The 60,948-nt window shown below is 49.6% G+C and overlaps 4 protein-coding genes and 1 long non-coding RNA gene across 9 annotated transcripts; 1 reads left to right on the top strand and 4 right to left on the bottom strand.

Moving 5' to 3' along the window:
* Positions 1-444: 444 nt before the first annotated feature.
* Positions 445-3,644, bottom strand: LOC308572778. Its single transcript, XR_014001866.1, has 2 exons — positions 2,999-3,644; positions 445-2,594 (listed from the first exon to the last, which is right to left on the bottom strand). It is a non-coding gene; the product is annotated as an uncharacterized lncRNA (long non-coding RNA).
* Positions 3,645-4,051: 407 nt separating this feature from the next.
* On the bottom strand, positions 4,052-22,540 carry WDR31 (WD repeat domain 31). Of its 4 annotated transcripts, none has more exons than XM_081171279.1 (10): positions 20,175-22,540; positions 16,063-16,145; positions 13,610-13,739; positions 11,796-11,870; positions 10,726-10,870; positions 10,539-10,639; positions 8,085-8,152; positions 6,708-6,849; positions 5,333-5,495; positions 4,052-4,556 (listed from the first exon to the last, which is right to left on the bottom strand). In XM_081171279.1, the coding sequence occupies exons 2-10, from the start codon at positions 16,107-16,109 to the stop codon at positions 4,396-4,398; spliced, it is 1,032 nt and encodes a 343-aa protein (XP_081027405.1). In that variant the 5' UTR covers positions 16,110-16,145; positions 20,175-22,540; the 3' UTR covers positions 4,052-4,395. The 4 variants fall into 4 exon arrangements, with proteins under 4 accessions (XP_081027405.1, XP_081027407.1, XP_081027404.1 ...); XM_081171281.1 differs by lacking the exon at positions 20,175-22,540 and adding an exon at positions 18,467-18,689; XM_081171278.1 differs by lacking the exon at positions 20,175-22,540 and adding an exon at positions 18,467-18,688 and having other exon boundaries at positions 16,063-16,962.
* Positions 18,786-27,833, top strand: BSPRY (B-box and SPRY domain containing). 2 transcript variants are annotated; one of them, XM_081171243.1, is made up of 6 exons: positions 18,786-19,041; positions 19,495-19,593; positions 22,548-22,778; positions 24,672-24,694; positions 26,157-26,281; positions 26,433-27,833. In XM_081171243.1, exons 1-6 carry the CDS (start codon positions 18,820-18,822, stop codon positions 26,951-26,953), a joined length of 1,221 nt encoding a protein of 406 aa, XP_081027369.1. In that variant the 5' UTR covers positions 18,786-18,819; the 3' UTR covers positions 26,954-27,833. The 2 variants fall into 2 exon arrangements, with proteins under 2 accessions (XP_081027369.1, XP_081027368.1); XM_081171242.1 differs by having other exon boundaries at positions 18,787-19,041; positions 24,669-24,694.
* A 176-nt stretch (positions 27,834-28,009) lies between these two features.
* On the bottom strand, positions 28,010-30,846 carry HDHD3 (haloacid dehalogenase like hydrolase domain containing 3). Its single transcript, XM_081171324.1, has one exon. The coding sequence runs from the start codon at positions 29,175-29,177 to the stop codon at positions 28,455-28,457; it is 723 nt and encodes a 240-aa protein (XP_081027450.1). The 5' UTR covers positions 29,178-30,846; the 3' UTR covers positions 28,010-28,454.
* Positions 30,847-32,669: 1,823 nt separating this feature from the next.
* On the bottom strand, positions 32,670-46,905 carry ALAD (aminolevulinate dehydratase). Its single transcript, XM_081171287.1, has 12 exons — positions 46,814-46,905; positions 44,085-44,239; positions 43,221-43,271; positions 41,608-41,704; positions 41,300-41,435; positions 40,772-40,855; positions 39,685-39,773; positions 39,326-39,381; positions 38,431-38,518; positions 36,498-36,584; positions 36,237-36,366; positions 32,670-34,686 (listed from the first exon to the last, which is right to left on the bottom strand). Exons 2-12 carry the CDS (start codon positions 44,195-44,197, stop codon positions 34,619-34,621), a joined length of 999 nt encoding a protein of 332 aa, XP_081027413.1. The 5' UTR covers positions 44,198-44,239; positions 46,814-46,905; the 3' UTR covers positions 32,670-34,618.
* Positions 46,906-60,948: the final 14,043 nt, after the last annotated feature.

The raw sequence follows: 60,948 nt of genomic DNA, 5'->3' as shown, positions 1-60,948 counted from the left end.
GACTAGATGATCCTCATGAGATAATCCAGGAAAAGCACACACCAATATATATATTTTAGAAAGGGGCAGCTTCTCCTCCTTGCCTGCTCTCCAGCAGCCACTACGAGTTGCCTAAGGAGGAGGCCAGCAGCAGCAACCATGGAGAGGTCATGGGATGCTCCCTCGCTGCTGCATGTTAGGTTTTCTTAATATTGAGGTGGTCAGTGGTGCTACTCAGAGGTGTGTGTTTGTAATTATAACCTGCATGGCAGCACACCTGAGGTATCTTAATTTAACTAATTAGAGGAAGTTTACCTACTGCACCGAATGCAGCAATGTGATAGGGTAATCGATTATTTTGAAAACTGTATTCAAGTTGACCAAATGCTTTGTATGGTAGTGGCTGGTGTAGAGCGGTGAGTTGCAGCTGTTCGGTTATTATTTAAAAATAAAGTAAGCAAAAAATATTGCAGGGAAGTTTTTATTCCATCACCCCAGTCACTGCGCAAACTCGGTTGGCGAAGAAAGTCCAACACTGCAACCACCATCCCTTGGGACAAGCACCAGCTCCTCCTCCTGGATTTTGCCAGTGGCAGTGTTGGCAGGGAAAATAGGGGCATTCTGGGATCAAATAAGAAGCTGGGGTGGCTTTCATAATTCCGGAACTGTCCCTGGAAAACCGGGACACTTGCAGGGCATGCAGTCACTTCCTGGACAAAGGTGTTATGTCCTGAAGTTCTCACCCTGGGCCAGCAGAGGGATACTGTAGATAGTTTTCACTCAGGTCCACATATGCAAATAAGGAATTGAAAGTGACATTCAGTGACTGGATAGTTACATAAAGTTGTTACTGTTGCTTTTGTAGTGGAGCTCTATATAAGCAGGTTGGCGGAACCCTCCAGCCCAGTTCTGTTCTGGCCTGTGAATAAACAAGAGCTGTTTGAAGAATCACTGTGTCGTCTGATACACCCACAACTTAACAAAAGCTTTTGTTTGCAGATTAAACATAACTCAAGGAGCTGTGTAGCTAAGAACAGGTTGGGCAGCAGAGGTGGAATGGCTGGGAGGGACACACAAATGCAGGGAGCGTCAGCCTTTAAAGGGATACTCCCCCCCCCCCATTGCTGTTGCTCTGCCAGACCAGGCTGGCCAGCCCTGCCCAGCCCCAGTTGCTAAGCAAGCAGAAGGACTCGCTGCCCACACAGGAGGGAGGGAAGGTGTCAAACACAAGGCTGGTTGCCCAGTCTCACTGGCTAGATGCACAGGAGCCCATCTTGGGAGGAGGGCTGAGAGCTCCCTCCCAGAGGTGGCCTCTGAGTCTGGAGTGGCCGCAGGATTTCAAGCAGCCTGGAGGACTCTTGTGGCCAGGGTCCCACCAGCATGAGAAACTCCAGAGGCTCCGGTTCTCATCTGAGCCCATCATCAAACTAGGGTTGGTGAGGCCACCCTCAGCAAGGAAGCCAGGAATCACGGACCTGTGAGGTGGGGAAGTCTATCCCTATGGAGGTTTTGAATTCTGTGGAAAGTGGCTCCCGGTCTGGCCAGGGGCAGGCGGAAGCGACGGACCCTTCTCCTACCGCTGCAAGCCGAACAGTGGAAGAAGGGGCATCTGCAGCGGAGTGCCCCATTTGCTACCTCTCCTTCGACAATGTCTTCAGGGCCCCTCGCCTCCTGCCTTGCTCCCACACCTTCTGCTTGGAGTGCCTAGCCAGGCTGTGCGTCTTCCTCAAGTCAAGCCAGAGCTTCCAGTGCCCGCTCTGCAGGGGGAGCGTCCCCTTACCCTGCGGAGGAGTCCCCAGGCTTCCAGTCAACATGGACATCGTCCAGCAGTTCCCCCCGTGGATGAGGGAGGTGCATGAGGTCTGGCTGGACGGCTTCCGTCTGTGCTGGCGCAGGAAGCTGCCAGGGAATGCCAAAGAAGAAGAGGCCTTTGCGGTGCTTGTGACCCTGGAATTGCTAAAGGCTGCCGCGCCCCGAGGGTCTGACCCCAGGGAGCTCGTTGTCGCCCACCCCGTATCCAGATGCTGGGAAACGTGCTGCCTCTTGTGGGACCACTATCCTGGACTATTCTGTGCCACTGCCCTGATGGTCTTGGGGCTCTTGCTGTCCACAGCCCTAATGTTCGGATTGCAGCGCTGATGCTGGAGGTTGCAGTGCTGAGCTGGGCTTGGTTGGCTGCCTTCTATCAGCTACAGTGCAAGGCTGATCACTTGCTTTGGGTAAGGTGGCTATTTGCATATGCAAATAAGCACATCTCTCTCTCTCTCTCTCTCTCATTATAAGTGAGCGGTGAAGTTTAAGATTAAGCAGGTTAAGTGAACACTTTGCCCTACAGAGGCAAGTGGACCAGAGGAACAAAAAGAGGCACATTTTAAAATCTACCAAAAAACACTGGATTCTGCAGTCTGTGGAAACAGGCAGATTGTGTGTTTTTCTGTGATTCTGTGGTGGCGTCAAAACTGCAGGACCCTCCAGCCTGGGCCCCTTACCTCAGGCTGCTGGAAGTTAAGCTCAAGCCACCCCCTCCAGTCTTTCCACCTCCTTCCCACTTGTTTTAAGCCTTTTCCACCATGAGGGCTAGAAACAGGCCTGTCAGCAGCTGCCAGCCCAAAGGACTCCTCCCTGCCTTGAGTTACTGTGTCCCAGGGACGCGGACTTATAAAAAATATTGGGGGGGCCCGGGAAAGCTCATGAATAATAAATAAGCTCATGAATATGCAAATAAAGTGGCGCCGCCTCCTCGTGAGCGAATAGGGGAGAGCGTGCTGCGCCTATTAATCAGCTCCGAAGGAAATTGGGTGGAGCTTTTGCTCGGGAGGGAGGGCAGGAGGCATGCAGCCCGACCCTGTGCATTTTGGGCTGGGGGAGGGGCGGCGATGGCGCTCTGCTGGAGGGGCGCCGGAGATTATTGGGGGGGCGGAGCCCCCCAAACGAATTTTTGAGGGGGCTCGGGCCCCCTCAAGCCCCATGGAGTCGTCGCCTATGCTGTGTCCTGTCCCTCCATGTGTGGGCCACTTGCCTAGGAGTGGCGTGCAGACACCCATGGGTGCCAAATGCATCTCCCATCTCAGGTGGCCACCTCCCTGCAGCTCCAGGCTCTGAGGAAAGACCAAGCTATGGCTGGGGGTCCTGAGCCACAGAAGTTTGCAGGTCAATGTTTACAAGAGCTTTCCTGCGGCTGCAACAGCAAACTGCGGCAGCGACCTCGCACAGAAAGACCTTGGAAGAAAGCATTTCCTCACCTCCACACACATGCCTCGTTCCTTTCACAGAGTCCAGGCAAGGCTGCAGAGAGGTGGAGGCAGGCAGGGGCCATGTGGCCACCACAGATGGGTGCCAACTTGCATGGTCTGTAGGAGGGAAGAGGAGGGAGCAATTTGCGGCTCTGTCTCCTGCCCTTGAGCTTTCCCTACGCTCGCGGGGTTATTAGAAGAACTTGCCATTAAGAACTTGAACTTGCTTCTTTCCTCCTCCCTCCCAAATCTGTTTTCCTTTTATTCCATGCCTTTAAGAACTGTAACCCTGAGGGGCAGTGACTGTTTTGTTTGTTGTGATCCATAAGCTGTTCTGGGAAATTTTGGGGTCTGAAGAGTGAGATTTTTCAAAAATAAAATAAAATTGGGGTATGTGTGTGTGAATAAACACTTATGTGCATGCCCTGAGAACTACTGGAATTTTATATATATATATATATATTAATAATAATAATTTATTATTTATACCCCGCCCATCTGGCTGGGCCTCCCCAGCCACTCTGGGCGGCTTCCATAGAAAAAAAAATACAATAAAATATCACACGTTAAAAACTTCCCTGAACAGGGCTGCCTTAAGATGTCTTCTGAATTTCAGGTAGTTGTTTATCGCTTTGACATCTGCTGGAAGGGCATTCCACAGGGCGGGCGCCACTACCGAGAAGGCCCTCTGCCTGGTTCCCTGTAGCTTTGCTTCTCGCAATGAGGGAACCGCCAGAAGGCCCTCGGCGCTGGACCTCAACGTCCGGGCAGAATGATGGGGGTGGAGACGCTCCTTCAGGTATACTGGACCGAGGCCGTTTATATTTAAAAAACTGGCTCAGATACAGGACATGACAAATGCACAAACACGAAGCGCTTCTACAAAATCTGGTCCATCTTCCCCACACAATAGTGAGCGAAGGGCACTTTAGGAGCTCCACTGTCCATTCCTTTCTCATTTATACACCTGGGTGTGGCGAAACCCGTTAAGCAGAGCTACAATTTTGCTAGCAGGGCTCAGATCCCGTGTCCTTTTGCTGCAGCTCCTGTGAAGTCTTCCGGTTGGGCACTCCCATCTATGTGCCACTTCCTTCTTCCCTGACACAGCAGCATGGAAGGCTTTCAGCCAAATAGCCCCATGAAGGCTGCTCCCCAACGCCACATGGAAGCTGGTTTCTGGGGTTCAGAACTTGGCCACTTCTTGGAGGTCAGTTCCTTTTGCAGAGCTAAACTTCAGCAAGTGAATCCCTGAGTTGGAGCTGGCACAAAGGAGTGAGCCGCTCTCGAAGGCGGCCAGCGAAGGCAGAGCCCCAGCTCCTTCAAGGCAGGCAGTAGCCACACAGGCTAGGAGAAGAAAGAAAGAGGCAGTCAGTTGGTGTTCGGGGAGAGAATATCTGCCTTTGTCCTCTCTCGGTAGAGGGTCAGGCCAGCTTTGCTTCACATGCCCAACAAAATGTTTGGGTGGGCTGTGCAAACAGCCACCCCAAAAGTGGAAATTCAAACAGGTGAAGTTTGTCACAGCATGGAGATGAGATGGGGTGCTGGAAGACTGGCCAGTCAGGGAACACCCCCCCCCAAAAAAAAAAAATCACACTAGGAATACTGTGTCCAGTTCTAGTCACCTCACCTGACCTTACAAAGGATATTGTAGAACTGGGGGAGGCACAGAAAAGTGTACCCAAAAAGACCAAGGGGGGGGGGGAGAGACTCCCCTGTGAGGAAAGCTTGCAGCGTTTGGGACTTTTTCATTTCAAGAAAAGGCAAGTAAGGGGAGGGCATTATAGAAGTGTGTAACATTGTGCATGGTAAAATTATGCAGGGTTCAGTTATACCCTCCTCTATACCTCATGCAAATCCTCAAGTTCCTTGTTTGGACCCCCCCCCCCCCCGGTCTGCACATTAGGGGTTTTTTTTGTTGGTTCCTTTTTATCAATTTCATTAAGAGTTTTCAACATACTATACAACATACTATACAGCACCCTTACATTACTACAGGCCTTCACTTCTTTAAGTGAAGTGTCTGTGAGAGAACATGTGTTTGCTTCCTTCAAGTTTTACTGATCTAGCAAGGCGGCCCTTGCAGCCAATTCTCCCCCAGCAAGAGGATCTGAGCGCTCTACCTCCAGAGTCCTGGCTCCACACTCTCACTGTGCAGTCATGCGACGAAGTGGCAATGGCCGGGGAGGCCCCGAGGCCCCCAGGGAGGAAGATGCAGGATGCTGTGGTCTGGGAGTGGCCCCAAAACTCTCGCACTCGGCACTTCACCTGCCGCAGGTCCCAGAGCTGGAAGGAAGAGCAAGTGGTGAAGCCATAGCCCTCCCAAATCTCATTCCTGTCTCCGCCACTGAGCTTTCCCTTGTTGCCAAGCTGGAGTGAAAACACACTTCGGTCTCCAACGTCAATCAGAGCGGCAATATTTACCTTTAAAAATTAGATGTTTAAGGTGCCCTTTAGGGACATTCCCCTGCGAGGCAGCTTTTAATGAGTAAAACACAATAAAGTGGTACCTCGGGTTACATACGCTTCAGGTTACAGACTCCGCTAACCCAGAAATAGTGCTTCAGGTTAAGAACTTTGCTTCAGGATGAGAACAGAAATTGTGCTCCGGCGGCGCGGCAGTAGCAGGAGGCCCCATTAGCTAAAGTGGTGCTTCAGGTTAAGAACAGTTTAAGGCTAAGAACGGCCCTCCGGAACGAATTAAGTACTTAACCCGAAGTACCACTGTATATACCTTTGCCTTCTTGTTGTTATTTAAATGAAACGCTTTTTGTGTTGCAAACCATCTTATCAATCAGCAAAAAGCAAGTATTAAGAGAGAGAGGGACAGAATATAAACATTTTCAAAAATTTCTGGGAGCATAAACAGTCATCCATTTAGTAATCCAAATTCATCAGTTTCAGGTTAAGAACAGACCTCCAGAACGAATTAAGTACTTAACCCGAGGTACCACTGTACAACAAAAGGAAAAAGGCACCAGCGCATTGCAAAGTATCACCAATTCAGCAGCAGCAACTCCCTTCCTCAGAGGAAACTCAGCCTTGCCACCCACTTTGGCCTGGCATTGCCAAGCCGTTTTCCCACTGACGGCGTCCACCCTGTCTTTTTAGGTTTGGAAGCCTAAGGGAGGGGACTCTCTCCCTCTCTTTTCACTGATGAGGGCAAGTGTTAAAACAAACAATGACCAGGCCATTGGAAGCTACGCAACAAATTTATACTCTTTGTGCGTCTGGCTCCAACCCTGACACCGGAATCCTCGCCAATGAGCAGGATACTTTTGAGGAAGCAAAGGTGGCTACATTGCGGGTTGTTTTGGAAGTTTGCCGTATCGAGAGACCCTTTACGGAGCCAGAGAGGGAGGCTCGGTGGGGGACTGGGCTAGGAAGATGACCCTTTGGGTCCTGTCTCCCCCTCTCCAGTTCTACGGTTCAAGCTCCCCACCACCACCACCACTGCTCAGAGCTCCCACCTCAGCCCACAGCTGGTGGTGACCTCACCGTGGCCTCACAGCCTTCACCGCCAGAGCCAGTGCTGCCGCTGACACAGTACCGCCCGTCTGAACTGACATCGCAGGACGTCTGGATATGCTGCTTGGCAGGGAAGGCGTGGGCCACACGCAGCTCCCGGCTGTCCCAGATCCTGCCACAAACAAAAGGGGCAGCAATGGGCGCGTGAAAGGGCTGAAGGTGGCCGGCTGGCCCAAAGACATTTTGTCCCACCAAAGCGGCCCAAGAGGTCTGGCTAGAGGCCGCCCACTGCCCTTCAGTCCTGAGCAGCACCAAAACAGATTAAAATGACTGGGATGCAATTTTATTCTCATTTTAAATTTATCTTTCTTCCCCAGTATAACCTCTGGCAATAAATGAAAAAAAAAAGACTTTTGTACAAGCCAGTGAAAGGTTTGGGGCATGTAACAACAACAACCACCACCACCCTTGCAGCCTATGGAGCAGCTCAGTTTGACTTAGTCAGAATAGATGAGCTTTGTTATTGATACCCCAAAAGTGTTTACAGTAGTTCCCTAGTGGGATTTGCCAGTTGGATGCTTGGGGATTTGGATCACACACACAAATATGGAAGATTTTGTTAATTACAAACATAAACTATGGCATTAAAAAAATCAAAACAGATTTTAACCTATGGCTACAGGTAAAAAAAGGGACGCGGGTGGCGCTGTGGGTTAAACCACAGAGCCTAGGACTTGCCGATCAGAAGGTTGGCGGTTCGAATCCCCGCGACGGAGTGAGCTCCCGTTGCTCGGTCCCTGCTCCTGCCAACCTAGCAGTTCAAAAGCACGTCAAAGTGCAAGTAGATAAATAGGTACTGCTCCGGCGGGAAGGTAAACGGCGTTTCCATGCGCTGCTCTGGTTCGCCAGAAGCGGCTTAGTCATGCTGGCAACATGACCCGGAAGCTGTACGCCGGCTCCCTTAGCCAATAAAGCGAGATGAGTGCCACAACCCCAGAGTCGGTCATGACTGGACCTAATGGTCAGGGGTCCCTTTACCTTACAGATAAAAAAAGCTTTTGGATGGGGAGAAGTTCAGCTATAAAGATGTTTTTTATTTGTCTGTATTCCACTGCAGCAAATAAACTGTTTCTATCACTACATCTTGTGGTAGTCCTGGGGCTCAGCTCTGCTACAGAGGAAAGCTTAGCCCCACCAGGTGTACACAGGGAAAGCCCTCCCCCCCCCCGCCAGCACGAGTTTTGGCAAGAACTGGAACGTCTGCTACACCCACCAGCTCCAAGGGCTCCTGTGCCGATGAACCCCGCAGCTCAAATTTCAAAAGCAAAATTTTCAGAAAGTTGGGTTCAGAGCCAGAAATGCTGGATTTGTGCACAATTTGGTCTCCACTCCCATGCGCTCACATACCTAATTGTTTTATCCTCTGATGCTTGGACTATATATGGCTCTCCGGGAACCCAGCACAGATGAGTTACCTGTGGGAGAGAACAATTAATGGGCAGCTCATCTAGCCATATCAGAAAGCGGTCCCCCTGTGTGAGAGGCAGGGAAGGGAAAATCTCCCAGGATGGAAGAAGAAAGGGAAGTTCCCAGGTGAGAGCTGGGAGGAATCACCTTTCTCTGTGTGGGACAAGTTAAGATTTACATGTGAAAGAGGACTTTGTTTTCTTTCTTTCTTTCTTTCTTTCTTTCTTTCTTTCTTTCTTTCTTTCATCTCGCCCTCCCTCCCTCTCTCCCCCTCTCTCTCCCTCCTTTGTTTCTGTTTAGATTGGTTTGTTTTTCTTTATTATAATACATTATGAAAATCGTATTAAAAAATAATAACAAAATAAAGAATCAAACAGAGAGGTACAGCTTCTTGAACCCAAAACAAAATAATCTCCCCTGGGGGAAAAAGGCAGTCTCATATCAGCGTGTGGAGTGAAGAGTGATAACCAAGTTCTAAAGCCTACTCCTTCAAGGTTAAATTACAGAAAGCAGAGGATTTTACGAGCATCTATTGTTTTTAAAACAACCTAGTTTGCGGTCTCAGCAATATCAGCACAGCTCAGAATGCCCTTAGAATTTCAGAGAAGCCCACATGAAATGGGACCAAGCTTTCATCCAGACCACTTTCTGACAAAAGCCAGTCAGACGTATGTAAGAAAGCCCAAAACAGGGAATAAACATCATAACCTCCAACATCTCTCTGATGAAAATAGGGACACCCTATTCTACATCAGGAAGCTTCTCCGGCGTTTGATCTCGCCGCACACATAGATGTTATATACACATCTACATCGGTCACCTTGAGCCAATTACAACCTTTCCGCCAAACCTATCTCACAGGACTGTTGTATAGAAATAATGTGTGAGGGAAGGGATTGTGTACACCTTCCACAGAGAAATAGAATGAAATTATTTTTTAACTGTAAGCTGCCTTGAGTCCCTGTCAGGGGAAAAGGCGGGAAATAATAAAATAATAATAATAATAATAATAATAATAATAATAATAATAATAATAATAAAAAATAAATAAAGAAGAAGAAGAAGAAGAAGAAGAAGAAGAAGAAGAAGAAGAAGAAGAAGAAAAAGAAACTGTGAGAATGATCAGGAACATACCAAGGAGTAAATCCTATTGAACTCAGTGGGACTGAGCTCTGAGCAAAAATGATTTGGATTGCAGTATAAGGCTGCCTAGTTTTTACCCAGTTACCTGAGAGTAAGCTCCGTTGCATTCAGTGGGCAGACAGTGCAAGGCTCTATTTACAATAAAGGAATAAGCACTCCACACCTTTCCTTTCAAAAATTGGTGGCTGCTGAAACATTGCAATTAAATAATTTAAAGTGGATTGGTTACATTTCCTTCAAAATTATAGGAAGGGCTTCATATACCAACTTCACTGTTTCCTTCATTTGGTGCAGGTATTTTATTTTCAGTATAAACTATGGTTACCAGATGTCCCCATTTCCTAGGGAAAGTCCCTGGATTTACATATCTGTCCCCAGACAAAATTTGTCCCCAGAATGTCCTTGGATTTCATTTAATGACCCTGGATTTATATTTTAAGTGTTGTAGATTTATTAGTAGGGAATGAATGTTGCGTGATTGGTTCAACGGAACAAGACACATCATATGGGGACTTCCGGCAAGGCAAAATGGCGGGTGCCATGGCAGTGAGCAGCTCCTGAAGCCAGCCAGAGCCAACTGCGCTACCAGGCTGGCTCCGGGCTGCTGAGACTGCCACTGCCACTGCCAAGGGGGAACCGGGGATGCCCGATGCATCAACTGGGGGAACAACTGACACACACACACACGTGACCCAAATCGAGCCGGGAACGAGAGCACCCAGCCAACTGCCCCGTGGCACTCTGGGGCCAGGAAAACCCCGGAGCCGACGCAGGGAGAAGGAGGAGAAGAGAAGGAAGAGGGAGAGAGAGGAAGGAGAAAAAAGAGGGGAGCCCTGACCTTGCCACGCCGCTGCCACTCAGGAGGAGAGGTAGGAGAGCACTGGGAGGGCTAGCACTCCAAGAGAGCAGGCCAGGGCCCAGAGGAAGGCCGTGCGACAGAGGAGACCACAGAAAAAATATTACTTCTTATTTTTTTTAAAAAACAACTTTTTTTAGAAATAAATGTTATTTTTTTAAAAAAAAATAGTGTCCCTAGATTCTTTGAAAAAAATCTGGTAACCTTAGTATAAACCGAACTCCATTTTTGCGCACACACACACACACACAGAGAGAGAGAGAGAGAGAGAGAGAGAAGTTCCACTTAGCTATAAATGGTTAAGGGGTCACTTTAAAACTGGGCGAGGGATTTGTGCCTTTGGCATCTGTAATAAATAGTATGACTTCTCCCTTCCAAGGTCTTCTGGCACTTACCAGATTTCTGGAAATGGACGCTCTGTGCAAACAGTCCCCTGTCTCTAGGTCCCAGGTGCAGACAGTGTTGTCACGGGAGCCTGTGCAAAGCTGTTGGAAAACTTAACAAGGAAAGAGAGAGTGTGTGAAGAAACCCATCAGGAATCCAGACACAGACTTCTTACTCCAGCAGGAGTCACCGCCTCACCTGGGCTGACAGCCAAGCCAGTGACCACCAGGTCATGCCCTGAGAAGCCCTGGACTGCCCCAGAGCCCCCCTGGAACCCCCACATCAGCACTGTCTTATCGCGGGAAGCGCTGAAGAACCAGTTGGAGGCTGGGAGGCAGGTCACCTGGGGCAGAACAGAAGAGAAGTGGATTCAGACAACCATCCTTTTCCACACAGGTTGTTCAAAAAACACAGAAGCTGCCTCAGACTGTTTTTCCACCTATCGCTGCCTACTCTAACTGGCAGTGGCCACTCTCCCAGGTCTCTGGCAGAAAAAGGGAGAGGGCTGTCCCCCCATGATGATGATGATGATGATGATGATGGATTAATGGGTTATCTTTGTTGTTTTCTTACGCATTTTGTGTTTTGTATATTGTAATTTCTTGTTGTGAACTGCCCTGAGATCTACGGGTATAGGGCTGTATACAAATATAATACGTAAATAAAATAAAATAAAAATAATTTATGATTTATATCCCGCCCATCTGACTGGGTTGCCTCAGCCATCCTGGGCAGCTTGCAACAGTTATAAAACCACAGTAAAACACATAAAAAACTTCCCTAAACAGGGCTGCTTTCGGATGTCTGCTAAAAGTCAGATACAGTGGTACCTCAGGTTACATACACTTCAGGTTACAGACTCCACTAACCCAGAAATAGTACCTCGGGTTAAGAACTTTGCTTCAGGATGAGAACAGAAATCGTGCTCTGGCAGCAGTGAGAGGCCCCATTAGCTAAAGTGGTGCTACAGGTTAAGAAGAGTTTCAGGTTAAGAACAGACCTCCGGAACGAATTAAGTACTTAACCCGAGGTACCACTGTAGTTGTTTACTATTTCTGTGAGAGCCTTTCAACTGGAGACTGAACCTAGCACCTTCTGCACACAAAGCAGCCACCTTCTCACACCCTCCCAGGTGTCCCTGCCCTTTCTTAAGGTTGCATGTCGCTTAGCGCTTGATGGTACATGATGGGGTCCTGGTCTCTGTTGTCTATGCTTGCAAGGGGACGGACAGAAAGAAAACATTTTTGCAGCCAAAATCTGGCGTTTACCTTAGTAACTTCTCGCTCATGACCTAGGAACCTCCTGACCAGGGTGCCACGACGCCAGTTGTACACAACAACAGTCTGGAGAAAGAGAACGTGGGGGAAAGCTTTCATGCAATATTTCAGATTCCTGCAAAAAGTACCACCTACGCAAGGATTCCTGGGAACGGTAGTTTGTTAAGGGCGCTGGGAACTCTCAAAACAACTCTCGGCACCCTTAACAAGCTACAGACCCCATGGCTGTTAAGGTGGAATAGGTGTGCTTTAAAGGTAATGGGTCTGGATGTGGCGTTCCTCTGACGGGAAAACTTTGCGTTAAAATATAGAGTGGGAACGGAGCACAATTTTAAACTGGAAGGGCCTATCAAAACTGAGCTTGTCTGCGACTCCATATATGTCAACCAGCACTAGACAGGGAACTGGTTCAGCTTTTCAGAGGCCTCATTTTTAAATTGAGTTTGCAGCACCATTTGTATGTTCCATTCCTAGCCAACGGACAATAAACCTGTATGCATGTATCATATCTCAGTCGCTCAAGTGCATAGCAGTTGCACCACGATAGCAAATTTCCCCTCAAACAAAAACAGGAAGCGGAGCCTCCAGCATTAACACAAAGCCACCCAAGCAGAATAATAATAATAATAATAATAATAATAATAATAATAATAATAATAATAATAATAATAATAATAATATGCCACTGCTCATCTGACTGGGCGACTCCCAACAAAATATTAAAAACACAATAAAACATCAAACATTAAAAACTTCCTTATACAGGACTGCCTTCAGATGTCTTCTAAAGGTTATATACAGTGGTGCCCCACAAGACGAATGCCTCGCAAGACGGAAAACTCGCTAGACGAAAGAGTTTTCCATTTTGGAGGTGCTTCGCAAAATGAATCTCCTATGGGCTTGCTTCGCAAGACGACAATGTCTTGCGAGTTCCTGCTGGGTTTTTTTTCCCTCCCCCCCTTTTCTAAGCCGCTAAGCCGCTTATCAGCTGATCCGATCAGCAGATAAGCCGCTAAAAGCAGCTAAAAGCCACTAATAGCGCTAAGCCGCTTATCAGCTGATCCGATCAGCAGATAAGCCGCTAATAGCGCTAAGCCGCTTATCAGCTGATCCGATCAGCAGATAAGCCGCTATTAGCGCTAATAGCGCTAATAGCGCCAAGCCGCTTATCAGCTGATCCGATCAGCAAATAAGCCGCTAAAAGCCTCTAAAAGCGCCAATCCGCTAATCCTTCAATGGGCTTGCTTCGCAAGATGAAAAAACCCGCTAGACGAAGAGAATCACAGAACGGATTCTTTTCGTCTTGCGAGGCACCACTGTAGTTACTCATCTCCTTGGCATCTGACAGGAGGGCATTCCACAAGGAGGGTGCCACTACCGAGAAGGCCCTCTGCCTGGCTACCTGTAACTTCACTTCCTGCAGTGAGGGAACCACCAGAAGGCCCTTAGAAATGGACCTCAATGTTGCTCCAGATTCCCAGGGGAAGGTGGACTCTTTGGAGCATCCATGGCATGCTGCCCGCTGAGCTCTGTGCTCCAGCAGCTCCCCTGGGCTGCCTGCCCCTAAAGGCAGCCATCTTGAAAGACCACCAGGGGCCGCAACGTGGCCACAGAGGGAGGCAATGTTCTGCCCAGGCTTTTCTTTCATGAACCTGGCATTAAAAATCAGGGGGGCAGCGATACAGGATTGTGGGGAGGGGGTTGGGGGAGAGAGAGATGGACCCAAGAAGTCCCCACACTCTCTTCCATTTGGGACCAGTGAGATGCTCCTGCCAGCTGCAGCTAGCTGCTCTCCTGCGGGCTACCTTGTCTTTGCCGCCTGACACGCACAGGTCAGTCGTGAGGGACGCCACTGAAGCCACAGCACCACAGTGAGCAGGACACGGCTGCTGAACCACCTTGGCAGGAGGGGGCTCTTCCTCATACCTGTCAGCCCTGCAAAGGAGAAGGCAAACACAAACAGCCAGGAATGATATGAGGCCCTGAAACCCACCTGGGTTTCCTTAACACTAAAGGTAAAGGGATCCCTGACCATTAGGTCCAGTCGTGGCCGATTCTGCGGTTGCGGCGCTCATCTCGCTTTATTAGCCGAGGGAGCCGGCGCACAGCTTCTGGGTCATGTGGCCAGCATGACTACGCCGCTTCTGGCGAACCAGAGCAGTGCACGGAAACGCCGTTTACCTTCCCACTGGAGTGGTCCCTATTTATCTACTTGCACTTTGACGTGCCTTCGAACTGCTAGGTTGGCAGGAGCAGGGACCGAGCAGCGGGGCCTCAACCCGTAGCGGGGATTCAAACCGCCAACCTTCTGATCGGCAAGTCCTAGGCTCTGTGGTTTAACCCACAGCGCCACTCACGTCCTTAACACTAGATCCCGGTTTATGGTAAAGGAGCCCCCTTGCACCCCATGGCAACAACCACTTTCCACTGTGGCAAAGATTTCCCCCCAAGATTTCCCCCCAAATGGAGCCAGGAACTGCTCCGTTGTTTTGTGTTCTACTCAGGTCGTTTCCTGTTTCAGAGTCCGTTCTGGCCAGGAGGGTCCAAAGTTCAAGCCAGAAACTTGGTGGCTACGGAGGGAATGAAATAAAATAATGTCTCAAATTGAATGTAACTGGCCTGCATGAAGGACCCCACGATTTGAAAGCAGAGACCCTGGATGTATTTTTGATACTCATTGAAATCTTTTAATAAAAACATTAAAAAGAAAAGGGAAGACAGCCTAATGCCATATTTTAAACAAGTGTTATGCCAAATTATTCTTACAAATAATAAAGGCTATATTTAAAGAAGAAAGGGACGGGGAGGGGTAGGATGAGAGAGAGAGAGAGAGAGAGAGAGCAAACCTTAATAAGGGGAAGGACTAGGTGGTCAATGAGGAGAAGAGCTATTGAGGGGGTGCCAAGAGAGGGGAGACTGGAGAGTCAGAGCTGAGATGCCCTCTTGATGATGATGATGATGATAATAATAATAATAATAATAATAATAATAATAATAATAATAATAATAATAATAATAATTTATTTATTTATTTATTTATACCCCGCCCATCTGGCTGGGTTTCCCCAGCCACTCTGGGCAGCTCCCAATCGAATAGTAAAAACACAATACAGCATTAAACATTAAAAACTTCCCTAAACAGGGCTGCCTTCAGATGTCTTCTAAAAGTAGGATAGTTGCTTATTTCCTTGACATCTGATGGGAGGGCATTCCACAGGGCAGGCACCACTACCAAGAAGGCCCTCTGAGTCTGAATCCTGGCAAAACAAAGGCACTGTGGATCAGCAGGTTCCCGAGCCCAGACAACTAATCAATTGCCTGCTTTGGATAAGGACCTTCCGCTGCTTCTGGAACAAGTTCCTATTCTGGAGGTGCTCCGAGATCCATCGCTGTGGCTAGAGAGCCAAGTGACCTATGTTATCAACCAGCTTCAGCTGGCAAGACAGCTATGTCTGTTTCTGGACCAGGATAGCCTTGACCATGATCATCCATGCACTGTTATTCTTCAGGCTGGACTGCTGCAGTGTGTTTGGTGTGGGGCTGAGGTTGTCCCAGAAATGCAAAGTGCAGAGATTCAACTGCTCACCGGGGCAGAATAATGCCCTGGCGCTACGACGGCGGTACTGAAAAGAATTGCACTGGCTAAGGAGACTTGAAAGATGACCTCACCCCTTGCTACAACCAACCGGTCACTATGCTCTGCAAGAGAGGACTTGCTGCAGATACCACCTCACCAGGTAATCCTTTCTGCGACCCTTTGGAACTCCCTCCCACTACAGTGCATAAATCAGACAGGCGCTCTCTCTCTTGCCTTTTCTGTGCTCCCTCTTCCAGCAAGCCTTCTAAGTGGACACTTTAAAAAATCATTGCCTGCATAGGACGCCTTTAATTAAGAAACTCCTGGCTCAGAGCGCCAGAGTGGCTCAGCGAGAACTGGCTCCTCCAAGCCTCTTTGGGGTCTCAGGAAGGGGAGGGTCCTTCCCACCGCCTGCTGCTCCTTTTAGCTGGAGGTGCTGGCATGGATTGAACCAGGGACCCTCTGGACGCCCATGGCAGCTGCTCCTCCACCCAGCGAGCTGTGCCTGGCCAGCCCTCTTCCTCTATCATCAGGAAACCTCGCAGGATTGCTGCTAGGAGACAAAATGCCAGGCTGCCCCGCTGGGAGAAGAGCGAGATGAAAAGCCAGCATCTAAATCCACAAAAGCTAAATGCTCTCCCACCAAATCACCACTTTGGTTCCCCCACACACACCCCTTACCTGCGTTTGGAGGCGTTTCGGCTAATTTTGCTCTGCAGTTTCCCCATGATCTCAAAGGCACTTGCCGGACGAAAGCGCTTAGCCTGGCAGAAGGACAGGGAAGGAATTAAAGGAAAGAACTTAGTGCCTTATGTTTACACACATCTCAGCAGCTTCTGATCAAGCCCCTCTCATCTGCTGGCCACCTTCCCAGCCTCCTCCCGCCTCTTAGCTCCAGAAGTATGCCGGTGCAGATGCCAAACCTGTGACAGCATTGCTCTTATCTTCCATTGTTGCTGTTAGGGGGAAAAAATGCTATAAATCAGCAGGAAATGCAGGCCGATGTAAAATTAAAAATAAGGATTATATATAGAAAAGCTATCACATCCATTATAGTTGGCTTAGGGCTGGTCCACCATTCATGCCTATCCCTTGATGGTTTCAGGACTGTGTTGTTCCCTCGGGTAAGGGACACATCATCATCATCATCATCATCATCATCATTATCACCATCATATTTATTTATACATACATACATACATACCCCACACATCTGGCTGGGTTTCCCCAGCACTAATAACAACAACAACAATAACAACAACAATAATAATAAAGCGATAAAACATCAAACATTAAAAACTTCCCTAAACAAGGCTGCCTTCAGATGTCTTCTAAAGGTTTGGTAGTTATTTTTCCTCTTTGACATCTGGTAGAAGGGCGTTCCACAGGACAGATACCACTACCAAGAAGGCCCTCTGCCTGGTTCCCTGTAACCTCACTTCTTGCAGTGAGGGAACCACCAGAAGGCCCTCAGAGCTGGACCTCAGTGTCCGGGCTGAACGATGTGGGTGGAGACGATCCTTCAGGTATACAGCAGAGAGTGGGGAGACTCCAGATCTTCCAGGGGCACGCCATGCCTGGCTAAGGGGACAAAGAAAGCACTGACTCCTATCCGGTCTGCAGAATGATAGCTCTGTCGGTAAAGCATGAGACTTTTCATCTCAGGGCATTGGGTTTGAGCCCCATGTTGGGCAAAAAGTTCCTGCATCGCAGCGGATTTGGCTAGATGACCCTCAGGGTCCCTTCCAATGAAACCATTCTACAATTCTGTGATTAATATTTTTCTGGTTTTTCGAGCAACATATTCACATCCCGAGAGCTTTCTTGCAAGGTCATTTTGTGGAGACAATGCGCAGAAAGAATTTAGGCATTCTTCAGCAGAACAGCCAACTTCTACTTCTTTTTTGGCAATCACTGAATAAGATTGTCTTCCATAAACATGGTTTTAACAGCGAGTCCTTAAGTGACTGTGGAGGCCAATTCTGGATCCACACGTCCTTCCACATTGGGGACATTGGTTTCCGCGTGGGAGTTGATCACAGTGTGGATTACAACACTTGTGACTATTGACTCCACAGCTTCAGGACTGTCAAAAGAGATACCACACAAAAGTAATCAATTTGAGTCATGCGACTCAAATTGGGTCGACCGGACCTATTTTTTTAAAAGCGACATGGACTCAAGTCGCTTCTGGGGCCCCTTCGGATCTGCTAAGCCCACCTGGCTCTGGTCCAGCCCCTCACCCCACCCTGCTGGGTGCAGAGACCCTCCCCGCTGATGAGTTTCCCACCTTCGCAGCTGGGTGGTCTGGCTGGGGGCTCCTGGAGCTTCCAGGGGTCAGTGTCTAAATTGAGAAGTGTGGCTGGGCAGATTGGTGGGGCTAAGTTCCCCTAGGAAGCCCCCCAAGCCTGAAAGCCTGAAAGCCATTAAATCTCTCCTGCCCAATTCGAAGAGGCCTCCTGTGGTTACTCAGTAATAACACGGGGAACATACTCTGTCCATGCTCAGAAGCATATGCCAGAGAAAGTTTAGCCTGCTTAATTTATGAATGTCAGGGCACTGTGAAATGCTCAGGAACAATAATAAAACCATAGTATTAGTAGTAGTAGTAGTAGTACTAGTAGGGCTATTCATTAATTAATAGTGCTTCTGTGGCACAAAATCAGTTGCAAAGCCCCGTCTCCGGAGCGGTTCCCTCCCTGGTGAGGAGCTTTGACTGGGATTAGCAGGGAGATGATCCTCAACCCAGGATAATATTGAGACACAGGCAGCGGTTCTTGCATTAAGATAAACGAATTGGTAGGTGATACACTTGCAGGGGAGAGAGGTGGAGACTCTTCACATGCTCAGAGAGACCCTCGGTCATCGTTCCTGGAGATTTCCCCCTCCCTAAACCAGGAGGTTCCATTTTCTCAAAAGCAAAATGCACGTGTACAGTGGAGGGTTTGTTCTAGCGCTGGAGAGAGCGGGTGGCGCTTTGCACATGCTCAGACCCCTCTTGTTAGTCTGCCTGCTTCCCCAACCCCTCCCGTCCTTACTCGACTCCGGGGGCTGAGTTCTAGTCTAGCCCATGGCAGTTCAGCACCTGAGCCACACGAGCCGGCGGGAGTGTGGCCGCTATTCCTTGGAACTGCTTTGCCGGGTCGAGCCAAGACGCTTGGTGCCTTCCTGCCCCTCGCCGCCGTCTCTCCGCACCCGTCGAACAGCCAGCTAGCTCCTTAGCAGCAAGCGGATATTGCGCCGGTAGACTGCCCCTGCCCGTGGAGGCTCTGGCCGGATGGAGGCGGAAGGGGCGCTCCCCGTCGCTGCTGCTTGCTGCTGCTGCGGGCGGGGCGTCCCCAGGGCAGGGAGGCTCCGACGGCGCGGCCCGCCCACCTGAGCCGCAGCCGCAACAGGTGCCTGGCCCGGCGCGCCCTCCGTCCTTCCTCCCTCTCCGCCATGGCTCAGGCGCCGGGAGCGGGGGAACGCCGCCACCTCGGGGAGACCCCAAGCCCCGGTGAGGGGCGCCCCCAAGCTGGAGGTGTCTGCCCGGAGCACGCCCTGGACCTGTCTTGGTTCTGTTGCACCGAGAGGCGGCTCGTCTGCGCCCAGTGCCCCGTCCAGGGCGGCTGCCGGGACCACCGGGTGCGCCCGTTGGCCGAGGAGGCAGCCGAGAGGAGGGTGAGCCTCGACGGGGAGGGCGCTGCTGGGGACGGGGCGGCTCTATTAGGGGTAATGTGGTAAAGCTCTCTCCCTCTCCACACACATCCCCAGTAGAATTTCCCTGCCGGGTATTTGTAGAATTATTAAGAGTGCATCTGAGCATATGCAAAGTGCACTCCCTTTGCATTGCATCACCACCTCCCAAATGTCAGCAAATGGGAATTTTTGAGCCCCGGTGGAGTTTTGTATTTTAGAGCTGGTGCCAGCCTGGTTTCCAGTGTAAAGTTAGTCAAGAAACTCCTTCCTGGAACTCCCCAGTCCTGTTTTGGGGTGAGCTGGACGGGGGATGCACTCTGCCCATGCTCAGAGGCATAGTTTATTCCCTTTCGCACTGAAAGCACCAGTGTATGGGGAGGGAGGAGATTTCAGCACCCTACTCTTCCCCTCCTCATTTTTTTTTATTTGTTTCAGAACAAAATAGTGGACGAGTGTGAAAAGCTTCAGCTCCAGAGTGCCACAATTGCCAAATTTGCCACAGAGGTGTTGCCAGAGAAGAAGAAGCGCGTTGTGGTAATAATGTAGTCTGGGGAGAATTTGCAGCTGAATTATTAACCCCCTAGTGCACACAACTTTGGGGTCTCCTGCCCCATCCATAACAGCCTCCCCCAACTTGGAGTTCCCAGATATTCCTGGACCACAGCCTCCATCATCCACAGCCAGCAGTGAGCTAGATCAGGGATGATGTGGGTTGTAGTCCAGCAACATCGGAGGACCCAAGGTTGGCAGAGGCTGCTGTGTGATATCCCCCTCTGGTCCAGGAGCCATTTTTTGCAGGTGCAATCTGGTGGGGCTCTTGTGCATTTCGCAACCGCCGAACAGGCAGAAATACACTAGGTCTAGCTTGACCCTCTGCCTGTTGGATTTCCGTCTGCGAACTGCACCTGCTGGATTGTTCCATGTGTTGGGTATTCTGGCAAGCTATGACCCTTATTTGTGAGGTCTGCACTGGCTATCAATCAGGACACATTGAAGGCTTTGGTGCTAACAGGCCCTATACAGGTAAGGATCAGGATACTTGAAATACAGGTGATCTGTGAGAAAGTTCCTCCTTCAAGTTCGTCTGTCCCCCCCCAAAAAAAACCTCCAGTTACCTGCTGTACAGTGACTCAGAGTAGCGCTTTCGGTGTAGCTGTCCCGTTCTGTGAAACAGCATTCCTGTTGAGATACGCCAGCTCTCTGCGCTTTCCGGAAACCATGGGAGATATTTTCGCTCCAACTGGCTTTTCCTGCTGGACGAAACAGTCTCTCTGTCTCAGGTGTTCGTACTGAGTTTGTTTTAAAACCCATTTTCTCCCTCTGCATGTGTGGCGGTGTGTGTGTGTGTGCGTACTGTTTTAAATGTCAATGAGTTGCCTTGAGACATAGTCTTGGATATTATTGGAATTATTATTTAATGTGGTGCAGCTGTTAAAAGGCTTGGCACCCCTGCTAGGAAAAAGGTAGCAACCGTCTCAGGCAGATTCAACCTGTCCCTAACCTTGGTTAACAGGTGGGACTTGGAGAGTTGAGGGGGGTCTCTTCTTAGGGAGCCCCCTCCTACCCTGTAACTGTGACTTAGGGGATGAAACCTGCCTCTGATGAAACCAGATGATTCGGGGTATATGTGGGGCAGGAATTTATGTTTGATTTCTGCCAGAGCCTGGAGACAATGAAGCAGGTGAAGTCCGAAGAGTTGGCAGCTTTCCGCCCTCAAACAGGAATCTGTGGGAGGCTCCTTGTCCCATTTTGGGGGTGGGGGTCTCACCCAGCCAAAGCTGGTTGGAGGGATTCCCCTTGCTGTCCTTGTGGACCTTGCTTGGCGCTTAAGCTGGAGAGCAAATGCAGGAATCCTTAGCAGCAGGGCTGGACCAAGACATTTTATGGCCCCTGAGGCGAACCGCAAAATGACGCGCCCCCCCCCCCACCAGAGAAGAAAGGGGGAGTGAAGTTCTACGTCATGAACCATAGAGGAGTGGTTGCTAAAATTACTGGATTTAGCTGAGATGGCAAAGTCTACAATTTTTTATCAGAGAAAAGTCCTTGTCAACATTTACTAAAGACTCAAAACATCTTACAGACTTTTTGCATGAAAAAGAGCTGATGATATATGGTTTTGAAGACTAGTAAGGTTGGATTGTAGAAAGTGGATTTGTTGGGTATAATCTTGGAGTGGATACGTTGGATATTTTTCATATATAGATGACAGATGAAGATTCGGAAGTTCTCTTTTTTTCTTTTCCCCAGGCCTTTCCCTCCCCTTTCCCTTTCTCCTTTCTCCTTTCTCCTTTCTCCTTTCTCCTTTCTCTGTCTTCCTGTCTGTTTCTCTCTCTCCTTTTCTGGTCTGTGTTTTTATTTAGATTACCATATTTTTCGCTCTATAAGACGCACCAGACCATAAAACGCACCTAGTTTTTGGAAGAGGAAAACAAGAAAAAAATAATTCTGAATCCCAGAAGCCAGGACAGCAAGCGGGACCGCTGCGCAGCGATCCCGCTGGCTGTCCTGGCTTATGGGATAGCCACGCGCAGCCTCTTCCAGTCAAGGGGAGCCTTCATTCCCAGCCCGGGAGAGGCAGAGTGCGGCTAAGGCTCCCCCAAGAGCCGCACTCCCTTTAAAGAGCATGCCCTTCTTCCTCCTTGGGGAAAAGCCCCCAAGAGCCACACACACACTCCACGCGGCTCTTTAAAGGGAGCGCTGAGCAGAGCCTCCCACCTGCATTCGCCCCATAAGATGCACACACATTTCCCCTTACTTTTTAGGAGGGGAAAAGTGTGTCTTATAGAGCTAAAAATACAGTAGCTTTTTGGTACAAAGATATTTGATATTAATTTTTAAAAATCTGCTGCCCCTGTGGATCTTGCCGCCTGAGGTGGCCGCCCCACCTTGCCTCATGAGTGTGCCAGCCCTTAGCAGTGAACAAAGGCAGGGCTCATCTTCTTCTGTATGTTTGAAATGTGTCAGTGAACCACCGGCAGGCTTACGAAAAGGAAAGAAGTTCCTGCAGCCCATTGTCTCTGCATAACCACAGCCTTTGTGGCCTATGACTCCGTTGTGGGAAGTTTCGTTTTCGGGGAGCTCTGCCCTGACGCTCTCCAGCCCATTTTGGTCCATGAGAAAGTCTATCTGGCTTAACATGCAGACATTTCCCAGGCCCCATCCCCACGGCATCTCCAGTTTAAAAGTGGGGTGTCAGAAAGCAGGTGGTTGGGAAAGACCCAGTCCAAAGAGAAGACCTGGTACAGCTCAGTCAGTAGAGCATGAGGCAGTTAATCTCAGGGTTGTGGGTTCAAGTCCTACATTGGGCCAAAGATTACTGCATTGCATGGGGTTAGACTAGATGACCCGCTTGGTCCCTTACAACGCGACAATTCTATGATTGGTGAGGATGGGAATTGTAGTGCTGTTCCCCACACAGGGCTTGGGTTGGCTGGTGTCCCACCCTTATGTCGTGCAGCTTCCCATTTCACCTTGTCCTCCTTTCTCAGACTGTGGCCAGCAGTGCCCGAGAGGTCCTGATCCAGCGCCTGAACCTTGTGAGGAGTGTGTGTGAGAGCGAGGAGCAGCGGCTGCTGGATGTGGCCCACTCAGAGGAGGAGCGTGCCCACCAGAACATCCTCACCCAGCAGGTCCACTGGAATGAATCACTACGGAAACTGGACGCCCTCCGGACTTACATGGTGACCATGATCACCAGCACAGATGATGGTGGCCTAGTGGTAAGCATTGGCGATTGGTCCCAAGTGAGGATCACCCTCATCTTGCAGTTTGCATGTGATCAGTTTATGGGTTTATGGCGAGCTGTGAAATGGACAGAGATATAAATGTTTATCCTCCATTCTTTGGTTCGTAGTCGACAGGCATAAGCAACTTGTGATTTTTGGGAAGCTCCAACAAAAAAAATTACACAAGCATGCCCTTAAAAATGCAGTATCAAAGCAGAAATCAATTTTAAAGCCTGTTTCTTTATTTTAAAGATTGCGTTGAATTATAAAAGGTGAAAGAGCTTAACAAATGCATACCTCCAAAAATAAATATTTCCCCAGAGAAGATTTCAACAGCGATAGAGTTAAACCTTGGATACCCATCAAAAAGTCCCTTCCTGCTTTTTTGTTTATTTGGTTTATTTCATAAATAAAATGATTGCAAAAACAACCTCAAAGCAGTTTACAAAAAGATAAAGTATGAAGATCGAGGGGGGGGGGAGACCAAAATAGTTTCTGACAGTGATTTCAGGCTATGGGAGTAGAATGAAACTGAAGGGTGACACACACACATACCCTGGGTCGGTTGTATGTGATTTCCTCCATGGCAGCTTCCGTTGGCTACACTTAGCCCACCTACCATATCCACATGAACCAAGGTTGGCTATGAAGTGCTTTTAAAATCTGGTTCTAGACCTTGGTTAAGAGCAAGCCCTGCTTCACCTTATCCATGGTTAGCACGGCATGATGGCCAACCATAGCTAAGGCCAGTGGTGGCTGATGCCTGACAGAAATGGAAAGGCAGAAAGCAGGGAGCCCCACAGTGGGCGGAGCCAGAGCAAGGAGGAGGAGGAGCCAGCTCGCTCTAGTTTTGCCCCCTCCCCTCCATCCTTCTGTTCCCTGCTGAGGTCCAAAGAATCAGCACAAAGGCAGAGAGAGCTGGCAGGCAGGGGCCCCTGCCACCCACTGCTAGACTGGATGGGAGAAAGAAGACAGGCAGGCAGGGGCTGACGGACAGGCTGAGGTTGGCAGGGCACCCCCACCCCCCAGTCTGGCTATGGGAAAAGTGGGCAGGGTGGGTGGAAGAAGTGAAGTCATCTGTGGTTAAGGAAAGGGCAATCATAATCAGTCTCTGGCTTCCTGCCTGCTTATATTGAAACTCATCTTGAGATTGAGGTCAAATTGCAAGAGCTAAAAATAAAGCAAAAATGTCATCATGTTGGGCTTTTCTTAAAAAGTTAAAAAGCTGCCATGCTTCAGTTTTTTTAAAAAAACCATTTTTATTGAGTTTTACATCATTTTTAACATAATCACAACAATATAATCACAAAATAAATTTATTTTGTGCCATGCTTCAGTTTATAGGAAGCTACTTTGTACAGTAAAACCTCGGCTCCCAAAGGCCTCTGTTTTGGAACGTTTCGACTCCTGAATGCCAAAAACTCAGAAGTAAACGCTCCACTTTTTGAACGTTTTTTGGAAGCCGAACGTCTGACGCGGCTTCCACTTGAATGCAGGAAGGTCCTTAACCAATCAGAAGCTGAGCCTCAGTTGTTGAACATTTTGGAAGCCAAACAGGCTTCCAGAATGGATTAAGTTCAACAACCGAGGTTTGACTGTACCAGTCCAGGCTTTGTGTCTGTTGAACCCAGTCAGGTGGGCTCTGTCTGGTAGCCCTTCTCTAGGGTCTCTCAGGCCAAGGAGGGTCTTTCCCCTGCCCACCCTCAACTTGAGCCCCCCCCCTTTCACTGCAGGGACCCTAGAGCTGAGCCAGGGTCCCTTTCCACTCTTTCCCTGGGGTTCCCATCCATGGCGTCAAATGGACCTCCATCTATTTAGCAGTGGTAGTTTTCTGTTTTCGTAGAGGTCTTTTTGGTAACTTTCTCTCTCTCTCTTTGTTTCTAGCAGGCAGAGGAGGAAATCTTTGAGAGGTGAGTGAAGGCATCTTTGATTCCTACTTCTACCTCCCCCCACCTCAAAAAAAGCAATAAACAGGAGCATAGGAACATGGCAACAGGCCTGAGGAGCCTGACCAAGGGGCTTCATCCAATCTCAACAAAATATTAACATCACAATAAAACGTCAACCATTAAAAACTTCCCTGTACAGGAGTACCTTCAGATGCCTTTTAAAATCCATATAGTTATTTATCTTATTGACATCTGATGGGAAGCATTCTGCTGGGCAGACACCACTACCGAGAAGGCCCTTTTACTGGTTTCCTGTAACTGGCCTTTTATTCCTACTCTCTGCTTCTTGTTCTTTAACTAACTGCCGAGATGTAAGGCCTGTCCTCCTGTTTCAGGACAGCTGTTTGCTCAGGCCCCTCTGGTGGTTTTGATACCATTCTCTAGATTCCCACCAACACTCTGAAATAACTCTAAAGGGGAGTCAGACACGACTTACTTGTGCAGAAGCCATGCTGATTTACCTTCAGCAAGACCTGTTCTTCCCTATGCTTCCTAATGCTGCCGCTGATAATGATACCAGAACTGGTATCAACTGGCCTGCACTTTTTTTGGATATCTTTAAATGTTTTATATTGTTAGGCTCAACAGCAGTTTCACACTGAGTTGTTTAAGAACTCTTCAGATGGAATCTGTCTAGATTGAATGATTTATTTGTTTTTAATTTGTCTAGGATGTCCTCTCTTGCATCTCTTTGCCTTTCTGCTATCTCAATATCCTTCTCTGTCAGCCCTTTAATTCCCTTCCTACCCAGTGGGTCAGCTGCCTCCCTAGTGGGCTTTCTGCTTCTGGTGTGTTTTTTTTAAATGCTCTAAATGTATTTTGTGCTATTAAAAGCACATTCCTCATTGCCTCCTTCCAGTGTGTGTGTGCAAGTTTGTGTTTCTTTCTGTTCTACTCCTTTGGGCAAGGCTTTTGTCCACAGGCCTGGTGGGAAACCTATTGTTTGCCTCCTTTCTGTTCTTATTTTTATCATGTGTTTTGTGTTTTTTATATTGTAATTACGGTATATGATGTCAACCACGCTGAGATCTATGGGTAGAAGGCAGTCTACAAATTCAATAAATAAAATAAAAATAAATACAGTGGTACCTCGGGTTAAATACTTAATTCATTCCAAAGGTCTGTTCTTAGCCTGAAACTGTTCTTAACCTGAAGCACCACTTTAGCTAATGAGGCCTCCTGCTGCTGCCGCGCCGCCGGAGCACAATTTCTGTTCTCACCCTGAAGCAAAGTTCTTAACCCAAGGTACCATTTATGGGTTAGCAGAGTCTGTAACCTGAAGTGTATGTAACCTGAAGCGTATATAACCCGAGGTACCACTGTACCCTAAAGAGCTAAGGATACTGATATGTATTTTACTGGGAATGAATTGAAAAGTGGTACGTTAAAACTGACCCCAGTTGCTTCTGTTGTGTTGGTTTAGGACAGAGGAAGCTGAAGGAATCCTGAAGCCCCAGGAGTCAGAAAAGCTGGACTTTAACCCATGGTGCCTTCAGAGTCCATTAGTGAGCCGGCTATGGGCCTTAGCTGTTCTCTGTCGGGCCTCAGGTCAGTGTCTTTCCCTTGTGGGGTGGGGGTCGTTATCCAGGCCACCTCCACCTGCCTTCTAGTTTTGCTTTTGCTGCCTTTCAGTCGGCTATGTTCTCAACACCTTTCTGCCGAGTGTGTGGTGACCGGTTTGTTTCTCCACCCAGAACAGATGAAGTCCACGTGGATGAGAAAACAGTCAGCCCCCTCTTGCAGCTCTCGGAGGACAAGAGAACGCTGACCTTCAGCCCCAAGAAAAACAGCAGGCCCGACCCCGGTGGCCCGGCACGGTTTGACCACTGGCCCAATGCTTTGGCCGAAGAATCGTTCTGTTCGGGGGTCCATGCCTGGAGAGTCCGGGTGGCCAAAAGCGGTGCTTACAAGCTGGGCATCTCCTATGGCTCCCTGGAGCGCAAGGGGGCTGGGCCCGAAGCCCGGCTGGGTTGCAACGCTTCCTCCTGGGTCTTCTCCCGCTACGGCACCGAGTTCCAGTTTTCCCACAACGGCCAGCACCAGGCAGTGGAGATGCTCAAGTGCCCGGCTGAGATTGGAGTCTTGGTGGACTTGGATGCTGGAGAGGTGCTGTTTTTTGACCCGGATTCCTGCGCCATTCTGCACATGCACCACGAAGCCTTCGCCGGCCCCATCTACCCAGCCTTGGCCGTGGCAGATCAGAGCCTCTCTCTGATGTGAGGAGAGCCAACACCGCAAGGCTGCAGTTATGTTCACCAAGGTTGTTATTTCCTAAAGCTGAGCGGGGCTGGATCACCTTATATTCCAGCAAGATGAGCACTGTGGTTCTGGCAGGACGATGCCAACTTATGCCAGGAAGCGAGAGAGCTTTGCTCTGGGGCAACTCACGGGCTGTCTCTGGCTCTGCGTTCAGAGCAGATGGGAGCTGCAGTTTGCAGCTAAGTATCTTACCAGAGGAGGCCATGAAGGAGTCAGTGACAAGGGCTGAAAGGCTTGGCTTGGGAGGGACATTCTACCTGCTCCAAGATGGCTATTCTCACCGTTATTTAGCCTTAGCACTGTGTCACCACAAGTCCAGTCAGAAAAGACAATTGTACTGTACTAGTCCCTGAGGGGAAAGGGACAGAGCCGGCGATTAAAAAAAATTATCTGACTAGGAAAACAGAATTCTGCAACCTGTGCAAATGGCACAATGGATGGAGCATGTTGCTGCTTTTTTTTTGAATGTTATAATTATGAATGTAAAGCTACTGTTTAAATACTAGAATTGTGAATTTAAAGCTGCATAATTTAAAGCTACCGTTTTGCGCATTCCCTCCCCCCCCCCGCCCATTTTTGCTGGGAACCTCAGTACAGTTTGCTAAGAATCTCATTCAGTCTTCCTCCAACCGACACCAGCACGTTCGGTGATTTTGGAAACCCCGTTCTCTTCCCACATACTTTCTAGCATACCTTTGTGACCATGAGGGATAGAAACTTGTTTTTCTTCTTAAAATGTGTTATTCTCAGGAAGCTGAACCATGCAGAAAGTTGCATTGGATTTTTCTGCCAGACTGTGGCAAACACACAGCACGGGGCAATAAAATGGGAGATCCTAGAATGCTGTAATAGAAGGGTAGAATTTGAAAGGGTCCCAACGGTCATCTAGTCCAACCCCCAGCAATGCAAGAAGCACAACTAAAGCATCCATCAGTCTTTCTCTACTGCATCACATAACAGAAATAGGCTGCCTTTTTAAAAGCAGCCAGGCCTCCACGTGCACATTTCACAAGTATATGCATTCTAACAGCATTTTTATTCTTTTTTAAAAGGCACATATAAACAAAAGTATATAAATAAACAACCAAATACTTTAGGCATTTAAGCCAGGGACATTTTATTATCTGTTATGAACTTGTGCTGAATAATTTAAGCTCAAGTTTTTAAACTTGGGAGAGGTCCTTTTTTGGGCCACAAACTGACTTAAAAGTAATTACATTCATAAATAACTCATGGGTGTCAGGGGGCAGGCCCAGGATCTTTCTCCCCGATCCTGCTACCTCCTTTCTTTTTATTTATTTTAAAAATTAAATTAGATTATTAATTTAATTATTACTATTTTTAATGTACAAGAACACAAAATGTTTCCTCCCTCTCTCACCTTCCACCTGCCAACTGAAGTGCTACAGTCTAGGAGGGACACCAGGTGTGATTTAGCTGAACCCTGACAAAACTCCTATTTTTAGCCCTTCTCTATAAGGGACGGGAGGTGCATTAGTGATGGTAAGATATGGGCATTGGGCACTTCTGCATCCTTTTCGAGAGGCTGGCAACCTGATTTATACAGAAAACTGTGCATCCCTGCCTCCCTCGCTGCCTTGTAGTCGTTCACATAGTCGTCCCCCACATGAGCTGCCAGCTGAGGAGACACCCCTGCGATGCGGAGCGCCTCCAGGAAAATCCGCTTGTCTGGCTTGGCAAACCCCACTTCTTCCGAGGTCAGGACAAAGTCGAAGTGCTGGCGGAGGCCGCAGCGGGTCAGCACTTCCTGCAGTCTCTGGTCAAAGTTGGAGATGACTGCCATGGGGACCCCCAACCTCTGGCACTGCTGTAGAGTGTCCCTGGCACCCGGGAGCAACTCCCAGTTGCGGGCGCTGCTGTAATCCCGATAGAGTTTCTCCGCAATGGGCCGGACAACCTCCTCGCTGTGGACACCGGAGAGCCGGAATGTCTCCATGACAACATCCATCCACCACTGCTTGGAGCTGAGGCCTCTGTCTGAACCATAGTTGGGGAAATGCAGGCTTTGGGCCCTGTAGGCTTGGCGGAAAGACTGGGTGAGGGCTTCGGCCTGCACCTGGACGCCACAGGCCCGGGCCTCAGCAGAGTAGCTCTCGCCCACGGGGACACGGAGGCGAAGGAGGGTGTCCTTCACGTCCCACGTCAAGAGCCGAAGCTTCAGCATGGTGTCAGCGCTAGCCTAGAAAGAGAGGGGAACGAGAGAGGGGAACTAGGCGTCAACACATCTTGTAACGGGCAAAATCTTGACTGGCGCAGTTTAGTTCATGGCCCCCCAGCGCAAGCTAGGTCTCGAGAGGAAAACCCAGCAGTTTCCAGCCAGCATGACCTTGCAGGCTCTGTCCTGGCAGGTCTGCAAACTGGTTTCTGTCTCCAAGCTCTGGCAGAGGAGGCCCTTTTTCCGGCAGGGAAATCTTGTCACCTGCCAATCCGGCTGCCCTGCAAGGGGGAGTTTCACTTGGAGGGGTGGACTTGCTGCTCGGACATCCAAGGCCGGAGAATGAAAATGAGAGTGGCCACCTTTGACCAGCGTGCTTTCAGGAGGCAGAATTAGCAACAGGTTAATGACTAATCCCGGACAGTCGCAGATGATTTACTGTAAAGCAGCGGCTGAAGGAGGGAGACTTTTGAGTGCTTTCAACTGTTTTCATTGTGCTTTTCTGCAAAGGCTTCCAACATGTCCCACGCTTAAAAAAGAAATAAATCACCAACTGATGAAACACTAATGAAGTTACAAAAGCCTGAAACAATGAAAGCAGAGAGGGCAGGAACATAACTTTGGCTGCGTACCCTGATCAGACCTTTACGAGGAGCATCTGAAAGACACTCTTCAAGAAATGGCCAGGCAGGGTGAGGTGGGGAGTGGGAGAGACCCGTCTAAAATTCAGCACGTTCTCAGCCTGAGAATTTGCTTTTGGTGCCAGAATTGAGCTCACAAGCCTTTCAGACAAAAATGCACTCCTAGATATGGCCAGCGGCTGGACGGGGTGGGGGTGGCGGAAGGATACTTGATATTTGCAAGGTTAAAAAAATGAGTTCAGGTGTGGGTCCAGAAACCCACAATTGCAGATCCGCTGCCAAACAAAACTCTACCAGCAGATCCCTTTCTTTTTTCTGCTGCCCATTTCCCCTGCTTTAAGAGACTCACACACACAACCTGTGTCCCCCCCCCCCCGTTGCCTGGTGCCTGACTGCCCCTCTTCCTGCTTGTGAGGCAGCAGGAGTAGAAAAAGGCAGCAGAACCAGTTGGGCAGGAAGGTGAGAGCCAGATGGGGCACAGCAGAGGTGGAACTGGGTGTGGGCATGGCTTGGCTGGCCTTCCAACATGACCACAAAGGGTGATGTTGCACAAGGAACCACCCAGGCCAGCTCCCCTCACCCTCTGGGCACTGCCAGGATCCCTTTCAGGTTGTGCTCTTCCCGTGGCGGGGGTGCAGGATAAGAAGTCATTGGCCACCCTGGCTGGGGGCGAGTGGGCAGTTGGTTTCATGCCTGCCACCCTTCACTGGAGATCTCAAAGCAGAAAGTGCTGGCTGGGGTCATTTAGCTCTCTGGCTTTGCTCTTGGAGTGGATAATTCTCTCTCCACCCTTATCTAGGATTAAAGGGCATTATCTGGAATGCTTGTTATATTCTGCTTCAGAGCCCCAAGAGGCTCTCAAAGCGGCTTACAAAGCTTCTCAGCATGTAACATGCTCTCAGCACCTCATCCATTCATCCATATGGATGGGCAGGATGAGTTAGTGACTAGGCAAGAGGGGCATTCCTGCTCTTACCTCTCCTGGGTATCACACCAGGAAACAACCTCCCTTGGAGGGGATAGGGTGGGCAGGTGGGGGGAGGTGAGGGAGGCACTGCTGGGGTGGGGGGAGGAGGGGGATGCTGACAGGATCCCCTTCCTGGCAGTGGGTACCAGGGAGTGGGACTGGGAATCGCCTGCCCTTCCTGCTGCCCGTTGTGGCACCTGCCTGGTGTTTGCTGTGGTCTGAGTGCAGTGGTGAGCTGGTAGGTGTGTTGCCTGCTCCAAACAGGGTTGCACTCTTTCCCCCCCCCCAAAGGCACAGGTGCGTAGCCTGGGGGGTGTTCCTGGGTCCACCCTTTGCCACTAGAGGCCCAGGTGGCTATGAGCGCCTTTGGGCCAGCTGTGGTTGGCAAGGCAGCTGCAGCTGTTCCTGGACCAGGAAGGAGCCCTTGGCCTATGTCATGCCATCCTGGCACTCTGGAGAGGATTAATGCAGTGAGCTCTGTGTGTGTGGACTGGGGGGGGGGGCACTTCCCTTGAACTTAAGTCAGAAGGTGCAGCTGGTGCACACTGCAGCATCTGGGTGCAGCCTGGGGCACCATGTAACTTCTCTGCCAGGCAAGCTGCACTGGCTGCCCATTCTAATTTTGCATTTAGAGCCCCAAATAACTTGGGACCCAGTTACCCCCCCCAAAAAATATATATATATATATCCGAGAGAGTAACTTCACTCCTCAAGAGGACATTGCTAAGAGGGAGCGTTTGGGACTCTGCCAGTTGCTGGGAACCACAGCCTTTCTCTTGTGCTGAGGTCCTGCTTGCTCGTTTCCCACATCTGGTTGGCCGCTGTGAAAGTAGGCTACTGGACTAAATGGGCCATCGGCCTGATCCAGCAATATCCACTGTTGTCCTTATGGGGTGCGATGCCACCAGCCTCTTCTCGAGGTCTCAGCTGAAACCAGACGAGAACCGAGTGTTTTGGAGATCGGAGACATTAAAAACAGTCTTCTCCAAAACTGTGATCCAGCTATTTTCCAAAATAATAACTACAGTTGTCCTCATTGTCTTTGGTTTACAGTGCTTATAAACTTTTGGATTTTATATTTCATCTTATTTTACTGCACGCTGCTTTATTTATTTCCAGGCTTTGAAGCTGCTTTGCAATTAAAAAAACAGAGAGGGGAGGGGCCGTGGCCCAACGTAGCCCTAACTGCTCCCCACACCCAACTTCCTTGCATGGGGCTCTGGTTGCGCGTGTTGGTGGCCGGAGAGGCGCTCCCGGAGTCGTGCAGAGCTCAGGCGGGGCAGGGGTGGGGTGGGGTGGGGAAGGGAAGACGGCGGCCACCTTACCTCTTCTCCGTAGCTTCATCTGGACTGAGTGCGCAAGCGCAACTCAGGGGGAATGCGCGTGCTCAGTAAATGCCTACCGAAGTTATTTACTTTGCCCGCTTTCTGGGCGCTGCACTGGTTGCCGCAGCAGCAGGACGGGCGGTGAAGGTCTTTTACAGCCGCTCCGCCCCCGGCCACCGCTTTGTGAATGAAGACTTGGCTCTGGAAAATTGCTTTTGAACGACGAGCCTGAAGCTGGAGCAGAGGTTTGTTAAAGTGCAGTAGCGAGGCAGCCAGAAATTCAACAGGTGCAGCTCCTCCCCAACACACACTTTGGAGTCCCTCGTGTCACGCAGCTGCCAAAACCATATTTCATTTTATTTAAAAAAATCAGTTTCCAGAGAATGTAAACAAAGTAACTTGAATACTTATTTCATGCCCAGAACCTGTCAAGTAATTGAGACTGTGGGTTCCCCTGAGGAAGTGCAGAGTTGCATTTCCCCTCTTCTGCAGCATACAGTGCCTGTGCAGCAGGAGAGGATGGCAAGTGTGGCAGGAAGATTCAAGAACAATCAAGGAAACATTTCAGTGCAGTGTAGTATCAAAATGCTTTATTTGCAGAATACTGTTTGGATTTCTTTTCCAAAATCAAGCACAGCTAGGCATTCTTTCTGTTTTCCGACGTATGTCTTATCAATACAAAATTGGGTATGGTGCAAGCAAATTTTTATTCTGAAAGTGTGGCCCAGATAAAGTTCGAGAACAACTGCTTTAAGGACTGTCATGTCATGAGCACATGCGAATGTGGTTTATGCCAGTGACCATTATGCCCCTGGCTCAGCCTCTTTTGCCATTCAAAATAGATTTTTTTTAACATTAAAAACCCTCCTTCAAATTTGCTAAGTTCTAATGTGGAGCACTGGTGGGGAGTGGCAGGATTCCACACTGATATGTTATGCCCCCCCAACCCCAATGGCAACAGGGTCCTCCTGCCTTCAGATCCTCTCTGCAGTGAGGCTCTCTGGCTTGCTCAGCACTTGAAAGTTGGCCGGGCACAAACTTGTGTTTATCATCCAAGGCGGCCTTCTTAGAAACTGCTGCTGGGGTCGTCCTGCCTGAACATCCTTCTAGTTTCCCCCATGCCATTACTACCTTGCTTTATATCAAACCAATTTCATGCCAGCCGCCTTGTACACTCTCTCTACAACACAGACCACAGAGAGAGGGAAGGCAAGGGCTACGATGGCTAAAACACATTCAACACATACTTGCACACTGAAGGGGACATTCTTTTTAAAAACACCAGCTTGGCAGCACTCCCTGCCTGTCCCCCCAACCCCCTTTCTTCTGTAGCCTATGTATTTCATTCTAATATTCCCCCCTCCTCCACCACCACCAAATAACCATTTCTTTCCAGGAAACATCAGAAATTTTATTTATGCTCCAAGAGGTGAACTGGTTACTTCCCAGCTTCACGGGTCAAAATCAGGAGGGTTGCCATGCATGTCAGCAGGTCTGGCTCCTGTGCTGATAAAAGCAGCAAGACGTGGGCGATGGAGAGGAGAAGCATTCAGTCGGGAAGTGGCACAGCCTCCTGTTATGCAGAGGAGGAGGCCGGGGTTTCCTCCCCACTCTTCCCAAGCAGCTAGGGACCATCACCTGTACAAATCAGGAGAGGGCAGAGACTGCAAACCAGGCTCCCTTCTTGTTTTGATATTTTTTCCTGGTGGGGCTCCTGCACCCTAAAGAGCTCCACAAGGTATAGGCAAGTTGCTATTTCCAGAATGGGAAGGAAGCACACAGGTAAAGATCTGCCTGTGAATTTCACCTGCCCTGCATCAAATTAAAGAAGGTGCCATCTTGGTTGAGTCCCAGAGGATCTGCGCTCTCTGTTGCCTTGCTGCCTGTCTCCATCTGGTGAGGGTGGGGGTCCTGACTGACTCCGGCTACAAAAGCTGAGGCTGCTGGGAAGGTGTAGGGTATGCATCGTGGCTTTTGAGAGAGGCTTGGGGAGTAGTGGCTGGTTCCCGCCCCCACCTACAGCTGCGGGACGGCATGACATCACCCCACCCCTCAGCATTAATGTGGAGAAGCAGCTGGGACATCGTCCCGGGGTCCTTGCAGCACCAACAAGCATCCCCCTCTGCCCCATTGCCTCACAGAGCTCCAGGGCACCTCTTTGGGGGATGTTTCACCAAAGCGTTCTTTCCCAAGCCGTAAATCATTTTACTGAATACCTAACTTGATTTATGTTCAACTATTCCTTTCTCGCAACATTTTTTTTAAAAAACAACACATATATTTAAAAAGGCGTCTTGGTTGAGAATTAAAAGAAATCCTAGCTCCAGGCCTGGAATGCTAAGGGACCATGGAGTCTGTTCTTGGAGATGGGCACCCTTAGAGTGAAATCATGTGAAGGGGGTTGATACCAATTCCCCCCCCCCCCCGCAACAACCATCTGCTTGGTCCATCCCACAACTTTCAAGACACTTCCGGGATTCTTATTCCGGCCATCTTTGTTCCCTGCAAAGCGATGGCTCAGGCCTGTTCTTCCTTCAGCCACTGGAGCAGCTGAGGCACGTAGTAGGTGATGATGATATCAGCCCCTGGAAAGAGAATAGTTTCCTTCTTTAAAAAAGGACCCACAGTTTATATGCAAATGCCTTCCCTCAATTTATTCTGCTTGCCTCCCAAAGGTCTGAGGGCTTTCATCTGCTTTCAGTCTTTTTCATCGCTTCTCTCCATCTTCCTCATGCTGCTTGTGGAAATCCAATGAAGCTGAAAGTTGGAAGACTGGGGACAGATAAGAGAAAGCGCTTCATCGCACAAGGCAGGGCTAAACTCTGGAATGTGCTCCCCCAGGAGCCAGCAATGGCCACCAAATTGGGTGGCTTTAAGAGAGGATCACAAAAGTTGTGGAGGAGAAGGCGATATATCAGTGGCTAGTAGCCACAATGCCTATGCTCTGCTAGAAACCACAGGAGGAGAGAGTGGCTGCTGTGCTTGGGCCCTGCTCGCGGGTTTCCCATCAGCAACTATTTGCAGAATACTGTATGAATTTCTCCCCCTCAAGCTTATAAATTCAGAGCATTTGTGGATGATGTTGTTTTGCTTTCGGAAAATCCGATGGAGAACCCATTTTCTCCACTTGCTCCTGAAGGGGCTCCGTGGCACCAGAGAGCAACAAGTGACTGGAGGTGGCTGTGCGTCGCTCCAGGATGAGGGGCAGCATGTCTACGACTCCCACCTGCTGCAGGGGCGGTCCCACGAGGGGCAAAATTGCTGCTGCACAGGCCATGTTGTGCTTGTGGGTGTCCCACCGAGCAGGCATGTGGTTGGATCAAGGATGAACCTTTGGCCTGATCCAGCAGCAGGGCCCTTCTTATTGTCAGTTTTGCATTTTGTGGTACAGAAAGCATTGGTTTACAGTGTAGAGATCTTTCCTATTCCAATTGATTCAAGAGGGTTCTGCAAGCTTCTCTGTGTGATACAAGCTGGAAGTTTCTAGCCAACAAGCAAGCTTCTATTCTGCCTACAAACAGGAAGAAGGTTCCTGATGTTTGGGTTATTTCTTCAGAGAAGCTGAGCAGCTGGTTTAAACTGGTTCTGTTAACTCTTTCACTCAAGGTCATGCTGAGTATAATAATCAGGCCAGAAGGAGTCTGGGTTTCATTTTCTGTCTCTCTTTCCTTCTGGTATGGTGTTCTGTATATAGTATGCTAAGTATTAAGGTCTTATTGTACGTTTAAGTTAAGTCTGCTGCAAGTGGATTTCTTATGGACCGTGCCGAAGATGTATGGATTTGTGACTGTTATGCTCATTTGCCCTCAGTAGTAAACTCTGCTGGATGAAGTTTATTGACTCTGAGTTAGTTGGAATCCTGCAATGTGTTTAAAGTTTTTACTCTGCTTACTGTACGTTGCGGTCTGCTCTATATCAATATGGAGCAGAATCAATGGAACCCATCTGCCCAGCATTCCTGATTTCAGTACGTACTGTAACCCTATCTGATGGAAAGCGCTTAAGGGCATCCCATGGAAGGTTTCAAGACCTGGGAGGGAGGCCAGGGAAAGTACCCCTTTTGCCACAGGCGATGTCTTTCCCTGTGACACGGCAGCCCCCTCCACACACACACCCATTTCCCTTCCTCTCTCACCTGCTCTTCTGAATGCTGCCATGGCCTCCATCACCACAGCCTTCAGGTCAAAGGCCCCAGCTTGCGCTCCGTGCCACAACATGGCAAATTCTCCAGAGACGTGGTAGACGGCCAGCGGGTGGTTGGGATGCTGTAAAGACGCAGGTGCACATCAGCCGAGACAGATGCCTTTCCCCTTTGCTCAGCCAAGATGCTGCCAAGGCCCACCCAGTGGGGGTGGGTGTCTCCCCTCCCTCCCATTCTGGGGAGCAGGGAGCTTACCTTTTCCTTCACCTCCCGCACGAGATCAAGGTAAGGCATTCCTGGCTTGACCATCAGCATGTCTGCTCCCTCCCGCACGTCTCGGTCCTGGCAGGGGATGGCCATGTACAGAGAAAAAACACACAACAGAGGGAATTGGAAAAGGTTCAGAAAAGGGAAACCGAAATGATCAAGGGGTCGAGCAATTGCAATGTTGGGGACTTCTGAGTTTCGAGCAAAGGCAAGGAAGAGGCAACATGACAGAATTTTACAAAACTGTACCTGGCATGGGAAAAGGTCCTTTTGAGTTTCCAAATAAGGCAGTTTCCTCCCCATCCCCCATGCTTCATATTACGTTTAAGATTAGAATATGTTGAATTGGAAAGTAAGCTTATTTGGCTACATTTCAAGGATGCCGATCCAGCTCATTCCTATATGCTCACGGTTGATTCCAGCCCTGCATACAAGCTATACATTTAAATCACATGGCTTTAAGGTGGATAGAAAAGCTGGAGAATGTGAAGAGGAGGGCAACCAAAATGAACAAGGGTCTGGAAACCAAGCCTATTGAGGGATGGTGGTGGGAGTTGGCGATGTTTAGCTTGGTAAAGAGGAGTCTGAGAAGAGATACGAGAGCCACCTTCAAATATCTGAAGGGTCATCACATGGAAAATGGAGCTAGCTTGTTTTCTGCTGCCCCAGAAGTAGGGCCTGAACCAATGGGTTCAAATGACAAGAAGGGAGTGTCTGATGGAGAAAAAACAGAGCCGTTTAACAGCTGAATGGACAGCCTTGGAAGGTGATGGACTCTCCTTCACAGGTGGTTTTTAAGCAGAGGTTGGATGGCCTTCTGCATTGCAGGGGGTTGGATGAGATGGTACCAGTTCCTGGAAACCACAGTGAGGGGACAGGGCTCTTGTGCTCAGATCCTGCTTGCAGGTTTTCGCACAGGTACCTGGTTGGCACCTTTGAGAACAGGGTGCTGGGGTACAGGGCCCACTGGCCTCATCCTGCAGGCTCTTCTTACGCTATGGCAGACAGGCATAAGGAGGGAGAATGGAGGCCTCGCTGGCAACTGCTTCAAACCAAGCCAGACCCTGGAGCCATCCGTGCTGGGGCTCTGACGCAGGCCAGCTTCGGGAGCTACAGTCTAAGGAGCTTTTTATTTACTACCGTTTGATCAAGGGGGTGGGAGAGAGGCCACGTGAAAAGAAAGCCAAGCCGCTGCCCTCCAAAGCGGATTCTGCACGCAGATCAACTGCCCAAGGGTGGCTCGCTCTGGCCGCCTTCCAGGCGCTCTCTGGGGGAACTTCGGTTGAACCTCGGACTTGATAACAGCTCAAGAGAGCAGCCCACCACCGAGGCAGGAGCCAGGGACAGGCCATTTCGGAGCCCAGCGAGAGTCTGGTTTTGCCGCAGCACCTCAAGGCAGGGTGGGGGTGGGACTGTTCCTGAGGAACTGGGGCAGAGCAAGGAGGAACGAAGGACGCGCAGAGAGGCCTGGAGGTCGCTGGAGCCAAGGTAGAGCCCCCTAAGCAGCAGGCTCAGCCTTAATCCCTGTTTCTCAGACGCACTAAATCCACTAAGAGGATCGCTGTGTTGAGTTGAAGGGAAGTCTGGGTTCATCCCACCAGCAGCCTCCTTCTCCTCTTCCACCCCCAGTAGTGCCTTCCCCCCGGTGTTCACAGCTGGAAGCTTAGATGATACGAATCACAAAACTATAGAGCCTTTGGGGGGGGCAGAGGTTTATCTAGTCCAACCCCCTGAAATAAAGGAATCGCAGCTAGTGATTTTGCACAGAATTGTACAGTGGGAAGTGGAAAGGACCCCAAAGGGTCCAATCCTGTGCAATGGCCACCCGACCTCTGCTTAAAAACTTCCAAGGAAGAAGCATCCGGCTCCTCCTGAGGGGGCCCGTTCCCTCTTTCAGGGAATGGAGGGGGGGGTGACTCACCACAGCCCGTAAGGCCAAGCCCCGCGACCCCGGAGGGAGCTGGTAACACCGCCGGTCTCCAAAAGCAGGCTTGGACTGGGCTGCATCTCTGTGCGGAACCAGAAAGAAGGACAAAAAAGGATCAAACCTGTGAAATCACCCATGAGACCTCTAAGTAGTGACTGCAGGCAGCCCTTGGTCTACCAGATGTACACTGAAACACACCTCCCATTAGCCCCAGAAAGAATAGCCAAGGCCAGGGCGGGTGGGACTTGCTGGGCCACAAACCCCTGCAATTTGCCCTCCCCTCCCAAGGGCTGATACAGCGTATGCCGCCTCGCCTCAAAATGGATATTGCAAATCTGGAGAAGGCTTGAGAAAAGCGTCAGCCAAAACAGTCAAGGGGATGAAGCGCCTCCCCTAAGAGGAAAGGCCACAGCCTTGGGGACTTTTTAGTTTGGAGAAAAAAACAGGAAAGAGGTGACACAGCAGAACTTTGCAAATCTAGGCCTGGTGTGGACAGAGGGAGGGTATTTCTCCCTCTCTTCTTGTGCTGGAACAGGTGGACATCCAGCGAAGCTGAACATTGGAAGATTCAGGACGGAAAAAGGAAACTTCTGTAGTTAATCTGTGGAACCCCCTCCCGCAGGAGGCAGCCAGGGCCACCAACATGGATAGCTTTAAAAGAGGATTAGAGAAATTCATGGAGGAGAGGGCTATTGATGGCTACTAGCTCAGGCTCCATAGCTGGAGGCAGCCATGCTTCTGAATCCAAGTTTCTGGAAACCATGGGTAGGGAGTATGATGCCCTGGTGTTCAAATCCTGTCTGTGGGTTTCAGTCACTGTGAGAACAGGATGCTGGACTAGATGGGCCATTGGCCTGACCCAGCCTCACGGCTCTTCTCATTTTCTCACCTGAAGGGGCCGTAGAAGCAGGAAGCAAACTTGGCACTGTAGCTCAGGACGGAAACCTGCAGCCGACAAGGAGGAAAGGTGAGGGAGGTTTGCTGTCTAAAGGGCTTTTTAAAAAAGCCCACACAGGATCTCTTGCCCCCTGCCTGCCAGGCCCCTCACAATCTCTCCTGAGGAGGCACAGGGAGGGAATCACATCCATTCCCCTCCATCCTTAATCTGCGGCCCTGCAGGCCCATCGAGGTACGTCGTTGCCATGGCAACCCAGAGGGCCTCCGGTCGGCCTAGTAAAGGCACCACGATCCTGGAGGGCTCTGTGAGAAGGTCTGCCAAGGGAGGGTGCGGGCTCATCCCCGGCTCACCTTGTTGCCCAAGTCGTTGGAGACCAAGGCCTGCTTGATGGCGCCAATGCGCCCGTCCATCATGTCCGAGGGGGCCACGATATGGCATCCTGGAGGAGGAAGATGGGTGGTGGCTCAGGGGAGCTGAGGGTGGACCACTGCCAGGGACGGGCTGGCAAAGAGGAGTGGTGGGAGGCACCAGCCAGGGAACCCCCCAAGGGAACCCCCAGAGGAGGAAGGCTCAGAGCTGGGGATTGGTGGTGGGACACAGAGGAGAGGTTGGAGGGAGAAGATTTGTGGGAGAAGGTGTCAGATGCTGAGGGGGAAACAGGATATGGTGAGCAGGGAGAGATGGTGACAGGGAGCAGTTCAGACTCTGAGGCTGAAGCAAAGGAGGGGCGTCAAGAGGTTGCTGAAGAACCCGGGTAGTCTCCCTCTCCTGCTGCAACAAGCTCCCCTCCCACTGGTCTCCAATAGCACGCAGAAGGACAGAACAGAGGCCAGAGGTGCGCAAACACAGTCTGAGACTGCTTGGGAAACTTCTGGGAGAGGAGGCGCCTTAAGGGTGGTAGAAGGCAGACACCTTCCATCCTGGCACCTGCTCCATAGGGGCAAGACCTGCTGGGAAAGGGTTGCTGTATGCCATTTCCTAGAATAAAGAGTTAACTTCATTGGCATCAGATATTCACATCCTTTCTTGCTGACTTGCATCCGACTCCAGCCCTGACAGACAGACTCCCTTGGCCGCCAGCTTCCCCAGGAGCCCACCCACCACACAAAAGGAGCCACCCAGCCCAAGCAACCTCAGAGGAGCCATGCTCAATCAGGGCAAAGGCCTCTCTCCTCACCTAGCAACAGCCCCCAAACAGCTGCCATTCCAAGGTAGGCTGCCTCTGAACCTGGAGGTTCTGCTTAATGTCATAACCAAGGGTTGCCTCCCCTCAGAGTTTTGCCCTAACCCAACTTTTACACTCCCTCAGCTAAGCAGCCGCGGCCACTTCCTGCAGCAGAGAGACCTGTCTTGAAGCCTCACGTCCGTCTGGAGTGTCATTCCTGTGGCACCTGCGCAGTGCCTTTGCTGGGGCTCGGCAGCCAACTGTGCTCTCACCTGCCTTGGCATAGGCCAGAGCCACCTCAGCCAGCCTCTGGCAGCTGGTCTCGTTTTGGAGGGTGCCATCTTCCCGAAGAATGCCTGAAAGGGAAAGGGCAGTGGTCAAGATTCTGGGGGTCCAATTTCTCCATATTCCACCCCCTCAACACACACACAGAGAGACACTGCCCCCCAAATTCCACTGGCGTTCACAAGGACTCTTGGAAGCAAACACCAGAAGCAAACCAGGAAAACTTTGTTTCACCCATGTGTTGTTTATAAAGTGTGCTGTAGTGACGTGATAGCAGCCATATTTCAAGAGAGATAAAAAGGGGGGAGCCTGAGGAGGCCTGCAAGAGGCACAGTATCAATGCACTGAACAGATATTGCTTCCCTTACATCCCACAAAAAAACCTGGAGACCCAGATTTGGGGAACCCTGATTTAATGCAATACACATGGCAGAATTTGAGGGGCTCTCCCTCTGCCCTAGGCCCTGTGACAAGAAGTGGGGGTCCTGCTTCTGCTCCCCTCCGGCAGCACTTACCACAGTGCCCATGGGAGGTGTAAGGGCACAGGCAGATGTCGCAAGCGATCAGCAGCTCAGGGAACAAGGCACGGATCGTGGCAATGGCCTGGATCACCGGGGTGTCCTTGGTATCGGCCGCAGATCCACGCTCGTCCTGCGGCGGGGCGGGGGGGAGGGGCAGGCAGGAGGAAGTTGGTTAAACTGCAGCCGGCAACATGGTAAGCAGGGCTGGAGCTCAGCAGCCAGGTGCAGGATTTGTGGATGGAAGCTAATCTAATTTAACATATGACTGAAACTGCCAGGGTGCCTCCACCCCCTTTACCCACCTTGACGGCTCGGCTTGGGACCCCAAAAATCAGAATGCACTTCAGGCCATCAGCCACAAGGGGACGCAGCATCTCCTCCAGCCTGTTGACCCCATAACTGTGGGGGGAGGGGGCAGAGAGAGAGAGAGAGAGAGAGACCAAAGGAGGTTGATGAGCAAAGCGATAGGGTCACATAGGCACTGAGAAGCTGCGGCCCCCCACCCCCGCAGGGACCCCACATCTCAGCAAGTGGCATGGATCAAGCCCACTGCCTTAGCAAGGAAAGCGCGTCTGCTGGATCAGCCCCAAACCCCATGCCCAAACCCCATCCCCAAATGCAGAGCATGAGGGCAGAAGCCCCCTCCACCCCAGTTATTTGCCTCCACCACCTGGCAGTTTTAAGGTATGCTGCCTTGGGACGTGGACGTTCCACTAAGTTTTTATCAGGCATGTCAGGTCAACAGGTAAGAGCGCCCACTGCACCAGGGGGCAACCAGATGGGAAGCCTGGCAAGCAGGATAGGATGGCATCCTTGGGCCCCTGTTCACTGCTCCCCGCTCCTCAGCCAGTGCCATCACTGGAACACAGCTCCTGAAGCTGCAAGTTGTGTCATGCAGTGATTGAAAGCCCCATGCATTCTCTCTTCTTCTTCTTCTTTTTGAAAATAATTTGTATTAGGTTTTCAAGAAGATGAAACTGCCGAAGCAAAGAAGTTGTCTGTTGGCTTAGGCAGGCCGATTCCATTGTATTAGACTGCTGTTTTCCACCACTCAAGATACACAGAACCGCTATAGCAAATATCCTTTCCTCCTCAGGCCAGTATCAGATTTAGGGCAGTTCTCCACATAAGCCATGGGAGCGCAAAACCACCACCATCAAAATAACAGTAATACCTGTGTTTATAAGGGGACTTACTGAGGAGAAATGCAACTCTACCAAAAGGAATTATTGCATGAAAAAAAGAAAGGGAAGGGGGGGAAGGAAGAAACCATATTTTGTCCTCCCTCAGGGCACCAAATTACAAAAGTCCACCCCTGGTCAGACCAGCTGCTTCCCTTGGAGAAACTTTCTCAGGTCAAAGCCACAGCCCCACAGAGCAGCAAAGGCTCCCAAGCCATGAGAAGGCTGGGTTGGGCACAGCCCTCTGTCCCCCCAGCCCAACAAGTGGGCCAGGGCCTTGGGGTGGACCTTGTTATCTCTCATCTCCAAGTTGCAACTGCAACAAAAGAGCTTTTATCTCAGGAAGGCACGGTGGGGTGGAGGCAAGCATCAGCTTCTGGCTCTGCCCAACGGGAGCCCTTATCTCGCGGGGCCCAGAGAAGTCTGGGGCAAAGGCAGCTGGAAACATGAGCACATTCCTGCCCTTCCGCTGGAGTTTGAGCTGCATTGACTCAGGCAGGCAATATGGGGAAGAAAAAATGAATGGAGGTTTGTATACAGAAAGTGCCAACTTCAGCACCCCACCCCCAGGACCTCTGTAATGGGGCTCTCGGGTAGGACTGGGGAGCTGCCTCCCCACCCGCTGCCCCCAGGATCTCCCCAAGACCCTCTCAAGAATCAACAGTGCTGGGCCGGGCAGATCCAGGGTTGGCTCAGCCTAAGGCAGTTCCCTACATTTCGACGTGTTCACTCACCGGGCTTGACCAGGCAGGCTGGCAATGGGCTCCACGGCATCCGGGCTGTCCCTGAAAAAGTTAAACAGGGGAAGTGGGAGCTGGAGAGGATCCTGGCAGCGAGGTCGGCAGACCCAGCGCAGCCAGAGACAGGCTCAGCGCCAAGGGACATTCCTTTGCTGTCACCTGACAGTGCCACCATTGTGGGAACCCTGCAGCCCCCAGGAAAATAGAGGGCTGCCAACCACCCCCCAAACCAGGAATAGGAGGTTTTCTAGGTTGGGAGGCTTTGTGCCCCAAGAGAAGGCAGGGCTGCAGTTTGCCAAAGGCAGAATAGAAGAGAACCCCAGGGATCAGTCAGAACTGTGGCTAATAGCCAGGGATCAGGAAGGGACAAACTAAGCTGCTCCCCCTACCCCACCCCACCCCCATCACAAGCTCACAAGGTAGGCAAGCCGTGGTCCCTCAGCCCCTGACCACCCTACAAATATGGAGTTAAGGATACTGCCCTGCCCTGTGGGATGACCAAATGCTAAAATTAATAGTTATTATTATTATTATTACTTATTAAATTTGCATTGCCCGCAGATCTCAGGGCGGCTCACAACACCAAATTGCAGCACGAAAACACAAACTGCACGATAAAAATAAGAACAAAAGCAAACCAATAACCCCCTTCCACACAACAGATTTAAAAGGGCATCGGATGCCCATCAGCCAAAGGCCTGGTTAAAGAGGAACATTTTTGCCTGGCACCTAAAGGTGTACCATGAAGGTGCCAGGCGGGAGTTGAGGACGTCAGAAAAGACCCAACTGGCTCAGACCCAGCAGGGCCCAACTAACCCAAGCTGGACTCTCCAGTTAGGAAACGGCAGAGAAACTCACGTCACAAAGATGGGGTAGATGAGGTTGGCTGCGCGGAAGCTAGCGGCCGTCGCCTGCCACAAGCGGAGGGTGGGGTGAAAGTAGCCACTGTGCAAGAGGGACTCGGTCTGCATCTCGAGGTCTCGCCAGCCGCTGGGCCACAGGAGGAAAGGGCTCTGGAAAGCAGAGAGGCAGAGGCAGTTTTAGAGGGGTGACTGCTGCCGGGGGTGCCACTGCCCAGGCACTGCAGAGGACTCTGGGAGATGCCCCCTATGCATGCCCAACTCCTGGTGCAAGTGACGGCCAGGCGCAGAAATGAGAGTAACGTCAAGAGAGTGCAGAGCGCAACCCCAACCCCACTAATCAGCCACAATTGGTCTGAGTATGCCTGGTACCGGGTGCAAGGAAGGACAACGTAACTTAGAGGGAAATCTGAGGCCTGGCAGGGCACCTCTTTGTGTTGTAGGAGTCTAAGCATCTGAATCCCAGCAGCTGGAAACTGCAGAAGGGGAGAGTGCAGCCCTTACACTCAGATCCCGCTTGTGGGTTTCCCATAATGAGCATATGGCCTGCCAAGTGTGAGAACAGGAGGCTGGACGAGTTGAGTCCCTTTGGGCCAGGCTCTTCTTATGGAAGGTGTAGAGGCAGTCAATCTGGATTTATAAGGTTCTCAGGGGCCCCTGGTAGAACTGGATGCTGGACTAGGTGGGTCCTCTTGGGTCTGATCCAAGTGAACTCTTCCTGTGTTCTCATGAAAGAGCACGCTTTAGGGATTAAAAACCTGCTCCCTTTACTTCGAAGGGGTATTTGGATTTTTGTAGGCGGTTCTGAAAACGAGGAAGACAATATCTCTCCTGGCACCCTGAAGCCTGGAAGAAGAGGCTGCTTAATAATCTCTCCTGTGAGGGTGGCAAATTCCTCCGCAGCAAGATGAAACGGGTTGGGTGGTGCAATTGGCCCACGCATGACATGAGGAGAGGCAGGTTGCCAGAGGCAAGAGCAAAAAGGCAGCCAGGGCTCTAATCCCGGTGGAGGAGGGCTCTGTTTTGGGCTTCAAGAGGCAGTTAAAGCCCAGAAAGCTTTATCAGGCCAAAAGTCCACGCAGCCCACCAGCCTCCTTTCCACACATCCGCCATCCAGGGGCTTCCAGAGAGCCCTAAGCAGGCCATAAAGGTAACAAGTACTGAGATAGACTGTCCCTGAGCATGTAAGTCTCGCTGAGCGGTCAGGGTAGGTAACGGCAGATCTCCCCTCCTCTGTGCATTTCAAAGCCTCCTAAGGCAGTGGCTGTCACCAGGTATTGTGGCAAGGAGTTCTGTAAGCCACTATTGTGTTGCGTAAAAAAAAAGTCCTTCCTTTGGGTGCCTGGAACCAAGTCGGATCTGCTTGACCCTGAGCTTGAGAATCGCAAGAGAGCTGATCTCACGTTCACCAGCTCTCTGCAGAAAAAGTTATAAAGGGAACCAGCCCAGGGGGTTCAAACCCCCGTCCCATCCCACCTGCTGACAACCTTGGGGGTCCAGTCACCTTCTCTGAGCCTAACTCACAATTTAATGAGGACTAGGACTTGGGAGTGACCTGAGTTCAGATCCCTCGTCCCAAAAACCAGTCCTTAAGCTCCCTAGGTGACCTTGTTGTATGGGGGAGTGGTTGCCTCTCTCAGCCTAACCCACCTCACAGGCTGCTGTGAGAATACAGTGGCGTAGCGTGGGGGTTGCAGGGGGGGCCAGCCGCACCGGACGCAACATTGGGGGGGCGCTCGCATTCGCAGTGCTAAAATCAGTGCTAAAATCCACGGGTTAGGGGGCGCAAATGACTTGCCTTGCCCTGGGTGCTGACAACCCACGTTACGCCACTGATAAGGGGAGAGGCAGAGAGAAGTTGAGCAAGCCTTGGACCTGGTGTATGAAACAATAAGGAAACAGAAGTGTTTGGTTATAGAAGCTGACCTCCCTCCCAGGTAAAGTCGCAGGAGCAGATCTTTTATAAAATGAATGGAGCTTGAGCTGCAGGGCCCAGAATCCCAAAGGAGCCCCAGAAGCGACTTAAGTCCACATTGCTTTTAAAAACTGGGTCCAGCTGACCCGATCTGAGTCACATGTCTCAAATCCATTCATTTCGGGTGGTATCTATTTCGACAATCCCAAAGTTTGGGAGTCAGTAGCACAGATGTCGTAAAGGCGGTAAGTTGGCCATTCTGCCGAAGAGCACTTAAATTCTTTCTGCATATTGTCTCCAGAAAATGACTTTGCAACTACCAGGATGTAAAAAAGTAGCTCGAAAAAGTAGAAAAAAGAATGGTAGAATCATAGAATGGTCAAGTTGGAAGGGACCCGAGGGTCATCCAGCCCAACCCCCACAAGGCAGGAACTTTTTGCCCAACGTGGGGCTTGAAAACTATAAGGTACTGGGTATTTTCATTCACCCCAGTGACTTGGGCGAGTGAGATAACTCAAAAGAGCCATTTTAATCAAAATCTAAGATGTAGTAGTTAATTAAAAAAAATAAAAATGCAGCGATCTGCCGTGGAACAACCCCATTGAAGAAGGTCACAGCGGAGACCTCATTGCTTAAGGGCTCCCCCAGCCCAGTTCGCGCTTCAGGGCCCCCCATAGGTCCGCCACGGCCCAGCGGGGGCCGCGGGCCATTGCAGCCCGCCGCCACTTCCTTCCGCTTCCTGGAGCCCTCGGATCTGCCGGAGCAAAGCTCAGATCCAGCCCCTTCCCCCTGCCCGGGAAGGCGATTCTCACCTGCTTCTTCTGCCGCGGCTCGCTCACGCGGGAGCAGTGTCAGCTGTTTTCCCGGCAGCCCTCGCGGGAAGCCACTTCGTTTGCATAGCCGCGCCCCCAGAAAAACCTCAGCGCGTCTGCGAGCGAACAATACGCTCCTCCCCCGTTTGGGCGGCCACGCCTCCTGCTCGCAAATGCCAGGACTCGCTGAGTTCAATGGTGGACCTGCGTTTTGGGGGCACTGACTCCATCTGGCAACAAAGATGTCAAATCCTTGGGGCCCTGGGTGCCCGATCACCCACAGATTTCGGTGCCAGGGCCATGCACGCTGCATGGTTGAGCGCAGTGAAGGTGTCTTTCTGGTGCTATAGATTATTATTTCTGCAGTAAAGCTGTGAGAGACCCTCCTGTCAGTCAACCCGCCTTTGCATCCCTGCCAGTCAGCGGATGAATGAAGGACAGAGCTAATGCCCAGTCTTTTGCCACCTGTTTGCCAGCCCAGCCAGCCTGGGATTCTGCAAGAGGTTTTAATTGCTGGTTTGTGACATGTAGCAGCAGCAGCACGGTCTTTCAACACATCCGACTCTGGTATTTGTTATTAACCTTCATGTTATGCCTCAAGCAAAGCAGAAAGCAGGGAAATTAGAATGCTGATCAAGAACAAACACACACATATATATCGAACAAAGCAACATAATGAAAATAATAGATCTACAAGTACAGTGATACTATGGTTTACAACCATAATCCGTTCCGGAGGTCCGGTTGTAAACCAAAACAGGTTGTAACCCAAGGTGTGCTTTTGCCAATGGGGAAAAAAAAAATGGGATGTTATAAAAAAAAAGAGACGCGCACTTCCAGGTTTGACGTGGCTGTAATCCAAAATGGTTGTAATCCAAAGTGGTTGAAAACCAAGGTAAAAGGTAAAGGTAAAGGGACCCCTGACCATTAGGTCCAGTTGTGGCCGACTCTGGGGTTGCGGCGCTCATCTCGCTTTATTGGCCGAGGGAGCCGGCGTACAGCTTCCGGGTCATGTGGCCAGCATGACTAAGCCGCTTCTGGCAAACCAGAGCAGCGCACAGAAACGCCGTTTACCTTCCCACCAGAGCGGTACCTATTTATCTACTTGCACTTTGATGTGCTTTCGAACTGCTAGGTGGGCAGGAGCAGGGACCAAACAAGGGGAGCTGGCCCCATTGCGGGGATTCGAACCACCGACCTTCTGATCGGCAAGTCCTAGGCTCTGTGGTTTAACCCACAGTGCCACCCGCGTCCGAAAATCAAGGTACCACTGTACAAAAGCAGTATATCTGAAAGGAGAGAGGGAGAGAGGGAAGAACAAACATGGTATTTGGGAGCAGTTACCGTGCTCCTAACAATGTGTTAAAGGTTACTTCTTACTCTTCCCATCTCAAGGGAAGGATAAGGGGTGTGGGAAGAAAGGAGTGGACCAATTCATGGAGGAGAAGGCTTTCAATGGCTACTCACCATGGAAGGCTTTCAATGGCTACTCACCATGGAAGGCTTTCAATGGCTACTCACCATGGAAGGCTTTCAATGGCTACTCACCATGGAAGGCTTTCAATGGCTACTCACCATGGAAGGCTTTCAATGGCTACTCACCATGGAAGGCTTTCAATGGCTACTCACCATGGAAGGCTTTCAATGGCTACTCACCATGGAAGGCTACTCACAATGGCTCTGCTCTGCTGGAAACTGCAGGAGGGGAGAAATGCTCCTGTGCTCAGGTCCTGTATCCGGTTGGCCACTGTGAGAACAGGATGCTGGACTTCATGTAGCCCCCTGGACCTGATCCAGCAGCCAGGTTCATATTATGGTCCTAACAACTCATTAATTGGTTACTATCAGAATAGCATGTTGCATTGGATAGGCCTCCGGACAGATCCAGCAGGGTTCACCACTACTACATGCAAGCTTATCCAGTGGTACCTTGGTTGTCAAACTTAATCCATTCCAGGAGTCCGTCTGACTCCCAGAATGGCTTCCTGCACTCAATCGGAAGCCGCACTCAATCGGAAGCCGCGGAAGCCATGTTGGACATTCGGCTTCCAAAAAACGTTCACAAACTGGAACACCCACTTCTGGGTTTACGGCGTTTGCGAGTACCAAGGCATTTGACAACCGAGGTACGACTGTAGTGGGAGCATCCAGAATTCTGTTGGCTTGGTTTCCATAATGTGTAAACTGGCTCTTATCTTTGAGGCAGCACCCGAAATACAGTGGTACCTTGGGTTACAGATGCTTCAGGTTACAGACTCCGCTAACCCAGAAATATTACCTCGGGTTAAGAACTTTGCTTCAGGATGAGAACAGAAATCGCACGGCAGTGGCATGGTGGCAGTGGGAGGCCACATGAGCTAAAGTGGTACCTCAGGTTAAGAACAGTTTGGACCTCCAGAACGAATTAAGTTCTTAACCTGAGGTACCACTGTATTTATTTGTACAAGGGGGTTGGGGGTTGGGATATACATAGATAATAAGTTTTGGTTGTAGCCAGCTAGCTGGAGATGATATTGTTTTCTTGATATTCTCCCGTGGTTAGTAGAATAAGCTGCTACACCAAGCAAAGATGGCCAAACTTACAAATCACTTGGTGATGTGCAGATTTGCAGCAGGATCTTCTTAAAAAGGTCCCCATTGCCAGAGAGATGGTCGGAGGTCTCTCTGCGGAGAGAGGGTGTTTCTGTGCCATAGGAAATGTGCTAGAGCCCAGGCTTCGCTGCCATCTGTCCCTGCCCTTGGTTTGGCAAAGCAGAGAAGGGGTGAAGAGGAATCAGCTGTTTTCCTGGCACTGACCCCCCACCAAGCTCTGCTGCTCAACTACTTGCAACTAACCCCCCCCCCTCAAAGCAGCCTCCAGGTTTCCTGGGCAACCTGCCACCAGAGGCTGATCAAGTTGTCATCAATTTACTGCCATGGATTACGCCCAGCTGGGGTATCAGCCAACGATCACCCCACTCCAGGAAAACACAAAGGATCAGTGGGATGCAATCCAGTCCGCTTCTGGCACCATTATTCAGCAGCTGAAGGATGCCCACAACTCTGCCCTTCCCACTTACACATCACCAATTTGCATATATTTCACATGTGCTGATTAAACTTATGCAGAGACAGTGAGAGCCTTTGCAGCATCAGTTCTACGACACTATAGTGCATTATTTCTGAAACTTGGGTCTCCAGCTGTTTTCAGACTACAGTTCACATCATCCCTGACCACTGGTCTTGCTAGCTGGGGACGATGGGAGCTGTAGTCCAAAAACAGCTGGAGACCCAAGTTAGGGAACAAAAAATAAGAACCAGTTGCCAAGAACCCTGAAGAAGCAACAAGGTTTAGGCAAGGTCTGTTGTCAACAGTTGCCAGCCGCTGACTCTGTGTGTCAACAGGAGGGTTTGTGGCGTGACAAAGAGGAAACATTGACTTCCGTCACTTCCAGACCACCAAATTCTAGAGCAGCTCCCAACATCCTCAGCCTCAAATGCTGGCCTAGGGTGTGGTTGTTTGTTTATGATTGGCTGTGGTGATCTTTGTTTTTATGTGTAAGTGGGGTGGGTGGGTGTTTTGGATCAGGTTAGCCATATTGATTTGTATGCTGTTGGTGGATTCTTGTTATTGTCTTGTTGGGCTGTGTATGTGATAAAGGGGAGCCATAAAGGCGTCTTCTTCTGTTTGTCCCCGTGTCAGTTTCAGTTTATTGGTTAATTTTTCTAGTAAGGCTGTTTCCCATACTATTTGGTACCATTGGTCCATGCTTACTCCTGACAGGTCTCTCCAGTCTTCTGGTTATGGTGTTTCAGGTTGCTGAAAGTAGGTGGGTTCTTTGAAGTCAATAGCAGAGCACCTGCATAAGCGACGCTGACACAAAACCCCACATATATTAAGTATAATAGAAACATCGCCACCCGACCCCACCCCACTCACCTTTCCTGCCCGCCCCACCTCTTTCCCCCTCTTCTTCCTAATGTCTCAACAATTGAAACTGATCTGTAAAAAATGTTACTTGGAAAAGAGAGAGAGAGAGACATTGCACATACTTTTGTAAACCAAGAAAATCTTTAATAAAAATACATTTTTTAAAAAATGACCATGTGGCTGAGGCTGATGGGAGTTGTAGTCCAAAACAAGTGGAGGTCCCCAGGTTGGGGGAAGGCAGAAATAAACTTTTTCTCAAAAGATTGTCCGACTGCTCAGTGAAGACCCCATGTCCTTGAGCAACTGAAACCACTGAAGAGGAAAGGAAGGGAGCCTCACTAAGAAGCTGATTCGCAGCAGTTGGCAAGCAGGACTGGCACTGAGCACACCCAGGAAGCAGGAGAGATGCCAACTGCAGGGAGTGACAGGCTCCCCTTTCTCTCCATGTTGCAGGAGTTTTGCTTCCAGGCAACTGACCCCAGAAGAGGCAATTCTGTGCCTGCTTCCCACGGAAGGTGGCTCCTGGCTGTCCTAGCCAAAGGGGGAAATGGGGAGGCAACAGCTGCTGAATGAGGGATGACAATTAATTTCCAAACCAATGAATATCCCGGAGACTGGCTCTTGTTCTGCTGGAGGCCCCCAGAGTAAGCCATCTTGCCCAGCACAATGCCAAGAGTTGCGTGGCAGATAATGTTTCCTCTTCCTTGGAGAGTCTGAAAGGGAAATCTGCGTTTTGCAAGTTCAATGCGTTTTGTAGCTACAGTAAGGAGGGAATTCAGAGACACCCCACACTTGCCCCCCTCCTGAGTCAGCTCCAGAGCAGAGGCCTGCTTGGAGCCAAGCCCAGTCCTGTTGGGTTCTCCCGGCTGGCACCGCACACTTCAGACTTGCTAATTGATTCTGCTGCCATAAGGAGCCTCTGCCTCTCCATTGATTGGCCTGGAAAAAAAGATCTGACTTTCAAGGCCAAGCAATAAAAGAAATAATAGAGCAGTTAATATTTTATTCCGGCAATAAACACAGAAATACCATGCCGAATCCCCTTCTGCCCTCCCGGGCTGGACTGCAAAGGCAGAACATAATAAATGGCCACATGCTGCATGCTGGCTGTGCCAGGGGCAGGCACTGAAGAAGAGCCTTCCGTTTGTCATGCCATGCCCAGTAAAGAGCCCACCCTCCAACATTTCTCCAGTGAAAATAGGGACATCCTATTATTATTATTATTATTATTATTATTATTATTATTATTATTATTATTATTATTATTACTTTATTATCTGATTGGGTTTCCCCAGTCACTCTAGGTGGCTTCCAATACACACACACACACACACACACACACACACACACATACACACAAACACACACTGCATTTTAAAACTTCCCTTTAGAGGGCTGCCTTTGCATGTCTTCTAAAGGTGGTATAATTACTTATTTCCGTGGCTCAGGGGTCACATAACTCCATGCCCTCAAATGAAAATAGGGGCATCCTAAAGAAAAGTGGGACATTCCAGGTTCATATCAGGAACTAGGACAACTTCTGTAAATTTGGGACTGTCCCTGGAAAATAAGAACACTTGGAACTCAGCTACATTAGTTTAAAAAATAAAAAAAAGTTTAAAATGCGTTCTAACACCGTGACACCAGATGGCCTTGTGGTATTCCGTCTTTCTGCAATGTGATTTCCCATTATGAAGTTTACAACACGTTTCCCTGCAATGTTTTTTTTTTGATGTGTCTAGATCCAGTCTTGGAGGATGTGAGCACTATCCTACTAACAGCCAACTGGACACTGTAATAGCTATTGCCTGTGGTTTATTCTCAGAGGCTGGCTATTATCCTACCTGAGAACATCAGCATGCGCCACACATTCAGGGCCACTGTTTTGCACATGTCAGCTCTGGGCCAGGGACACAGATAAGAGCATAAGAGCCTGCTGACCCATCTAGTCCTCACAGTGGCCAACCAGATACCTGTAGGAAACCCGCAAGCAGGACCCAAACTCAAGAGCAACTCTCTCCTCCTGTGGCTGAATATTCAAAGCTTCCAGACAGAAAACTATGGAACTCTCTGCTGCAGGAGGCAGTGATGGCCACCAATCTAGATGGCTTTAAAAAAGGGCTACACAAATTAATGGAAAAGAGGACTTTGAAGGCTACTAGCGCTTGCCAACAAAGATCCGTATAGTTAAAGCTATGGTTTTCCCAGTAGTGATGTATGGAAGTGAGAGCTGGACCATAAAGAAGGCTGATCACCGAAGAATTGATGCTTTTGAATTATGGTGCTGGGGGAGACTCTTGACAGTCCCATGGACTGCAAGAAGATCCAACCTCTCCATTCTTAAGGAAATCAGCCCTGAGTGCTCACTGGAAGGACAGATCCTGAAGCTGAGGCTCCAATACTTTGGCCACCTCATGAGAAGAGAAGACTCCCTGGAAAAGACCCTGATGTTGGGAAAGATGGAGGGCACAAGGAAAAAGGGATGACAGAGGACAAGATGGTTGGACAATGTTCTCGAAGCTACGAACATTAGTTTGACCAATCTGCGGGGGGCAGTGGAAGATAGGAGGGCCTGGCGTGCTCTGGTCCAGGGGGTCACGAAGAGTCGGACACGACTAAATGACTAAACAACAACAACAGCCAGCATGACTATGCTTTGCCTCCATGGGCAGAGATCTTGCTTGCTGGCTTCCCATTGGGGCACCTGGCTGGCCACTGTGAGAACAGGATGCTGGACTAGATGAGCCATTGGCCTGATCCAGCAGGCTGTTCTTATGTACTTATGGCCATCGCTGTACTGTCTCTTTGTCTCTCCAACTGATAACACTTTATATGATCATCACACATCACTCAGGCTCCATCCAGTGAAGCTGCCCCCTGGCACCCTCCAAAACGACTACAACTCCCATCAGCCCCTGCCAGCACAGCCATGTTCCCATCCGACCCAGCATTCCACAATGTGTTGACAGGGGCTGATGGGAGTCGTAGTCTGAAGCACCGCAGTGTGCCAGGCTGGGGGGAGACTGACTTAATTCAAATGAGCAGAGAAGCGCAGTGATGAAGGGCCGGATTGATCTTCAGCGAAATATTATGATGTTCCTTTCAAACAGCATGGCTAATCGTGTAATAACCGGAGACAGTGGAAGGTCCCAGCTCACCAGCATCAGACAGGAGCTTTTAAGTGGCCTGCATTTATTCAACGCCGTCTTTCGCAATTTGACAGGGATCGTTGGCAAGGAAGCAAAACTTAAGTCAAGGAGACAGCTAATCAATCCCTGGTGTTCTAAGATGAACCGGCCAACCAGCTAGCTTGCCCTGCGTTGATGGTCCAAGAGAGGCAAATGGCTTTTTGAAGTGAAGCCCCAAGAAAAAATTATTGATGCTCTCAGCCCTGTGAAATATATTGTGGTCCCATTGCTGTTAAATGCATCCATTTGATTGTATGTTCAGACTGGAGAAGGGAAAACTGAGAAGTGATAAGATAGCCATCATCAAATATCTGGATGATTGTCACATGGAAGATGGAGCAAGCTTGTTTTCTGCTGTTCTAGAGGGCGGGATCCAAACCAATGGATTCAAATTACAGGAAATAAGATTCCAACTAGACAGGAAAATAAAACCATCCTCATCATGACCACCATCATCAATCCTGGCCTTTTCCCTATACACATTGTCCATGTTTTCTCACAAGGAATCAGCAAGGCTGGTCAGATTCTTAGAAGATCCCTTCTTGGAGCCCCAATGGTGGAAAGGGGACTGGGTCCCCTGGTTTTGGGAGGGAAACAAGCTGCAAAAAGAAGTTCAGCTTCTTATCTAAAACTCTCCCCACCTTGGCGTCATGGGGGGGGGTGACCCCTGGATCTTTCTGACCAGGTACCGCAAGTTCCTCAGTTAGACATTTGAAGTACAGTGGTACCTCGGGTTAAGAACGTAATTCGTTCCTGAGGTCCATACTTAACCTGAAACTGTTCTTAACCTGAAGCACCAATTTAGCTAATGGGGCCTCCTGCTGCCACCGCGTCACTGGAGCAAGATTTCTGTTCTCATCCTGAAGCAAAGTTCTTAACCCGAGGTAATAGTTCTGGGTTAGCGGAGTCTGTAACCTGAAGCGTATGTAACCTGAAGTGTATGTAACCCGAGGTACCACTGTACAGCGGAACCTCTGTTTTTGAGCATCTCGGAAGCCGAATGATTCAGAACCTGAATGCCAAAAACCGGGAAGTAATTGCTTCCGTTTTCGAACATGCCTCGGAAGTCGAACGGCTTCCAAGTCACGTTTCTCAATTTTCCCCATTGAACTTGCTGACAGCCCATTGCACCTCAGTTGTCGAACATTTCGGAAGTCGAACGGTCTTCCGGAACAGATTATGTTCGACAACCGAGGTTCCACTGTACCCATTATGCATATGAGGAGTACTGGCAGGAGATACCTGACAAACTGACCTAGAGAAGTGCTGGGCAGCTTAGCCTCCACTCTATTAAAAAAACCTTTTAATTCATTTTTTGGGGAATGGTATACTGTACAAGATTCTGCAAATTACAACGCTGTCATGCAGGATCTGGTGACAGTATGCATAGTCCATAAGCAATTATTGACCCCTGTTGAACACAGAAGGTTGCCCTAGAGTGTTTTGACATAGAAAGTGCAAGGTCACGGGGGGCCACCAGGGGACGCATTGGAAGATGGCCGACAATAACATCTCTCCAACCCACACGAGGTAATTAAGAGGCTGATATGGGAGTATGCAGCCTCCCTTTGTTGCTCCAAGGGAATGGGGAACACTGCCTTGCCTGCTGTGTCCATAATTCACCCCCATATTCAAAAGAAGGGGGTGAGGGCACCAGGCTCAAAGCCCTCGGGTGGGTCCGGCTCTCCCGGACGCTTTCTCTGATCGCACACTGGATGCATCAGCTCGAAATATATAATTGGAAATGAAGCAAATGCACATATTTCAAGTGAAGAAAGGGAGTGAGGACTGCTAACTGAAGTGACCTCTGTGAAACGAGAGCGATAGGTTGGATTTAACAGAATATAACATGAAGAAATACAGCAAAGGTTCAGTATGCCGGAGTGGGACTGGATGGGGGGGGACTTTTTTTCTTTTCTTCTATGTGATTAACCAATAACCCCTCCCCAAAAAAGAACTGTCACATAACTGACCTAAGCACGATGATTCAAAACTGTGTGGAAATGATTTACTACCAAAAGTTTGGCTTATGAGATTGAGAAAAGAACAAGGGCTTTTGATGACGCAGCAACAAAAAGGGAGTCGCCATCTTGACAGGTCCTGTCGAAAGATTCATGATCGGGAGGAGGAAGCCTTGTTTTCATATTGGATTCTTGGCAGAACCTCCTCGAGGACAGAGAAGTGACAGACCTGTGAAAGTTAACGAGTAGATGGCAAGAATGTTTTTCTTTATGGAAGTGATGAAACACGGTAGCCGTCTGAAATATGACTCTTGGACGAACGGAAAAATCCACACAGGAATACAAATTTGTTTTAACCCGCTTATGGAGACTATCAGAGGCCACAAAGACAAAGAGAAAGGAAAAATATATGAAAATAACTAGGAGAGATGTGGAAAACAACAAGAAAGGATTGGACAGAATTGTGAACATTATTTGGACAGATTTGTGGACTTTTAAAGCAGCAGCAACAAGAGGATTGGATCCCTTTCGGAACTTGAAATATGGGTACCCCCAACAAATTTTAAAATTCGGCTTTGTAATTTGGAATTTATGTGATTTGATTGGTCTGTTAATAAAAATTATTTTTTTAAAAAAGGAAAGTGCAAGGTCACTATGGTCAGGAGAACAGCCTCACAATGATCCATGAAAAAGGTGGCGCTGTCTTCTTTTGACCCTGACCCATACTTCCTTCCCCTTCCAAAGCACCAGAATAATGAAGATACACAAAGGCTAGACATCCTTTTTTCCTTTTTTGCTTCATTCAAACTTGCCAGCTTAAACCAGTGCCTTCCGAGCAGAAATACAAGAATATGCTGAACAGAAGGATATGCCAAAAAAGCAAATAACAAATTTTTGCTTCAAAAGTTAAAGACATTTCTTTTTTTAAAAAAGATAAAATAAAACAATAGGGAAAATAGCTCGTTCAAACTGTTGGATAGGCTAATTGAAAGCTAATATAGCCTCTAAATTGAATTTCAAATGAATTTTACATCCATAGTTCATTTTGCTAATTTCATTCCCTGCAACCTGTAATTTGGTGACAGTGATTGATCACTTGAGTGAATAATATCTATGTAGCAGGACCACTTAGTAATAGAATATGTCATGTGAGATCACACTGGTAATGAATATGGTTTATTGAGAAATTCATTATGTATTTAGGTTTCAGGCGAACAAAGGAATAGCTTTGGCTGGGCTGCACCAGCTCACAGACAATAGGGACAGGAGGGTTTCTGCCATCGTGCTGCCTTTTTAACAAGGGTGTTTCAGCTGCTGTATTTCCGTCTTGCTGTACTGGAGTCCTGACCTCACTGGGTCCTAGATTACACGGGACCTTCCAGATAAAGAAGACTCGGAGCCAGGGGACTGGTGGTGGGGCTGAAGAAGTAACAGGGTTTAGCGAGCTGGGAGAGTCTGTGGCAGAGAGAAGCCCAGAAGCAGAGGCTGGAGAAGAGGGGGGCCAACAGGCAGAGTTTAGACAGGCTGCTGAAGAAGTCAGGGGGTCTCCTGCTCCTGCTGCGACCAACTCCCCTCCCCCGTGGTCTCCCAGCACCCACAGAGGTATGAAGAGGGCAGAGCAGAGACAGACAAGGTGGCGTAGTCTCAGGCTTCTAGGGAAGGAACCAGGGGAGGAGGAGGAGACTTGGAAAGTGGTGAGGGGACCTTCAGTCCTTGCAACTGCTTCATGGGGGCAAGACGTACTGAGAAGAGTTGCTGGGATCACTAGGCCTGCGTTCTTTTGGTTTCTTAGCTTCACTGACACTGGTGAAGAAGAAGAAGAGTTTGGATTTGATATCCCGCTTTATCACTACCCGAAGGAGTCTCAAAGCAGCTAACATTCTCCTTTTCCTTCCTCCCCCACAACAAACACTCTGTGAGGTGAGTGGGGCTGAGAGACTTCAGAGAAGTGTGACTGGCCCAAGGTCACCCAGCAGCTGCATGTGGAGGAGCGGAGACGCGAACTCGGTCCCCCAGATTACGAACCTATCGCTCTTAACCACTACACCACACTGGCTCTCGGAGAGAGCTGCCTTGCACTGAGTCAGACCATTGGTCCACCTAGCTCAGTATTGTCCACACTGACTGGCAGCAGCTCTCCAATGCTGCCAGTAGGGATTCTCTCCCAGCCCTACCCAGAGATGTTTCGGGAAGTTTTTAATGTTTGATCTTTTATTGTGTTTTTAGTATTCTGTTGGGAGCTGCCCAGAGTGGCTGGGGAAACCCAGCCAGATGGGCGGGGTATAAATAAATTACTATTAATGATGATGATGATGATGATGATTCAGGTTGAACTGGGGCCTTCTGCATGCAAGGAAGATGCTCTGCTATGGGCCTTTCCTGCTTGTTTCATTTGGACACCTTAAGATCTTTTGCAGAATTTCATACTGGCATTTAAAGCGGTCTCCATGGCCTTCTTTTATAGATCCTTCTTTGAAGAAATTGACTGAAGCAGGGGGCAGGTTAGAGGTGGGCAGGGGAAGAGAGAGACATAGCTAGCTGCACATCCAGGAATGAGTTGGCAGAAGGACAAGCCCAATTTGATTGCAATAAAATTTTCATGCAAGGAAGCTTTGCACTTTGCCACCAGCCCACAATTAGCCGTTGCTACGTTACAGGCAGTCTGACAAAACGAAGCAAATCAACCGGGGAGCTGCCTTGTCGGGAGACAGATCCCTGCTCCCCCTAGCCTGGGGTGGGCAATCTTGTCTTTCTATCAGGTAGGGTGGCCTTCCCAAGGCCACCCAGGAAGCTTTGCTGACGAGTCAGGATTTGAATCCAGGCCCTTCCAGTTCAACCCGGCATGCCTACTCAACCACACTGGCTCACAGCACATGAGAACAAAGCTGCAATTGATGGGAGGGGGGAAGTTAGTACAGAGGGCTGCACGAAGTAAACAGAACTTTGGACCTTTCTGCCAAGAGCTGCCTTTTCTAATTTCTGGTTTACAGTCCTAATAGCAAGATTGACATGAAATCCAAGGACAGCCTGTTGCTTCTCCAATGCTTGAAAAGGGGATTGCAGAAATCATTGGGAAGAGACTTGTTTGTTTGTTTGTTTGTTTGTTTGTTTGTCTGTTTGTTTAATTTATGAAGCACTGCCTGTAAAGCACAACCTGAAGTGATTTAAGAATCAGGAAACAAAAACAATAAAATTATATTTAAAGGCAATTTCAAGTCCAGTACAGACTGGGATAAAAATGATAATAATCTCCACTTAAAGGGCTTGTTGGAAAAGGAAGTTACTGTAGTTACCGTATTTTCCCCGTGTATAAGTCTAGGTTTCCCCCCTAAAAAATAATGTCAAAAATTAAGGGACATCTTATACACGGATACATCTCCCCCCATTTTCTTAAATGTTCCCCAAAAAAGGAGGCGTCTTATAGACAGAAAAATACGGTATATGTATTTACATGAAAAACAAGCACCGTAACTCTCCAACAATTTGACTTTACCCCAAAGGTGTACTCCTGCATTGACTCCCAGGACAGGTGGATGCCAACAATGAAACGACATTTCAAAAACAGAGCACATCAATAAAATGAAGAAAGTCAAACCTACAAAAGCCAGAGACAAATTAGCTTCTCTGGTCAAAGGACTGCCTGGAAGGGCTGTCGCTCTGTGGCAGAGCAGCATGGATTTCCTGTTGTGTGGTGGACAATCTGAAGGCAGCCCTAGAGCCAGCCAGGCCCTCATTGGTTCCTAAGTGCTGCTGGGAGGATGAACTGCAGCCCCAACTTTCTGGTCACTGAATGGGTTCTGCTGCCAGGCAGGACCGATCAAGTCGTAAGCTTCTTCCTCCTGCAAACTGATCTGCCTTGGTGCAGGACAAAAGACACTTAAGTGCTTGGTTTGAATCCCCCAATGCTACCACCACCTCCCACTCTGCTGTGATCAAATCCAGAGCTCTCCACCGCCAGCACCGTTACATGAAAGTAGAAGCAACACTTGTCAGGAGACCCTCAACCCATCTCCCCATTTTGTACCTCGTTGGCTGCAGGCCAGATGCGGGCCCACCCAACTCCAGTCAGGAAGAGGCAGGCAATTGTAATAAAAAAAAACTAGAGGCAGTGGCATAGCGTGGGTTGCCAGTGTCCGGGGCTGTGCGGAGGGGTGGATGGGAGAATGGGAAACAGATGGAGTGGATCACATTCACCCAGTGCTATACCAGCTGCACTGGCTTCCGGTGGAGTACAGGATCAGGTTTAAGGTGCTGGTTTTAACCTTTAAAGCCCTATACGTCCTAGGACCCTCATACCTACAGGACCGCCTCTCCTGGTATGTTAGGAAGTGGCTTTGAGTATTGCATCTGCAGCAGATCTGGCTGCTTGGAATTCCACCCCCAAGCCGCCCACGCCGAGCTCTGAAATTCGAGGGGAATCATGGTCAGCAAAGGCATAAATGTTTCATGTTGTTTGTAATTTCTCTGACACATAAAGAGAAGCGTAATTATGGACTCCCACGCACTCTGCACACCGACTGAGATGAGCGGCTCTGGCTTCCCCCTCCCGCTGCAGCCCCCACTCCCTGTCACACATTTGAACCCCTATTATCTTCCCACGGACTATGCCTAGCAAAAAACACACCAACCCAGCTGCCTGGAATATTTGTTCTCTAGGCTCCTGCAAAGGGTCTTTCCAGGCAACGACTGTGGAGTTCCTACTTGGCTCTCGTGCAAGAGGATCCAGGTGATTCCAGGTTGGTCAGCACCTTGAGACCTACAGAGGCCAACAAGGTGAATCCAGGAAGCCCCAGGGGAGGGTGTGGGATGTGCGCCAGTGCTATAATGTAACAAAAGCAGGGCAAAACCAAAAAACTTGGAAAACTTGTGGTAGGAAAAGGGATTTTCTCAGGAGGTGATGGGATGTGCACTGGCTGGATGCAAAGGAGTGGGCCTGCCCCAAAACATTTGCAGGCACAAGCAGTATTGGAAGTGGGATTGTGGATAACTGTGCCTTGTGCCGTCGTGAGCACCAATAATCATGGTGTCAGGAATGAGCCAGCTCCAAGCAAAAGTTTGCAGCCAACAGCAGGAAGC

This window comes from Podarcis bocagei, assembly GCF_964188305.1.
Source record: "Podarcis bocagei genome assembly, chromosome: 14".
Lineage (NCBI taxonomy): Eukaryota > Metazoa > Chordata > Lepidosauria > Squamata > Lacertidae > Podarcis > Podarcis bocagei.
Note: the sequence above shows the minus strand (reverse complement) of the source record. Positions and strands in the feature narration are given on the sequence as shown.

Coding starts and splice junctions, on each gene's coding strand:
- WDR31 (XM_081171279.1), bottom strand. CDS start 16,109: ATGGGGAAACTGCAGAGCAAAATTAGCCGAAACGCCTCCAAACGCAG. Junction 8,153..10,538: donor CGTCCATTTCCAGAAATCTG/GTAAGTGCCAGA, acceptor TCTCTCCCACAG/GTAACTCATCTGTGCTGGGT. Junction 4,557..5,332: donor GTGGAGCCAGGACTCTGGAG/GTAGAGCGCTCA, acceptor TTCTTCTCCTAG/CCTGTGTGGCTACTGCCTGC.
- BSPRY (XM_081171242.1), top strand. CDS start 18,820: ATGGCTCAGGCGCCGGGAGCGGGGGAACGCCGCCACCTCGGGGAGACC. Junction 19,042..19,494: donor AGGAGGCAGCCGAGAGGAGG/GTGAGCCTCGAC, acceptor TATTTGTTTCAG/AACAAAATAGTGGACGAGTG. Junction 19,594..22,547: donor AGAAGAAGAAGCGCGTTGTG/GTAATAATGTAG, acceptor CTCCTTTCTCAG/ACTGTGGCCAGCAGTGCCCG.
- HDHD3 (XM_081171324.1), bottom strand. CDS start 29,177: ATGCTGAAGCTTCGGCTCTTGACGTGGGACGTGAAGGACACCCTCCTT.
- ALAD (XM_081171287.1), bottom strand. CDS start 44,197: ATGCAGACCGAGTCCCTCTTGCACAGTGGCTACTTTCACCCCACCCTC. Junction 41,436..41,607: donor TCCCAAGCCGAGCCGTCAAG/GTGGGTAAAGGG, acceptor GCCCCGCCGCAG/GACGAGCGTGGATCTGCGGC. Junction 36,585..38,430: donor GCTTGGCCTTACGGGCTGTG/GTGAGTCACCCC, acceptor ATCCCCTGCCAG/GACCGAGACGTGCGGGAGGG.